At 30.6% G+C, this 72,089-nt stretch overlaps 5 protein-coding genes across 6 annotated transcripts in view; 1 reads left to right on the top strand and 4 right to left on the bottom strand.

Moving 5' to 3' along the window:
* LOC109814792 (zinc transporter 6, chloroplastic) overlaps positions 1 to 2,537 on the top strand; it is a 2,987-nt gene extending 450 nt beyond the window's left edge. Inside the window, exons 1-3 of the mRNA XM_020379299.3 lie at positions 1 to 5; positions 1,456 to 1,812; positions 2,099 to 2,537. The exon at positions 1 to 5 is cut by the window's left edge and continues 450 nt beyond it. Coding sequence (XP_020234888.1) covers positions 1 to 5; positions 1,456 to 1,812; positions 2,099 to 2,413 — 677 coding nt within the window. The 3' untranslated portion in view covers positions 2,414 to 2,537. The remainder of the gene's footprint in view (positions 6 to 1,455; positions 1,813 to 2,098) is intronic.
* A 24,971-nt stretch (positions 2,538 to 27,508) lies between these two features.
* Positions 27,509 to 28,389, bottom strand: ATL63 (TOXICOS EN LEVADURA 63). The gene has a single exon (XM_020379298.3). The coding sequence runs from the start codon at positions 28,278 to 28,280 to the stop codon at positions 27,534 to 27,536; it is 747 nt and encodes a 248-aa protein (XP_020234887.1). The 5' UTR covers positions 28,281 to 28,389; the 3' UTR covers positions 27,509 to 27,533.
* Positions 28,390 to 32,160: 3,771 nt separating this feature from the next.
* F2KP (fructose-2,6-bisphosphatase) lies at positions 32,161 to 46,283 on the bottom strand. 2 transcript variants are annotated; one of them, XM_083071230.1, is made up of 23 exons: positions 45,922 to 46,278; positions 45,758 to 45,821; positions 44,463 to 44,758; positions 43,912 to 44,067; positions 43,022 to 43,231; positions 42,802 to 42,897; positions 42,205 to 42,303; positions 42,062 to 42,091; positions 41,041 to 41,094; positions 39,993 to 40,046; positions 39,833 to 39,910; positions 39,653 to 39,744; positions 39,522 to 39,579; positions 39,370 to 39,444; positions 38,444 to 38,491; positions 36,208 to 36,305; positions 35,054 to 35,129; positions 34,051 to 34,113; positions 33,862 to 33,953; positions 33,629 to 33,697; positions 33,482 to 33,545; positions 33,321 to 33,386; positions 32,161 to 32,486 (listed from the first exon to the last, which is right to left on the bottom strand). In XM_083071230.1, the coding sequence occupies exons 1-23, from the start codon at positions 46,102 to 46,104 to the stop codon at positions 32,409 to 32,411; spliced, it is 2,199 nt and encodes a 732-aa protein (XP_082927356.1). In that variant the 5' UTR covers positions 46,105 to 46,278; the 3' UTR covers positions 32,161 to 32,408. The 2 variants fall into 2 exon arrangements, 1 of the variants encoding a protein (XP_082927356.1); XR_014432620.1 differs by lacking the exons at positions 32,161 to 32,486; positions 33,321 to 33,386; positions 33,482 to 33,545; positions 33,629 to 33,697 and having other exon boundaries at positions 33,868 to 33,953; positions 35,038 to 35,129; positions 45,922 to 46,283.
* A 2,111-nt stretch (positions 46,284 to 48,394) lies between these two features.
* LOC109814776 (INCREASED PETAL GROWTH ANISOTROPY 1-like protein 1) lies at positions 48,395 to 52,982 on the bottom strand. Its single transcript, XM_083072058.1, is given in 7 exon segments — positions 48,395 to 48,463; positions 48,558 to 48,689; positions 50,324 to 50,434; positions 50,522 to 50,842; positions 51,601 to 51,690; positions 51,693 to 51,860; positions 52,005 to 52,982. Coding segments are annotated over 7 exon segments (1,140 nt in total). The 5' UTR covers positions 52,254 to 52,982.
* Positions 52,983 to 58,945: 5,963 nt separating this feature from the next.
* Positions 58,946 to 65,348, bottom strand: LOC109814785 (potassium transporter 1). The gene is made up of 9 exons (XM_020379294.3): positions 65,024 to 65,348; positions 63,756 to 63,999; positions 62,988 to 63,233; positions 61,756 to 61,806; positions 61,409 to 61,669; positions 61,059 to 61,111; positions 60,835 to 60,949; positions 60,500 to 60,754; positions 58,946 to 60,423 (listed from the first exon to the last, which is right to left on the bottom strand). The coding sequence occupies exons 1-9, from the start codon at positions 65,066 to 65,068 to the stop codon at positions 59,411 to 59,413; spliced, it is 2,283 nt and encodes a 760-aa protein (XP_020234883.1). The 5' UTR covers positions 65,069 to 65,348; the 3' UTR covers positions 58,946 to 59,410.
* Positions 65,349 to 72,089: the final 6,741 nt, after the last annotated feature.

The raw sequence follows: 72,089 nt of genomic DNA, 5'->3' as shown, positions 1-72,089 counted from the left end.
GACTGGTAATTTTACACGTCTATGTTCACTTGGGACAGAAAACAACAATACTCTTAACTTTTTTATTCGATGAAATTGAGTATCGGATGAATTTCATGTATGTTTTACTAATTATGTATGTTTTGTTTTTCATTTGGAGAATTTCATTCCTAAATCTAGTGAAAACTTTCATCTAACAAAAAATGCATCGGAAAGTATGTGTTAATATACATAACATGTTACTCTTTTTTTTTTTTTTTTTTTAAGTATTTCAAAAAGTTCATTTTTTTCAGATTCCTTATTTGTTTACTTTCCGTGATTTAAAATAATTGCGTGCTATATTATTTTATATACATAAAAAATAATAATAAAATAATTAAAAATATCACAAAATTATCTTTATTATTATTTACCAAAAAAAAATTATCTTTATTATTACATGTTTCAAGTTTTCATCTCGGATCCGGTTTAATTTTCCGTGGTCTTCAATTGCATGTTATAACTACACATGCATTACTAATACTTCTCTTTTATATATTTGTTTTTCTTAAGTTTAGTAAAATTAAGTTTCATAAAGTTTATTTTAAATATTTGAAGACTATTACAGGCAATGGGTGGGTAAAAGGCATTCCGTTTCTTTCTTTGAATACACATATTAGTAAAAATAATGAATTAATAGATTAAAAAAATTATATCAAAAGACTTTTATTAGTTATTATTTTATAATTTTTTAAAGGTTAAAATTTTTAATTGTAATGTGCATAATAAAATAAGAAATTTCCTTTAAATATATTAGTGAAGGAGAGAGACTACGTGCTTATAAAATAAAATAGATGATGATTGATTAGTCAATAATTTACAAAATGTAGAAAAAAGGAAATATAAATAAAATGAAAAGTAGTGAGAGAGATAAAGGCAGAAAGTGGTTGAAAGTTATTATAAGAATAAAATTGTCTAACAAATAACATACATCAAATCAGTCGTCTTTATTTATACGAGTAATGAAGAAGGTATTCCATGTCTATGTTAAAAAAATATTTTTTTAAAAATAAATTGGTAATTATTATTTTACATATGCATTCTTTTCCTATTTTATCTTTAAATATATTGGTGGAAAAAATTAGAATACAAATATAAGAATATAATCATCTTTGAAAAAGTGAGCTCCAAAAAGAGATATTTTCTTTATATATTATTAATAAAGTGAATATAGTTCTTGTTTCTATATTTTATTTAATAAAAATATTTAAAAATTATTAATATTTGTTTGATTTAACTGGTGTTGTATTTAGTTTTAAAATCTCAAAATTTTGAATTTAAATCTTATATTTATAAGAATGATTAATTTTTAATATTATTTTTTATTATTTAAAATTTTAGAAATAAAATGTTATAAATTATAATCAATAATCATTATTAATATATAAGAGTATGATTTATTATTTGAATTTTTGTGTTACTGTTCGATTGGCATAGGTGACACTCGGTGGGGTTCTGATGGCGCTGCTTGTGGACACTGTTGCAAGCTCCCACGTGGAGCATGCGCACTACACGCCAGTGGAGACGGAGGAGAAGGAGGGAGGTGGAGGTGGCGGTGGCGCGTGGAGCATGGAGGTGGTTGGTGGTGGTGAAGAAGAGAGGGTCGAAAAGTTGATGAAATTCAAGCAGAAGTTGGTGTCGCAGGTTTTGGAGATTGGAATCATCTTTCACTCTGTTATCATAGGAGTCACTATGGGGATGTCTCAGAACGTTTGCACCATTCGCCCACTTGTTGCTGCTTTGTCCTTTCATCAGATTTTTGAAGGCTTGGGACTTGGTGGCTGCATTGCTCAGGTTGCTTTTTGCTTAATTTTTCCTTCCAAACCAATCTTTCTTTAATCTTTATAATGCATGCTTTCGTAACTCCTATACTAATTCAAAATATAAACGTATTTGTCAAACTATTTTATAGCATAAAGAATTAAAGACTTTGTTTATGTTGGATTATGCTTCTGCTCTATTAAATTAATCCATAAACCCAATTGCACAACTGTTACATTAATTTGATTTATGTTTCGTGGCAAAAGATGTTGATTGGTATATATCTATCTTTATGTGGTGATCATGATCACAATTGCAGGCTGGATTTAGCTTTGGAACGACGGCTTACATGTGTTTCATGTTCTCAGTGACAACACCAATGGGGATAATTTTGGGGATGATATTATTCTCAATGACTGGTTATGATGATAGTAACCCTAATGCCTTGATCATGGAAGGGTTACTAGGTTCAGTTTCTTCAGGAATACTAATTTACATGGCTCTTGTTGACCTCATAGCAGTTGATTTCTTTCATAACAAGCTTATGAACTCCAATTTGTGGTTGAAAAAGGTGTCCTTTATTGCATTGACTCTTGGCTCTGCCTCAATGTCTGTTCTTGCACTTTGGGCTTGAACATTTTGTCTTCTGTTCAAATAATATTGTGCAAGGGTAAATACAAGATTAGTAAAAGGAATTCGCTTATGGTAATTATATATAATTTATTTGCTTTTAATTAAAAGTCTTATTATTTGGTGCATTAATTTTAAAATTTAATAAAATTATTTAATTAACTTATATGTATGTAGTTGTATTGTATCATAATGACACTACAACATAAATAGCTTTTAGCAACATTTTAAAAATGTTACTTAATTATGTATAAATGTTGCTAATTTGATTTAGCAACATATTATCAAATGTTGTATATAGTCCATGATGCTAAAGACTTTTAATAACATTTTTATATAATTAGGTAACATTTTTCAAATGTTAGCAAAGTAGTATTTTTGTAACATTTTAATGATGTTGCTAACATTTTATTAATTTATAAAATAATAATTAATTTTAATTTAGATATATTACTATCAATTATTATATTTTTATGTCTCTTAAACTCCTAGGAATTCTTAGCTATTTTTTAGGGGAAGACATTCTTAATTAGTTACCACTAATTATATATAAAATAACAAATTTCATTTATCTTAGGTATAACTATATGATTATATATACTCTTTATGAGTCATTAATCTATTCGATGTGGGACTTTAATTATGGATAATAATTAGAGATAAGAGAAATATATTTTTTTTTACTTGATGTGAGACTTTGATTTTAGAAGCAATTATAGTAACATTTTTCAAAAAAAATATTGCAAAATAACCTATGTGAAATTTTTTTACTCAATATGGGACTTTGATTTTGAAAATAATTAGAAAAAATAATATTAAAATAAAGATGTTAATCTATCTATAATGACATTTTTTAAAAAAGTGTTGCAAAATAACCTATTTATTTAATATTTAGTAACATTTTAACAAATGTAAACAAGAAAATGTTGCTAAAGAATTAAAATCTAGTAGTGTGAGATCGGTCATTGACTCAATCAAAGTATTATATTATCTAAATCATATCATCCGAAATCGATTCAAATTTAAATTTAAGATTTTAAGATTTTATAAAGTTTAATAACTAACTACTACATCAATTAAATTATTGAATGAAGTTTGATAATATTGTTCTTACGATTTATTCGTTCACGTACGAGTGTGTCTATCTGTTGCAATTCACGACTTGAGGTAAGACTCTTACGAACCTTTTAATTTCACTCTCAATTATTTATCTCGCTCGTTAATTAATTATTGAAAAATAACACATTAATTAATTATTATATGCATTAATACTTTGTGTTATCAATGAGACTTGAGGTAAGAGTCTTCGTGATCTTACTATCACCTACATAGTCCAGAATTAGGTAAAGAAGAAAAAATGTAATGATAAAAAAAGAGTTAATCATCCATACACTGTCAGTGCTGTCAACCAATCATATCTTTTAAAGTTATTTATTTTATTATTATTTTATTAAATAAGTAACTGACATGTCACTATTAAAATATATGAGTGATATTTTATCTACAGGTAATATTTTCGTGAATAATATATTTTTACGAATTTTAAAATTCGCAAGAAATTTTCCTGCAAAATTTCATGTAAAAAAAATTCGCAGGAAAGTCCTATGAATTTTTTTCGCAAGAAATTCTGTAGGAATATTTTTTACAAAAAAAATTAAAAAAAATTACTATAAATTCTAATAATTCTTCAACTTTCAAGTGCTCACAATGAATTCATTCGAAACATTTGTGATACATAATCTTTTAAATTCTAAGATTGTAGATTATTAGCCTAACACTTAATTATACAAATCATCTTATATGGTAAGTGTTATCCCAACTTATATACTCTTTAATTGTTTTATTTTCGATCGATGTGGACTTGAAGTTTTTTTAAAATATTAAACTTATAAATTTAAATATTTTTTTTTATTTTTCCTGCAGATTAAAATTGACAGGAAAATCTGCAAGAAAAGTTACCTGCAAAATTTTTCTACCATTTAATAAACATTACTTGCAAATTTATTTTTGCAAGAAAATTTGCAAAAAACAAAATAAAATTCTTACAATATTTTTTTGCAAATTTTTACCAAGGAAAAAAATTTCTATGATCATTAAAATTGTAGCAAAATTTGCAAAAATTTCTTGTTAATTATTTTTCGCAAAAAAATTTGTAAGAAATATCTGTAAATTATTTTTCGCAAATAAATTCGTAAAAAAATTTTGTGAAATCATTATTGCAAGAAAATTCGCAAAAAAAATTATGCAAATATTTTTTTGTAGAAAAATTCGCAGGAAAATAACACTTTTCTAGTAGTGGTTATTGTAAAATATGGAGACGTTGCTAAAAAAATCACCTAATTAATATAAGAGGGTTACTACTATATCTTCAATAAATGAGGGGTTTTAGTATTGTATTTGATGTGTATGTACATATCATTTAAATATTATTTCAATCTTTTAAATAAATTTAATTTTTTATGTAATTTTTTTTTTATATTATTTGAAGAGGTTAGAGAGATGTATCTACAAATCTTGTTACCATCGATGGAGCCTACCAAAGTGGCAAGAAGGATGTGGCAGTTCGTAACCAAACCTTCACTCTCAAAGAGTTTGTTGGTCAAAATCATGCCAACTCCTCCCGCCTTCTTCACCACTTGCCATTTCTCAACTCTTGAATTAATGCCTGTCATACACTACAATCTTCCCTTTCACGGACTTGGGATCCAATGAATCTTTCAAAGTAGAGAGAGAAAGAGTAACCATTAAAACCCTTATAAACCAGCGGGTAGAGCCGTCCCGACCCGATCCACCGTACATACTCACGTCGCCAATCACCCTATTGTTCCCCAGCATAACATCCGTCGGGAAATCTCTGTCTATGCTTCCCAAACACACGGTCATCACCTAAGGTGCCACATTTGTCATTGTCAAACTATCAAGGCTGCCGTTCCTAGTGGAGGAGGAGATGAAGACGCCAACCTCACTAGCTCCAAAGGCCCCCACGGCGATGACATCCAGGTGGTTGGGCACCACCATGCCCCCCACGCTAAGGGAGATCACGTCCATGTCATCGGTCATGGTGGCGTCGAATGCAGTGAGGATGTCAGAGTGGTAGCAGTCGACGTTCCAACAGACCTTGTAGATGAGCCTTCACTAGTGACCAAGCCCAATCTGTGATCAATTATGTCCTTGGTGATCCGGATGAAGATAAATCAAGAGTCTTCCTTCCACACATTATTTCCAAAACCACACCAAACCTCACAAGAACACAATAGAAAAAAAAACAATAATGAGACCAATTCGAGTAATAACGTAAATAACAAGAGGGAATAATGAATTAGAAATTTCAATTGTAAGTGTATATATTTAAGTTAAGATTCCCAAAAATAATATATATATATATATATATATATAATTTTTTTAATAAAATAAATCAATAACCAAATTAAAATATAGAAATACAAAATGATGATGTGGCTAAAAATTGATAATGTGACAAAAAATCAAACAACAATTTCAAAACCCTTCTAAAATAGGATGGTACGTAAAAATTCTCTTTAATCTCTTAATATAAATCAAAACATTCTAAGATGCAATATCGACCAGAATGATAAATATAATATATATATATATATATATATATATATTAAATGTACACCAAATTATCAAACATATTAATTTCTTTTATTTTTTTTAGAGATATTATTTACTTATTTCAGATGTCACTATTTTTTCAAAAATTGTACCTCATATGCCTGTAAACACTCAAGGCTCTCGTGATATGGCAATAATTTTGGGGCACGCGCAACCTTCACCCTCTCCATGGAGTCCCTCACCAAGGTAGAAGCCACGGAGAGGAAGATGATGTGTGTGCAAACATTTTGTATTTTTGGGACAAAATAGACATTTCATAACATAAAATAAAATTAACTAAGAAAATTTTATTATTAAAATCTAATTATAAATCTGATCCGTTCATTATTCTTTTTATAAATATATTATACGGTTTAGAATAACTTGGTTCATTAATGATCCACATTCACGAGATATATTTATAAACTTCTCCAACCATGAGTCACTTAATTAGAAGTAGGGTTCACAGTATATTTAGCGGAAGTTTGATACATAAAAACATATCCATCCATCATATTATTGATGTAAAAATTACAAATTATATCAGTTTTCAGCGACAATTGTTTCATTTCATAACTGATATAGCGAGAAATGCAGTGACAATTTTGTAAACATCGTCAATTTCGCTAAATTTGTTGTTGCTTATATACTCAATATTATATTTTATATATTAATTGTTAGTTTAATCGATGTAGAATGTAATATTAATTTATGAGATTGTTTAGATATTATTTTTCTCTTGGCAGTCTCCTCTTTGTTTCGACTTCCACCGTGCATTGTTTGACCTCCTATGCAAACACTCTATCGCTACATATTTTCATCGCTTGTGAGTGCTTCTTCCTTCGTTTTACTCATTTGTGCTTCACTTGAAATCAATGCAATGTACTATATTGTTTATAAGAATGATAAGTAAATTCATACATGTAAAAAATGTTTGAATTTGCCCATTTTGATGAAAAATACTTAATTTAACTGAATACAAAGATGAGTATAGTAATACTTGATTTATTAAATAAATATATACTTATCTATCTCATATTTTTGCCTGATTTAAATTTCTAGAAATTTAATTTAATTTTTAGAATTTATTTAATATTATATGTAATTCTTACTTTATTTTAAATTTATATCGAATGAAATTTAATTTGTAATTTTTGTTATTCTAGGTTGAAATTCTTGTTTTCTTTTTATATTTTTTAACAAAAAAATAGTATTGAATTAATTTCTAGGTAGATAGGGATATACTCAATACTCTAAGGAGATGAGGATAAGATATAAATTTCATATCTATTGAGTATAAAAACAAAGATGAGTATATGTTATAGGAATGCATACGGGGATGAATTAAGATATTGAAACCCATAATCATTTTGTCCTGTTGTCATCCTTAATTTGATCATCTTAAAACTCTCCTTTTTTTAATTTTTTTTAAAGATTTTCCTGTGTATTTCTTTTTCTATTTTTAGATTTTCTTGTGTTTCTTTTCTTATTTTTCACATCAAGCGATGTGTACAAGGTATGTGGGTCAAAATTGTAGGTTTTATAAAATTAAGAGACTAAAATTATAAAATTAAAAATTAAATATTGTTAGTCTTTGTAAAATGATCTACTTTTGATTTTGGTCATTGTAAAATTGGAATTGTTGTTTTTAGTCTATGGTATTTTGTGATCCTTATTAACTACTTTTATGTTTATCATATCGTCAAGTGATAATTCCTACTTGCATCCACAACTGTATTTTATATCATGTTAGCATGTGATATCTCTAAAAAAAAAGTTTTATAAATCATTAAAACAAATGTTATTTATCCACTTTAATGTGAACATTAGAAACTAAAAATCGTGACTTTATGTTTTAGAAGAATGAAAAAAATTATTTTATGAGGACCAAAACAAAATTTCCACATTTTTTAGAGACCAAAATCAACGTTTTCAAATTTTAGAAGGGTGAGTAATATAGAAAACAAATTATAAAAACTAAAATCAAAACACACTTATTTTACCAAAACTAAAAATATGTATAACCAAAATTAAAATTGTGGATTGAATATTGTAGGGAATTAAAGTATAATTTAAGAATGAATCACCTATTTAGATATCATTTGAAAAATAATATTTATTTTTCCTTTTATGGATTCAATAAGTGGGAAAAAACATTTGAATAAAAATTAGAAAAGAAAAATCATTCCCTATATATAAAATATGAATGAATATCTTACATGAAAATATTTTTAGAAAATTTTCTTCTATAAATTTTTTTTAGATATTTTTTTAATTTCTGATCTAATATGATTTGTATTTATTATAATTATTTATGAATTAAATTTTAATTTTTTTAAAATAAATTATCAATAAAAAAATAATAATCTAGTGCTACAATGTAAATTATTTATCATAAATTTAAATTATAAAATATATATTTAAAAATACTTGCTTATTCAAATTTTAAATATAATTTATATATTTAATATATAATATTTATTTATATATAATTTATTAAAAATTTAATTATATATAATAAACATTTATGATATGCATTTCACTGATTAATATTATTTCTTAATATTTTCTTGCATGTATCTCTAAACCATGTTGATACAACCAGGTGGTGTTGTTCGGTTGACTCCCTCTTAGTTAGCAGTATTTTTCTTCCTTCGATGGTATTAGTGATGTGGAAAACAACTAAATTGTTGGCTCTCATTCATGTGATTAAACCTTGTTTGGGATAGAAGTTTTCCTAATTAAAGTTTATTGCGAAATGGATATATAGGTCGAGTATCACTCAAATCACAAGCATAAGTGTTTGTCCTTCTTCTCATCATCACGCTATATATACTAGCTATTTGAAGATGTAGGATAGATTGTCAAACATTTATTGAAAGCAAAATTTCTCAATTAAAGGTGAATTTATGGGGTGCTTTAACACAGTACCAAACACAACATTAATTACTAGATAGTAACACTAATCTTCCTTATAATCACTTTCGCATGCAATATTACATTATCTTGAAACTAAGGAAAAAAGTGGCGTGACGGTAAAAAGCGATCGCACTAACTTGTGTATAATACAGTTCAAAATTCTTGGTGCCACTCCATCCTAGTGCCTGTGGCATTCTTTGTCTATGCAAATCTGGAGTGTCATTCCATTGTACGCAAACTTTTTCTTTCTGCACTTTTATTTCTTTTAAACTTTTGTTTAAAGTATCAATGCAGATTCTTGATTCCATTATATGTAAGTCTTGCATCGACTAGAGACTAAATAATTAAATAATATATAAGTGAAAAATAATTCTTATCTTACAAGAAAGTTTTGTAAAGTTAAGTTTAACTTAAACTCATTATTCTAAAATAATGTTATATCTATCTTAAATCATTAAAAAGAAGGATCGGACGTGAAGGGATATATAAAGTTAAGTCAACTTCAATTTCACTATTCTAAAATTTTAATTTAGTTTGTGAACCTTTTTTTTTTTAGGTTCGTTCTTGAAGTATCCACCGCCGACAGCAGTGACTAATTTCCTCGCTACGTTGGAAGCACCTCAAAGGGTGGGATAGTTGGCCCCAAGATTTAACGCGGCTGCATACATAAGGCAAGATTCGAACCCCTGACCTTGCTTAAGCGTGGATCAACCCCTACCGCTGAACCACACGCTTTGAATATTTAGTTTTGTGCCATTTTGTTCATTGTTTTAGTTTTATTTTATTTTATTTTTGTATAAAATTACATTAATATTTTAATGATGGATATTTAATTTCTTTATATACCCAAAATAAAAAATATAAAAAATAGAGGAGGAAATGGAGAACGTCTTTAGTTCTTATATAAAGGTTGCAGTAACAAGAATCAGTGGCTTAAAAAAAAAGTCATAGAACATTAGGTGATGACACAAATAAAGAATGAGAGTATCAGCACTTGTGTGCAGAGAAAAAAGCATAATAACAACAATGAATATTCAATTATTAGAACAAGTCACTTTAATTAGATTAATGTGTGCATTTGTCCAAGGCAGAGGATCCCATTATGGTTAAATTGTTCCCGAAGTAAGTAAATAAATGTGTGTTGTGTATTTATCATATAAATTTTTAGAAAAAATGAGATTATTATTAATTTTTAATTAAAATATAAATAAATATATTCTTATTTTTCTAACTTTAAAAATAAATTTACCTGAACCTCCAAAAAAAATCATCTGAAAACTTTCCCCATTCACGTCAATTTTTAAATTAATTATTTTGTATGGGGAAAAAATTACTTAGAAGAGGCAAATAGTTGTTCATTTTTGTTTTCAAGTAGAATAAATAGAGTTGTCCTATTAATATTTTCCTATCTGGTAAGAAATTAAAGAGAGCATAACAAATGCTCACAACCACCTTAATTACACTGGAATCATTACATTCTCTTACGACAACTACCTCCTGCAAGGTGTGTGGCCATTAAGGATGACATGGGTCCCATAGGAGCGGGTAATAGTAAACTCGTTTCTATTTTACTGGATGAAAATTAGTTCCATACCTGCACTATATCCACGCGAGTATCCTTTAAACGGATATTTATGAATTTCTTGAATATCTGTGAATATCCATGAATATTTATAAATTTTTTAAGAAATTAAAAAATTATATTACAAATAATTTTAAGTTTATATTTAATATCATTAAAATATTAAAAATAAAAACTTAATGTTAATTTTAAACTTGTAATTAACGTTAATTCGGTTGAAATAATAATAAAAAAGTAAGATAATCAATAACTTAAAATACATCAATCTCACAAGTAAGTGAAAGTCTTATATCACAAAGTTACAATAATTCAATCTCATAATGTTTGATGATTAATATGTGGGTTGTGCGGCTATGGAAAAAAAATAAGATGAGAGTGAAGTTTTAGGATTATGTGGTATGAGGATAATTAGGATATTTAAGAAATGTTATTAAACGGGTACCCGCGAGTATGGATATCATCATACTCACCCCCACCCTGTTGATAAACACATCCCCATTATCTGCAAGTACCCAGTTAACCTACCCATTTATTATCTATAACGAATTTTACCCACATATACCTGCGGGTACGGGTATTTTTGCTGACCATATGTTTTAATTAATTCCCGACATCTAGCTTTTTAACCAAACTCTTTCTCTTCATTCTCAACTCAATCTCCTACATACCACCGCCAAAACATGCCCACTCAAGAACAACACTACCCCTTCACTCAATGGCACTTGGATAGCCTTAACCTCAATGCTTCAACCCTATTACCATTGCTATGGTTTTTTGCCATTATCATCTTTGTGCCTTCACTTTTCTTGTGCATCCACTTATGTCGCCGTCGTAATTTGTCACACCAACACGCCTCTACCGCAACCACACTGGTCTCTCCTCTACCTCATCACCAATGGGTTGGAATTGAGTTCACAAGTCACACCATGATCCCATCTTTGACTAGCATGGGTTTTGAGAAGGAGGAATGTTGCATATGCTTGAGTCTTTTCCAAGGTAATGAAAACTTGAAGGTGTTAATGGAATGTCAACATGTGTTTCATTCTCATTGCTTGGACATGTGGCTTAGTGCACATCCTACTTGCCCTCTGTGCAGGAAAATATTATTAGGTGATTCTGAATTACATGATTTATAATTAATCTTTGTATCATATGTAATTGAATATAATTATTAATCAAATATAATTATTGTTTTTCATAAATTAAAAAATTTAAATATATGTTATGTAATAATTGGTTGAGACCATGAATATTTAGTAATTTTGAATTATTTAATAATTTTTCTCTATAAAATCTCTTTTTATGTCGATGAAAATCTCAATAAATGATATATATTTTTTAATTAGGTTATTTGTATGAAGAACTAATTGATTTTATTAATGATTAATAATTGTTAAAAATTTTGCTAAAAAAACTTGATTGTTTATATATAATAGAGTTTTTATTCTGATCAACTATATATTTTTATTTATAAAATTAAATGAGACTTTATGTAGAATTAACTGTACTATATAGAAATATATGTTATTTAGTTTCTTTGCAATTTTGATGTTGATAATGTTTCATCATATTCAATGCATTCACCAATATATATAAAACATCCTCATTCAAGGGAATCATCATTGCTTATTCATCTTTGGGTCGCTATAAGAATTAATGTATTAGTTACTAATTTTAGGGGCAACAACGTTTTTTTTTCCCGTAGCACACTAATAATGAGATCACAAAAATTTTAATGGTGAACACTTTAAAAATACATATAAAAATTATTTTGTTGTTATTTTTTTTTAGCGGATGTACTTTCTACAACTGTACCGAAAATTCTCCAATGAGATCGCAACGTTTGTTGTAATCTTGCACACACAAAAATTTTAATTCCATAAATTCTCAACAAATAAACTTTAACTCTCGAATAAAAACTTTTATAAATTTTTTGACAAAAATTACAAGACCAACTCTTATTTCCTTTCCCTTATGAACTTTTATCTAATATGCTAACATAACACCAAAGAAGAGCATGATCATCTTGTATAATATCGGCAGAAATGAACTTACTTGAAATTTTAGAATTGATATTAGAATCAAAACTAGAAGCATTTGCTGTTGACATCATAAATAAAATTTTTATGTTTCTGCTAAAAAAAAGCATATCTATGTTAAATTGTTAATTGTTAAATAAATTACACAACTTAAAAATTTTAATCACTCTAAAATATGAATCATAAAAATATAAATTATAAAATATTAAGTAATTTCACAAAAGGCACTATAACTTGAAAATATTAAAATAATAAATTAAATATTATCAAAAAAATTATTTATAATTTTATATTAATATAAAGAAATTATATAAATATTGAGTATTTAAGTATTTACTTATTTTAATATTATAATTTCATCTAAATTAGTATATATTAAAAAATTAAAATTAAGAAAGATAATTAAAATTAAAAAAAACATGTATGTGAGATTGAAATTTTGTTAGTTTAAAAACTAGAAATTAAAAATTTGTTACAATTTTTTTTATACATTTTAGAGATGCTAAAAAAGAATTAAAAAATTTATAATTATTATTAATTTACAGTTTTACATAAAAATTAATTTTTTTAAATAAATCATAAAATTAAATATAAAAAAATGGTGAATAATTATCCTAAACATGTATAATTGCAGAACTAATATCCGTTTTTTAATATTCATAAAATTAATAATTTTATGCTAACACCTTTTACATTTTAAAATAAATCATAAAATTAAATGAAGGTACAAACAACACAATGCAGTAGTCATTCAAAAAGGAAAAAAAAAGTGATATACATTTTGCTTACATTTGCACGCAACAACAGAAAGCAAAAGGCCAAAATAGTGAAAATACTTTCCAGTTTCTCCCAAAAGTTGAGACTGGTGACTCAGAGAAATATGGGTGCAGGGTGTCACACTCACTTCGCATGCTCTTTAACAGGTTCCCCTCTCACTGTGCATGCTCTTTCAAGGTACTAGAAACCTTACCGGAAAAATAATGAAGAAAAGGAGATTATATTCTTTACTTGGGTCACTTTGCTAAATTTGATCTGGTGCCCAAATGTTGCAACAAATCTTGATCTGGCTTTGGAATGCCGTCTCAAATTTCTGTGTTTTCTTGCTTATTTACGCTTGATTTCTGAATAATGGATTCGTATAGGAACATATCTATAAAATATTTTTCTTTTATTTTAACAAAATCACTGTAGATATGGTTGTGATACATATCCTTAACGTATCGAAACGTATCCATATCGGATACGGGATAAAATTTTGCGTATCTGTGTGCTTCTGAGGTCAGAAGAAAAGAAACAAAAGATGTATCACATAGATTAAGAGAAGCAAAACCACCACTCACCATTGCAAACAGCACGATCTAATCTTCCATAGATACATATAACTTCTTGGTGAATTTAGGTCCCAAATGCTACATACCAACAAGACGATTAGCATTAAGACACTCTTGGAATTGACTCATATATGTTGAATTATCCCTACTCCCACCACTCTCCTCAGACTGGAGATAGGAATTAAAATCACCCAAAATGACCCAAGGATTGGTCATGTTGTTGTTCAATCTTGAAATAGTACTCAAAAGATCCCTCTTGATGAGATGCCTAGGGGACCCACAGACTAATGAGCCACCACTTAGGTCTACCATCTTTAGGGGTCATAAGAGCATGAATATGGTGATTAGATGAGGCACAAAGCCTCAATGTGAAATCGTGCTCATCCCATAACAACCAAATCCCGCCTGAAAAACCCTCTACCTCCACATAGAAGAACTCATCAAAACCCAACCTCCAACAAACCTGCTCCGCTCTAGCCCCACTAATCCAAGACTCAAGAATCAAGAGAATACGAACCTTAAACTTAACCTTCAAATCACAAATTATAGAAGGAAGAGCCTCACACCCCACCCTCTAACAACATTCCAACTCATTATGTTGTATTCCATAAAACAATGATTTAGGAAGAGGAAGAAAAAAAAAAACCATCAAATTGACTCTTGGGATGGTTTAGCAACCATCAACTTCCCCGAACTAACCAAGGGGTCCTCCATAGCTATCGAGAGATTACATTTTATCTATTATTTATTTTTATTATAATAGATGAATCGGATGAATTAATTTATGGATAGATCCAATGATAATATTTGTCCACCTTAATAAATTTTAATAATTAAAAATATGTTAAAACATGTTTAAGTATGATACCAAGCCTCTTCAATTTAAATATAGTAGTCTATAAATCAGAACGACGTAACTCGCATAGCTTTTATTTAATATTTATCTGTACGTGCCTCTTTATCCATTTAATTCATATAAATATAACTTCATTTTTATGAGATTGTCGCAATTATTGCACTTAAATATGTCAAGCGATTGGAAATATTTGTTGATAAAGAAAACCTTGAAAGCTAATGAAATGTGTTAGTGTATGTCGTACTCAATATCCGTACTCAAAGCAGTTGACTCATTGTATATATCAAATGTTATTATGTTGCAGTTGAAGTGATAAGAAAAATACTTCAGCCTGATAACTATATGCTAAGAAACATAGTCATAGATAAGTTCAAATTCTGTTATTAATATGAAAACTTTGTTAATAAGTATTTGTAAGTATTTCTAAATACTTTTAATCTTTGAAGTCCACTTATTTTCAGTGAGATTTGGGGTCTAATTTTTAATTATTTATTTATTTTTTGTGAAAGATAATACTTCAAATTTTAAAACTTTGTATTTGTATAGATTTTTGTCAATGAAAAAAATAAAGAGTTAAAAAAAATGTGTAATGAAATCGTTAATGCAATATGCAGGCCATAGAAAAAATAAAATAATATTATAAAAAGTAACCTGCCATTAAAAAATCGAAGACATGAATTAACGCCATGCGGTGGAGTTCCAATCTCCCTTCAATTCTCAACTTTTTTTTCCGCCTTTCTTTACGCATTCTTCCGGATCTCGGATATATTGTATTTTGTTGGAATATATTTATGTACAGAAAAAAAAAAAAAAAAAAAAAAAAAAGAGAAGACTACTAGAGTTTTTTTTTTTTGATAAGCAAAAGAAATTAATTAAAAGGAGTACAAGGGGTACTCCAACCCATTACAGAAGATTTCAAAACCTAATAAAAATTATGAAATACACAAACGTGGGCTAAAATACCAATTAGAGTAACTAAAAGAACAACCAGGGACAGAACTTTTAATCCACTTCCATGACCGCATTTTAATATTGTCCAACACTTCCTTGCAATCCATTACACCTTGCTGGAAAATTATACCATTCCGATGAAGCCATAGTGACCAAATTACAGACACCCAGACCACTTTAAAACACTGCTTGGATTTTTTATAAATACCAAGATTCGTCCAATATAGATAGAGAGAAGTTAGGGAATTTGGAAGGACCACCTCAACCTCCAACCAATTGGCTACAGATAACCAAATATTAAAAGCCATTGGGCACATTAGAAAGAGATGAATAGGGTCTTCTATAAATAAAGAGCAAAGAGAGCAAAGGTTATTTTCCACCTCCACACCACGAACTTGTAACAATGATTTGCAAGGGAATGCATTCATGAATACCTGCCAACAGAACACCAAGCACTTGATCGGAGCCTTGCATTTCCAAAGACTTTTTGTGACTAGAATAAAATCTGAAGAATATGAAAGTTCTCCACCCATCGAGTGTTGCAGCCAAGAGAAGACTACTAGAGTTGACTTATGTTGTAAGATGTTACGATAAATATATGATAATTTATGTTTTATTTTATTTTTATTATTATAATTTTTTTATTAAAAAATAAGAAAAAATAGAATGATATAGGAATATGATGAAGAAAAATATTGATAAAAAAAATAAAAATAAAAAAGGTTAGAAAGTTTCTTTGTGTTTGTTTAAATGAGTTGATTACGTGTATTTATTCACGAGTCTCACAAATTTGACACATGTAACATTGTAAGTTTCGATTTATTTATTGTCTTTTAATAATAATGGTGGGTTAAGTTGCTTTGAGGTGCTTGTGTTGAGAGATTTCGAGAGTTGAGAAGCTCTTGATGGCTCTTTAAGTGTTTTAGAGAGTTTCTTTAAATAGAGATTCAATTTGATCATGATGAGAGGGGCATATAAGATTTCTTTTGAGAATTGAACTTCATAAACTCATTCTCAAGAAACTAGGGAGATTAACATAGAGAAAGAGACTCTAATTGTTGATTCTTCTTCTCCTTCTTCTAGCTTTTTGGGAGCTTTAGAGAGGTGATTCTAGTAGCTAGTTATTAATCTAAAGCCCGTAGAGCTGAGAATCAAGTGTGGTGGTGGAGGGTTTCTCAATACTCAGAGTTCTTACTTCTTCCTCTTCTCCTTTCTCATTGGCTTGAAGTTGAGGTAAGAAAAGTTAGAACTTGGTCTTAATAGATTGTGGTGTTGCATGTACCTTGATTCTTGTTAAATACATGAGGCTATGCTTGATTGAGTATGGATGTTGTATTTTGTGGAACTTTGGTGATCTTGGTGAAGAATGAAGAGATTCATGATCTTAATTCATTGGATGGTTGCATGTGGCTTTTTATGTGATTTTTGTTGTTGTAGGATGATGGAAGATGATCATTCCTAAGTTGCATGTTTGAATATAGAGTCATTGAATTGAAGGATTGAATTATTGTTCTTGTTCTTGGGGTATGCATGTTTTTGGATAGATTCACTTAGAGCAAGAACTTACTCATTCAAAGTGAACAAGTGCAACCAATCATGTGTGCTCTTTGACTTGGCTCTCTTTGAGCGATTTTTCAATCACTAAGGGTGAAATTACTCGCTTAAAGTGAGAAATTACTCGCTTAAATCAAGGGCATAAGGTGGTTCAAGGGTGTAAGTTTGAATTGTTTGGATGTTGAGCTTTTAAACCTTTTGATGCTATGTTGATTGTTGTATGATGCAAGTCATGAGGTATTATTTGGTTGGTTTACTTGTTGATGATCAATATAAATGTTTACATATTCTTTTAGTTTTGCTAATTATGTAGGAAGGTTGCGATTATCCGTGTTTGTTTTGGATGTTGATCTATTTGTTTCTACTCCTATTGTTGTGTCTATTGTGACTTCTAATGTGTGTGTGGGGTGCTTGATAGATTAAAATTAACATAATAAAAATTAACATAATCTTAAGAAGTACATGGTGAACTTGATTTGTTTATCCATGATTAAAATTAACATAATCTTAAGGATGGATTGGTTATTTATTAATCGCATCCTTATAAATTGTGCCAAGAAGGAAGGAGCTGGTGTTTCCTTAGTTGGAGGAGGAGGTGTTGGTATCAACCAAATAGGCAAGTAATCTATTGAGAAAGAGAGGTCAATGCTTCATATTGTTTATTGCTATGGGTGTGGAGTTTGATAAACTAATTAGTGAGATAAATGTAGTTATAGATTTCATCGAGGTGTTTTCAGATGAGGTGTATAGGTTGCCCCATGTTAGGGAAGTGGAGTTCAATATTGATCTGGTAGGATGGCCCTAGTTGAGTTGGTGGAATTAAAGAAACAAGTGGAGGATTTTTTCAGAAACAAATGTGAGGTCGAGTGAGTCTCTATGGGGTTCTCCTGTGTTGTTAGTCAAGAAAAAGGATGGTGGTGTCAGGTTGTGGGTAGACTACTAGCACTTAAATAAGTTGACCATCAATAACAAATATTCATTCTCTATGATAGATGACTTGATGGATCAACTTAAGGGATCATCCATGTTTTCTAAGATTGACTTGAGGTTTGAGTATCACTAGATAAGGGTGAAGGAGACTAACATACGAAAGACTACTTTCATGACTATGTATAGTCATTATGAGTATGTAGTTATATTGTCGTTTGATGTGACAAATGCCTTGGCGTCATTCATGGATTATATGAACAAAATTTTCAAATTGTTCTTGGATAGGTTTGTGGTGATATTTATAGATGACATTCTTATCTATTCAAGATCTTTAGAGGAGCATCGAGAGCATTTTAAACAGATGTTGGAGTTTTTGAGAGACAGGTAATTGTTTGCAAAACTATTAAAGTGTAGTTCTGATTGGGGGAGGTAAAATTTTTGAGTTATGTGATCTTTATTGGGAAATTATAGTAGATTCAACAAAGGTGAAATCCGTGTTGGAGTGGGAGCGTCCAAAGACGACTACAAACATCAAGAGCTTTGTTGGAATGAAATTGTGGTAACATTATATTAATTTTATAGTTAAAAAAAGAGAGATGAAAATAAATATACAATTATAAAGAATAATTATTTTAGAGATGCAAAAAATAAGATTTAAATAATAATAAAAATTGGGGAGGGGGTACAAATAGAATTTAAAGAATAACGAAGATGAGAGATGTGCAAAAATGAAATTTTTAAAAAATAATAAAAAATAGAATTTATATTATTTTAATATGACATAATATTTTAACAGAATTAAAAAAAAAGGGCAGGGCAAATACCACAAGCCCAAAAATGAGAGCATTTTCCATATTAGTTAAAAACAGGCCCAACAAGTTGAATTGTCTTTGTTAGCTTTCAATACCATTTGAGAAACATTTTCTGTTGCATCCGAGGTCCATACATGTTACATCATTGGTTTATTCAGCAAATAATTATTTTTTTTAATATTTTTTAGGGTTTTAAAAAATATATACTTTTATAAATTCAGTATTTTCAAACAGATTCTAAAATTTTCTCATCTCATTTTTCACATAAAATTATTTTTCTTATTAGAAGCACTATTGTGAATAAGAGTGAAAATATGTTAGGTTTTGCTAGAATTTGTTAGGCCTGATTTGGAGTTGATTGAAAATACATTAATCTATTTATCTGTTATATATGTCTTTTTTAAGGACCTGAACAATTGACTTGACTTAAATGAAAGTTTGATCTAATTTACAAATGTATTTAGCAATCTATTTTATAATAATTTAATATCAAGAAAAAAGTAAAAATACAAATGCTAGATTTTATGTTAAACATATAATTTAATCTTTGTATGTGTTGTGAATTCTCAATTTGGTCTTTATGCATAAAAACTTAATAAATCAGTCCTTAATCTTGTTAAATATTATTGACTTGGTCTTTGATACTGATAATCCAATTACACATAATTAATTTAATCCTTATATATGTAACAATAATTTGGTCCTTACATATGTAGTGCATTTTATAACATTCTAAATTTTTAATACAATGGTTAATTATAATTTTAACATTCTTAATTTTATTTTTATTATTATTATTATTATTATTATTATTATTATTATTTTATTCTTAAAATAATAATCTAAATTTCTAGTTATCATATTTTAAAATAAATAGAGATTAAGTATAATGTTTTTACATAATTATAATATTTTAAAATCTTTATTATAATATTCCCAGTAAACTATATATATATATATATATATATATATATATATATATATTCATAATAATATTTTAATTATGTTATAAGATAAATTTTAATATTTTCAATTTATTTTTTTAGTAGATTAAATATATCAAAATAATATCTAATCATATTATTTTAATAATTTTAACTATTCTAATTTTTTAAGGAATAAAAAAAATGTTGCAGCTCTAAAACGACATATGATATATATATATATATATATATAAAACTATAATGCAGATTTCGTCATCGAAATCATTCGTGATATATATCTATATATATATATAGGGGAACGCTAATATATTTCTACCTATTTTTTATTGAGAGTATGTTAGTAATTTACACCAAAATTTTAGGACAAAAAAATTACTCATTTCTTTTAATTTAGTTAATTCGTATAAAAGATATTATAGTAATTTAATTTAATTTTAAATAAAAAAATATTTTCTCTCTTATCAATTTTCTTCTCGATTTTTTTTTATTAATTAATTTTTTATTTGTTCTGAGAGAGGGGAGAGACATCATGAGAGATGAGAGAGAAATGAGTTAAGGAAGAAATTTAATAGGAGAGACATAAATAAGTTAGAGAAAGAATTTAATAAGAAAGATAAATGAGTTGGAGAATAAATTTAATAGAAGAGAGAAATGACTTAGAGAATGAAGTTAATAAGAAAGAAAAAATATTTTTTTATTTAAAATTAAATTAAATTACTATAATATCCTTTATACAAATTAACCAAATAAAAAAAATGAGTGGTTTTTTGTCCTAAAATTTTGGTATAGATTGCTAACATACTCCCACTAAAAAATAGGCGAGAATATATTAACATTAATATATATATATATATATATATATATATATATATATATATATATATATAATCGAAACCATTAATAATAATAATAATAGAATTTTATAGAAAATATTTGCCGAAACATAAAAACAGATAATGCTTATCCAAAGTACTTATTATATGGTAATTAAGTTATGTAATTATCTAGTAACCAAATCATATATTATTAGAATGCAACTAATAATAATCATCGTAAACTTTGCCTATAAATAGGCCAATAAAGAGAAAAGAGAAAACTTACGTAAAGAGAGAAAAAAATATTGAGAAGGAAAAAAGAAAAAAAAAAGAGAAAAAGGGGAAATAAATATACAATCTTATGATACTTTTAAGTCACTTTATTTTTCTATTAAGGTAAGGGGAGAAGACTTTTATTCTTTTAAAATTTATATACTATTATGTTTATTTATTTTATGTTATATTTATGTGTATTTGTTTGGTGAGATGCTCCTAATCTCATTTACTGGCTTTATCTAATATACTTTTTACTTTAATAATTAATGAGGTGTTCCTAGTTTATGATATTTAATTATTTTATGATGTTTATCATTATCATTTACTAGATTAATATTCTTTAATACATTTCATTTTCATAAAATATATTATATTATATTTTAAAGAATTTAAAATATTCAAACTTATTTAGCTTAATTATTTTTATATTAATACTAATTATAATATAGTTTTATTAAAATATCTTAAGCTCATTTTTTTATTATTTCTTTATATATTATAAAGATAAATGTTATTTTATGACCATAAGAATTATAGTTTGAATTAATTTGTAGTTGGAGGTTTGATTTTGAGGATTTAAATGAGTTAAAAAAAACTTAAGGTGAAATAACCTTTTTTTATTTGTTATTATAATGTTCATTTATCTTGACTAGTCATTACAAGCATAATTCAAATTTTTATTATATCAAGAAAGATTAATATATTCATTTAGTATTGATTAAAAATATTTCTATGCATTTTGTTTAATTATTGATATCTATTGGATAATTATTCTCACTCCTTGTTTTTTTGTTTAAAAAATTAATTAATTATAATTTAAAATAGATAGATCTGTCAACCATACCAAGTTCTTTCACTTCCGTTATCACGACCATTTTTCTGGGTACAAGTTGTGGTATGGATACAATTGCAAATGCTATTACCTTTCAGGGCATAGGAGTATCATCATTTGTATTTTTACCAACCCAGTAAACCCTTATTATTATAGATGACCAAATAGTAGTTACTTTCTATCTACCCAGCCAATCACATTAACCCAATAGTAAATCTATATCAATCTAATATGTAAATATTGTAGAAGTAGAGAATATATATATATATATATATATATATATATATATATATATATATATATATATAATATGTAATTAGGTATGTTATTGTAAATATTTTAAAATACTAGGTGATGTATGTAACGTCTAAAATATACATATTAATCTTAGTTTTTATACATTTATAGATATTTATATATATATATATATATATATATATATATATATATATATTGAGAACAAAAATGAGTAATAAGAGAAAATTTTCAAACTTACATACACATAACTAACTTTCAAAGATCTTAAAATATTTACAATAAATATGTACATAATTACAAACTACTCATATATTTTACATTATTATTCTACTATTACTGAAAGTACACACATTACCTATTATATATATATATATTGTTATTTTACACTGCTACTACGATAGTATTTACATTGGTGGTGGAAATAAGTTCACAATTGGATTTATATGATTTGCTGGTGGTAAAAAGAAAGTCACTAGAATAGGTCCATCTATGATGGTAGGATTTTCTTGATCAGGGAAGAAAAAGAACGAAGACAATCCGATGCCTTGGAACGTGACAAAGTTGGAAATAACTTCTATTCCCCAATTACCCCCGGGGAAGACGGCAGTGATCACTACTGTAAAAGGGCCTGGGATGGCTGGGAAATCCATCTATTTTATGATATATTAAATTTTTCAAAACAAGAAATAAGGAGTGAGAACATTTTTCAAAGAAATATTTATAATCATAAAGCATGCGTAACAATAGTTAATATTAAACAATATATATAAAATTTGAATTACACTTGCAGTGACTAGTCAGGATAAATGAGCATTATAATATCAACCAGCACAAGAATTTTTTTTAATCATAATTTCTTACTCATTTAAATCCCCAAGGTCAAACCTCCAGCTACAAATAATTCAAACTTTATCTTTTATGGTCATAGAACAATATTTATCTTCATAAATACATGAAGAAATAACAAGACGAGTCCAAGATATCACAATTATATCATAGTTGATTATAAATATATTTACAATAAATATATTTACGTAAAAAGAATATATTAAGAGTATCAATGATATAAATAAAAATGACAATAATTATAAAATAATTAAACAATATAAAATATGAACATCTTAATAATTATTATAGATAAAAATAATCATAGGTTAAACAAATAAATGAAGTTAAGGATACCTCACTAGATAAATGTACAAAGAAAATAACATAAATAAATAAACATAATAGTAGATAAAATTTTAAAGAAACAAAGTTCTTCTCCCCCTTACCTTGAAATATAGGTTTGTAGTTGTGTAAATTTCTATTTTCCCACTGCGCTCCTCTTTTTCTTCCTTCTCTCTTTCTCTCTTCTCTCTTTTTTTCTACTCTGGTGCGCTGCGTTTCTCAATTTTGGTTGCTTATAGATAGATCTGAATTCAATTTTGCCTTCACAGAAGATTCTTGAATTGATATGCCTTATCCGTGCATTTACTGCATTGGATTTTTTTTTTTGAAAACCATTATAAATTCCGGGAAAAATGGAAAAAAATTTTGTAATATACATATGAATTTATGTTTTTATATATATATAATCCAAATGTTTATTAAATATATATATATATATATATATATATAATTTATAATTAGAGTAATAACATAATTTGTTGAATATAATTAAATATTGATTATTTCTATTTTAATTTCTGAAAATTTTGACAATAAAATTTTAATGTATTAAAATTATAAAATATCAAACTTATTTTCTATTTGAAAAAAATTGACTACTATTTTAAAAATAATATAAAAATATTATATTCAAATTTTAAGATGTTACAATGTAATTATAAGCCAACTATATATGTACATAAGTTCATAAAATCTACTTTGGTTTTATGTAAAATATTATTAATTCTATAATTGTATTAATAAATTATAAAGATATATATAAATTTAGTATTATATTTAATGTTATATAATTAGACATTACATATTCTTAATTTGGCCCTTATATATAAACAATCAAATTAGGAACATGTTAGTTGCATATGGATCAAATTAAATTTTTTAAATATATAAATTATATATATATATATATTATAAAAATATATAAATTATATTATACATTTATGATAAATAATTTATATTATAGCTTAATATTATTTTTATTTATTTAAACATATGAAAATTTAATTTATAAATAATTATAAAAATAAAAATTAAATTAAATAAGAAGTTAAATATATAAAAAAATTGGTTTAATTTATAAATAATAATGATAAATAGAATTTGAATTAAATAAGAAGTTAAAAAATCTTTAAAACTTCCTTCTTAAATACATTCTTGTACAATATGAAAATTTACATTTAATATATAAGAATTGATTATAACTGTATAAAAACATCGTAATATCATTAGTTGATAGTCAAAACTAATTTATTTTAAAACATTGAACATCTAAAATGAGTTTTACTTTTTTAATATTCCATTTTATATTCATAACCAAAATTTGAATATCTAATAATATAATTAAGGAATTCAATTATGTATTAATTATATTAGTGTTGGCTATTTATGTATTGATATACTATAATATATTCTATGGTGTATTAATACATGATATTATAGAGTACATAATATTAGTATTATATAAGAGCACCTCTAGTAGGGTGCTTGTTATGTATCTTATTTTTAAGCAACAATGCTTATAAGAAATTCTACTAGAATTAGCATACATGACAAGATAAATTTTAAAATTTTTAGTTTTGTTGCTTAGAGAAACAACGGTGCTTAGCACTCTAAAATTTAAAATAAAGAGGTTTGATTGGTTGATGTTCATCCAAAGTGAAGGTGAAAATGTATAAAGATTTTGTAAAAAGTATAATGTAAGATGTCAAAAAGTGTTATATGAGCAGTAAAAAAATAGAGGTGCTTATAAGTAATTTTTATTAAAACAAAAATTATAAAAATATAATATGAGTTGCTTATAAGTAACGTGATACAGTGAAACCTATTTAAAGTGATTAGGAATCGGTTATAAGCAACTCATGGTAAATGCTCTCATGTACGGGAGTAGTTTGGTATCCGGAGGTGAGTAATTGGTCATGTGCGCTGTCGCATCGTGGTATCTACCGCCATTAAACGTGTCAGACAAAGTGCGGCTTCCAAACTTCCAACTCCAGGCCATCATCCGATAATACATAACCCCGTTGCTTCAAAAACTAAACCACATTTTAATTAAAAGTTATAAATAAAAATCACATCAAATTTTCATAAAAAATTTAGAGTCTTTTATACAAGTTTACTAGTTTTTTTAGATGTTTTAAAAAATATATTTTACTTTTAATAAAAAAATTCTTAAAAAAATCTTCTAATTTGTATCTAAATAAACTCTTAAATAATTTTAAAATAAATGTTGTGTGAATATTAAAAATAAAAAAAGAAAGAATAATGCACACTCATAATAAAAATAAAATCAAACTACACGAGATGCAATATAAATGGTGTAACTAGAATAGAATCAAATTAGTAAAATAATTAAAGACAAATTTCAAGGACAAAAATCATTAATAGAAGTAACTACAATAGAGAACTATATTAGTATTATTGGCCAAATACCATTTAAAGTCTTACAACATGTCTTTACTTTTAGCCTACAAATACAATGATTCTTGAACTTAATGAAAAAAGTACTTCCACACAACAATAATTTGTGTTATAAGTTTTCCAGTAAACTTTGTAGCATGTCTTTATTTTCTATAACTAGATAATAATTTTGTGTCAACCCCACCGAAATAAAATATTATCTTTTTAATGAGATTTATATAAAATTTAATTAATAATAAAAAATATATTAAAAATATGGAAAACGTGTTGCTAACAAATGGAAAGGCTTAAATTTTCTGTGTGAAGCATTGACTAAACAAGCTTATCTGAGTCAGGCCAAGGTGTGCAATAGGAACGGAGCCAGGATTTCAATACTGGGGGTGCCATATAGGGGGTGCCATATAGTAATATACATATGAGTTTATATTAAAAATATGAATTTATATTAAAAATAGGGGGTGCCATATAGTAATATATATGTATATAAAAAAAAATTAAAATTGTTGGGGGGCCGTGGCACCCGTAGGTCCCCCTTGGCTCCGTCCTTGGCAATAAATATTGTGAAGCAAACATCACTTTTGATGGGCTCACTTGTACAGTTTGTTTGACCCACTCTCATGCAGAAATATTGAAAAACATTGGTAACAAGTCATGGAAGACTGTGCACAGTTTTGTCTTGGTTAACACTATGTATAAATAGAAACGAGTAACAATGAATTTTTCATTATTAATTAAAATTTCATTCTCCCCGATTTCATTAATATTTGCCACTTTTACAACTATACATAACTATTATTCATTAACCTCTTTGCTTAAAATCATAATGACAAGGTTATATATATTATAAACAAGATTAATGACACTAATTGCTATATAATTCGGTTTAAATTACTGAATATACATGTAGGACTGGATGGACCCACTCCATTCGTTTCCTGCAACTCAGTGACATATTTTTTTTGGACTACTTGATCATGACACAAAGCAACACAAATCTAGACTTCAGAACAATCGATTGCTGTGAAAAAGTATATCATAAAGTATGAGTGTATATGACTGACCAATTCAGCACTGGTAAGTGCTTAATTATGAGTACTGTCTTTTGTCATTTCCTTTGGTTTAAGCAGCTAGTTTCCCGTAGACAGTGTCAACACTTGTTATACTTTCCACTCTATACTATGTTCAAAAGAAAGTGATGCTATTAAATTGTTATTGATTTGGTCTAAGCTAAGCTAAAGCATTTCTCAAACAGTGAAAATTGACTGACTTATGTAAGCAGGTAGCACCCCAGCCACCAGCTACTCCACTAAATTAATCCCATCAAAAATAAAAATGAACAGATGTAAACAACTTAACTAACTAACTATCCCATATGTATGTGTTCATGAGTTCATCATACAAGTTATCTCCATGATTTAAGAAAAAATAAGATCAAATTAATATTATGAAAGTTATGAAAATCTTATTGAAATAAGCTTTATATATATATATATATATTTTATAAACACTTGTACAAGTACTTGATCATAAAATAAGTCTAAACATGCCGTTTCCAAATGTGGTGTGAGGATGTTGTTCCAAACATGCTGATAATTGCTTCCAACGTGTTTAATAATATAAAAAATTGGCCTATAGTGAAATGCAGAAAAAAAACAAAAAAGCCAAAAAGTGAAGAAATGAAACTTTTTACTGCTCCAAGGCCTAGAATAATTTGAGGGAAGGATCGATCAAACAAAGAAATTAAACCTGTACGTTAATGTTGCTCATTTTGTGTAGAAAATAGACACTTCGATCATATACATCTCAAGTATGTGAAATTCATTTACTTGTTGCCGAGCATTCTCTCCAAAGAGCATCCAAAAAACGAAGAAGTTCCCGACACAGAAACGTGATTAACTACTCCATTACCATTACTATTCGCATTCTCATGATGACTCTCTCTAATCTCATCAGAACCACCATCAACCACAATCTCAACCAAATCATCACCACCATGATCACTTGATGCCACCACCCTAGAAGAATCACTCTCAACAACAATTGAAGCCCTACAAATAGGGCAATTGGAGTGTGAACTCAACCACATGTCAATGCACTCCACGTGAAAACCATGGCCACACTTTGGTAAACACCTTCCAACTTCACCACCCTCAAATGCACTCAAACAAATCACACACTCAAGTTCTTCATATTCTTCTTGGACCTTCTTGTTGTGGTCATAGATGAAGAGTGGAATTGCCCTAATGGTGGAGGAATCTAAGCCTTTGGTTGAGAGTGGTGATGAGTCTTCTATGTTGAAGCTGTGGAAGTGGTGGAACCTCGCCGGGCCGAGGACGTCGGAGACGGTGACGGTGGTTCTCCGGCGGCGGCGGCGACGGCGGGACTGAGCCTGTGCCTGAGCGAGGAACCACTTGGCGTAGAGGTGGAGGAGAAGGACAAAGAGAATGACTAGGAGAAGGGAAATGATGGCTGCAAGCATGATGTTGCTGTTGTCTGAGAAAATGTTCTGAAACATTTGGGTCAACGTGCTCATGGACTTGTTGTTGGGTGACTCAGATTGGGTTGGCATTGTCAAGAGTGGCCAAAAGGGTGTTTGGTTTTGCCTCAAAGGTTTCTACTTGGAGGGTTTTATTAGGAGAGTGGGTGGGTGGGAGTTTAGAATATTGGTGTTTTTTTATCATACATTTTAGTTTGGACAAAAATCCAATATAAGCACTATTTTGAGGAACCCTTAAATACTAAAATTAAACATAACAATACCACTAGATACAATTGTGTCGTTAAGGAAGTTGTTTAACATTTAAATTTTAGTCTTGAATATAAAATAAATTATATTAAAAAAACTATTTATTTTATGTATACTAATTATATTTAATAAAAATTAATTATTATTTTCGATGTTAGATATTTTGTATTAATATCATAATTATAAAAAAAAATATAAACATTTTTTAACAGAAATGTATATTTCTACGTGTTGATATATTGAGATAATCTTATTCAGATATCATTGATCATTAAGTGTAAGAGAAATACTAATAATATATTTTCTAATATTCTTTTGAACATATCTTTCTGTGTTTGTTTATATTTATTAAAAATTATAAATTTTAGTGAGTTTCACCTCTTAATGATTTTATCTCCTAATTTTATAGATTTTAATAAATTTTAATTAATGAAAAGATGTGTTTGAAAATGTTATTAACATTTCTTTGGAGTGTAAAGACTTGTATTAACAAAAACTCTAAATTATCAGAAAATTGACCAGTTTCCTATACTAGTAAATAGGTGTGGCATATGATATGGTTCTCCAACAGGAGCAAGTCATGTACTCGGCACTTGCAAACTAGTTTGCAACAGGAGAAACAGTCTGTGATGAAGAGTTAGCAGCCGATCTACGTGTGGTCTAGTGTTATGTGAAAGTGATTACGTGAGAGTGAAGTTAGTTTTGTTTGGGGGAATAAATTAGGGGGGTGTTGCCTCACGGATATGATACATTTGCGTGTGGTGGTTAATTAGCAACAACAAATTTGGTGTTCTCATGCATATATTATTTATTTGTATTCCACTAGTGAAAGGGGTGTGGTTGAAGTCAAAGGAGAATCCCTGTATCCAAGGATGCAAATGGGGACTTATGCATGGGATGAGAAAAAAGGTGCAGAATTGAAGGACTCGTGAAGGCGACGGCAGCAGAAAGAGAGAGGGTGGTTGAGTTTTATTATATTCATGTGGAGCAGTGCACTCTCTTTATTTATAGGTTTTTGTATTGTAGACTATGGTTTCGGTGGAGTGATTTTTAATGAATCATTATAGACCCTCAATTAATTACTATTTTACACGAGTCATGATAAAAATTGGTCCATTTTTTAAGTATATTTTTGCGTGATTAAATGACAATTTAAAAGATGGTGGTGTAAAATAATGAATGGTACTTGTGTGATGAATTTGAGTAGGGGATCCCAAGGCAAGGCCTATCATTCCAAGTCAATACTATTCTTGAGTTTTTTGCTTAGTTGTTATTGTTATTTAGCATTTATTACACTTTTTAGTTTTTAGATACACGTATCACGATACATGAGTTTTATCGCATGATTTTTAAAACTTTACATATGAATATTTGATGTATCATATTAATTATAGATATAAGGTGTTGATTATTCACGGATTATATTGACTGTGAATATGATATATTATATTATTTTATTATTTATATGCTACATTATAAAATTATAAAATTATATTAATAATTAATATATTATGTCAATAATTAATATATTATGTCTATGATCAACAAATGATATCAATCAATTGATTAATTAGATAATAAAAATATGTAAAATTTTATAATGAAGTAGCAAAATATACCATAAAATTTGTGAAATCATAATCATAAAATGTATTATTTGTACCGAGAAGCCGAGTTTTAACTCGGCATCACAGCGCAGAACGACCTCGATCACGCGTTAGACGACATCAGCTAAGATAAGGCTCGCTATTTAAATAGGTCATAACTGACCTCAGGCCCAAGGCCCAATGAAACCCTAATTTACACAAAAGTACGTGTATTACTTATACGAGATCCATACACCCACAAACACTAACTTTAGCATCAGAGTCTCTTTTGCAGGTACCATCCCCGCCTTAAAATAACAAACGTACTCAACAAAGGAGGCTGACCGATCTTATCCAGCAAATTGTCCCTACAACCGAACATAAAATATAAGTGATAAAAGAAAAATTGCCATTAAACCTACTATTTACTTCATCTTTGACAACAAAGGAGGGTATTATTGTTTTAAAAGGGGCAGTGGATGTTCAGGGGTCCCATGTGAATGGAACCAGACAGGGTCAGAGTTTTTTTTTCTTCTTTTATTATTTTGGCACACCTTGACCACCCTACAACCTCAGCTAAATGCCAATAGCAATAGTAGATCTTTGCATAGATTCCACCATATTTTGGTGCATGCTTCCTGCAATGGATCGATTCCTTTATAGAGAGGACATGGCATGATGCTATTGCTCTGTGTGTTTGTGTATGGTATAGGCTCGTGAACTCTGACGTACCCCAAAACTGCCACCATGTAATAATTGTATCATGTAAAAAGGGTCCTAGCCTTGGGCCTCTTCCAATGCACTTCAAAATTATTGCACCTTATTTGATCAGTCTAGCCAGTCAAATACTTAAAGTACCAAAAATTAATAGCTTACAATTCTACATTATTAAGTAGTCATATTAATTTAAATGAGTTTCATTATACATGCTGAGGTGTGATTGGGAATTTAGATTGAAGTGTGAATAGTATTTATTGTGCGTGCCTTGTCGTTAACTATGGCCTGCAAATAGTGAGATCAGCTTTCAATGGCATATCTGAGCTGCTTCTTATCCACATCAACAAGCTGTAGATGGTCCTTCCTATGACTTGCATTTGCATGCATGACTACTCTAAAGTGATCATTTCAGTATTTCCATTTTATTCATTACCAACTAGTAAATAGGTAAACCTTCTCTCCTAATTTAAGTTTTCTACATACACAAGGATCAAATTTCTAACTATAATCATTTAGTTAAATTATATGAATTTCTCATCATTTGTGTCAATCCAAATTAATAGTAATCATTTCAATATAGATAACAAAGTAAATAATTTTGATCTTTAATGATAAAGTTAATGATTAAATTTGTACATACATAATAAACAAATAATTATCCCCTATAAGAGTACTATCGATAATTGATAAATCAATTTTATATTTGATGGCGATTAATTTTCGTTTTAATTTAACAGTTTCATAAACATAATAAGCATGTACTGTAAATATAAGTTTTTATACTATGAATTTAACCGGAACTCATTTTTTATTTAGTTTATAAAAGTCAACAATATGACAATCTATATGGAAAATACATATATTAATTAATCTTTAATTTAATACAAAACAATTTTTTTTGAAAGGCCAAGACGATGTAGTTAAAAATAGGTAAAAAATGTTTTTAACCCATGTTTCTGTCAAATGTGACCGAGGTTCTTTCTACTTTCATATTGATGAATTTGATATTCAAACTTAGAAAACATGTAAATGTAGTCTCGTCTAATCTTGAAGACACACGATGAATTCTTATAGAAGGACTAAATCCACATGTTTTTCAAAGTTTGAAGACCAAATTCATCCAATTAATGTGGGGCTCAAGGAAGGGTTGGGATTGTGATGGTGGGAATGTGAATGAGTTGAATTAAATGTTTCCTGCAAAACAGATGTACAAGTCAAGATCTAGGTAGATGCATGGCTAGACTCTACTCTTCCATTGCAATCATGTTTCTGTCTAGTGGAGCCTCTTACAAGGGAATATGGAGAACTAACTGTGAAAGAGAAAAAACACTATTATTATTACATAACACTTACCATAACGTTAAGCATTCTTCTTCCGAGTTCCAACCAAGAGCTTAAGCTTTAAATATAATGGAATGTGTATTAGCTATTGATGAAATGTAATATTTCTGAAAGTGATGTCATTTACAGTTGAAATAATATTGAATATGAAGAGGATAACTTCCCTTCGTTATGGTAATTTTAAACAATGTAGTCCATTTACGGGAATATTACATTTTGCCAATAAATTGAAATGGGAAGAATGGATAATTGGTTTGTTTGTAGGCCATAGTATAGTATTATAAAGAGAACGTTTCTTGAATTCATTTCAGTCCATTAGTTTATATCTTTTCTCTTGGACACCCGTGACTCCCATTTGTATCTCAATTATCGTATGAAGAGGAACCTGGAAATGACAAATCTCACGTTAGATATCTTTCGGCATATTCATCATCATTCACCAAAAGTGATGATTTCTCCAACTGACATCATGAACCCCACAAAAATTTGTTAACCAAAAAAATAAATATAACTATGGAAAACTAAGGAAAACTCCATTCCATTAATTAAATATAACTTGAAACAACTGCAGTGTGCTTTGGAATATCCTTAATTAGATAATTTGATTTTGAACCAAATCGGCCTAGCGGTAAAGGTTAAAACAATATACACATGATCGTAAGTTCGAATCATGTTGTAATTTCTATGGACCAAAAACAAGAAAACCCTCAATTTATTCATATCTCATGTGATCGTCATTTTAGTCGCGGAACCTAATTTTACTAAAATTTTGCTTTAGTTCCTAATTGGAAATTATTATTTAAGTTACCCCTTTTCCTCGTGTTCTAAAATGAATGATGTATTGCAGGTCAAGGACTAAAATATATTAGGTTATAATTCATTTGTTCTTTAAAGAATTGCAACCAAGTCTATCAGGCCAAAGCATCAACTCCATGTTTCATATGCACCCATTTAGTGATATTAAAGATTCATATGCACCCATTTAGTGATATTAAAGAGAAAATATTTTATGCACCAATAGTGTAAAAAGTTTTTACATCGTCATCCAATTACAAATAAGTATGTATGGAAAGTTTAAGATCTTTTACAATGATTAACTTAAAAGTGATACCTACTATGATTTCTGATTAGTTGATAGTATTATTTTTTTATACTGTGCATAGAAATTAAACTCGAACACATTTGATAGAGTTCAGCTAAATATGAATTCAAACATTACCTCTATGTGTGGAATTTCTTTCAAAGGCCTGTCAGCAAAATAAGCATATAGTGCCCTCAAAACTGCCTGCAATGAGAATGGTATGGAAAAATCTCAGATTAGAACAAGTCAACCATAAAGTCTTTAAAAGCACAAATTTAGCTTAATGTCTTGTGTAAAACCTGGTGAGATATCACAACAACAGGTGCTCGTTGTCGCTCAAGCTCTATAATTACAGGTTCTAACCTGTATTATCACTAAAACTGGAGTTATTTGTATCAAACAAGTTGAAGCAAGGATGTAAATAATATTTAGAAGATAAAATGTACCTTTGAATAACATCTAAGTAGGATTCGCCACGAGGATAACGATACCTAAGCTTATCCTTCTTCCGGGATCTGTAATAAGAAAAGGGGGAAAAAAAAACATAATAACCATGGTTCCAAACGGGACCTTCTAACCCCAAAACCAAAAGGATCTACACGTTGTGCTTCTTTGTTATCTGATATACAAGTTACATTCAACTTGCAAATAAGAGAGAAATTACAAGTGTGCAACATACTCATATTCCCCTGGCATGTTTTTCTTGATTTCTTCGTATGTCATACCATCACACACGCCCGCATTTATCTCATCAAGTGCACGCCATTGTATCTAACATATACTCAAAATGTGTAAATTTGTCCAAATATTTCTTGCTAAATAAAATACATGACTGCACACAACCATGAGCTTTAAGTATGACGCTAACCTTGGGAAATCCAACAATTGGACTAGCTGTCAGAATTGTTCGCTGTAGTGTACTAGTCCATATCTAGACAACAAGTTACAAATATCACAAATCATCCATCACTTCATTATTTTCTTATGTCTATACATGCACTCAGCTTATATAAGAACAGGTTCAGCAATAAATTGTCATTAACTACAACAAAGCCTACGTGTAAATATAGCATCACTGCGCAGATGTGAAAAAAGCCAAGAATTTTAACGTTTGGCAGGGAACCTGCACCTTTATGATGCTACAGAGGTTCGTAACCCCCCCACCCACTAGGACGGGATCAAGCACATGGACCAAACAACACCATTTAATGTAAAAAAAAAAAAAAAAAAAGGTCTTAAGAGAGCCCATCGTTTGTTTCACAGAATGATGTATTCTCGGGAATCAAATTTCTGGAATAATATAACCCAGACTGTTATTCTTAAAAATATAACAAAAGGTGTTCGGTTCTTTTAATATTCTTTGGAATATTTTATAAAATTTAAAATAATTAAATAAAATGGAAGTTATAAGAAGTATAAAAAATAACTTCCAATATTCCCATGAATATATCACCCATCCACCTCTCCACCGTGAGAATAAAACTACTAAAAAATAATTTGTTGCATGGCCTTCTAACAAACGTGATTCCCACCTTTATATTCCCAAAAATAGAGGAAGATGACATGAAACAAACGCCCCCTAAGTTTTTTCTTTTGGTCTCACTGGTTTTAGTCTTTTTCAACCTCTAAACTAACAAAAGTTACCAAAAGAACGGTGTCAATCACTAATTCTATTTCTCACAATCTTGTTTAGCAGATTCACTATAAATGATATATAATTATTGACACTAAATTACAGTTCAACATAAATGTTATAAGCAGATTGAGCAGCCAAGGCCTTAGTCATATGTGTAGTAGTTTTCAAGCATCAACTTTGTTTGAGCATTGAATTTCAAGGCAGAGATTGAATCTATACAATTGATGAAGCTTACAGAAGCAGCCCGTTCTGATTTGAGACGCTTTCCAACAAACTTTGCAAGCTTCTTTGAATAAAGTTCTCCAGCCTCACTGTTATAACAAATTGCATAATGTTCAGATATTCAGCCAAATATTGAAAATGAATCTAAAAAACCAGATATCGAATTAGAAAAGAGCGTAAGGAAGCAACAATTCAAAGATAGTGGAGTTAGAACTATTTCATCATAGCAACATTGCAAGAAAGTCCTTCAATTTATTATCTAACAACCCATTGTCTTCCCTCATAAACCCATTATCATAGCAACAAGCCTTATTTCTAAAATTGAAAGGAGGAGGGGGATATTGAAGAAAAAGAAGACAGGGAAGCCGCCTCTATGTTTGTATTTGAACGAGGAATTTTAAAATTTCAAGAAATTTGAAATACTTAAAATTTGAATTGCTTTGACTTCGATTTTCTTTATCTTTTTTAAATGTTTTGTTGGTATAATTTAATTCAAATTTCTTAAATTCCAAATTCTTAGTTTGGATAGAAAAATTTAACTTTCACCATATAAAAAGTTTATATTCTAAATATATATTTAAAATATTAAAATTTTAATATTAAACTTTACCAAAAAAATAAACATTAGCCAATTTTGAAATATGTAATAATTTAAAATTAATTTTAACATTAGAAAATGTTTAGTAATTCCAAAAAAATTTAAATATTTAATAATTCAAAAATACAAATATTGATGCTTTTTATGTCAATATTGATAGAGAAGAGAGAAGACAAATATGAGAGAGAGAGAGAGAGAGAGAGAGAAGAGAAAATAAGCATGAAGAACTTCAAATTTTTTACTTTTTATGAAATTTGAAATTATATAATTAAGTAATCAAAATACTTTCTTAAATTACTAGAATTTCTATTTCTTTCTCATTTCCTAATCCAAAGGACATATTTCACTACAGAAGATTTTACATTCACTAAAAAAAATGAATTACTCTAAAAATTTCTCCTCCAAACACACAAGGTTTCAATAATAAAACTCCAATTTCCAGAGTAATTATTTCTTAATAAATCAAAACAGTGACCAAATTGTTCATTTACATTAATATTTCTTTTCTACATCATCCTCGATAATTAACCTTAAATTAAATAACTGAAGAGACCAAAAGTAAAATATACCTGATTGCAGTGTCACCCCCAATTCTGCCTCTCACATTATCTTGACTTTCCCCATGTCGAGTAAGTAATATTGGACGTGGTGTAAGATGTGTATTTACCTACAGCACATAAATTTAGGTCCATAGAAATGTATGAAAATGAAATTGAAGATAGTTTATGGTTATTCATAAGAAAGTTGCAAGTGGTACGAAGTCTATGCATAATTTTTTAGATATTAGTTTTATAAAATATAAAATTTCAACTATCATTAATCTCCCTTAAAAACCATTTTCATTTTATAACTGTTTGAAAGCTTCCATAATTGTGGTTTCCCTAGCCCACCTTTCCTTACAAGTCAGTTTTATACGATTGAGTTAGGCTCTTAATCCAAATTCTAAGATGACATCAAAGTCTATTTTAGATCTAATGTTGAGCTATTTGCATTGCCTTCGGTGATAAGTCACCTTAGTTGTAGTCTACTTGGGAGTTGCCAGCCTAAGGGGTGTATTTAATTTCACATTGATTAGAAATATATCTTAAATAAAATTTATTGTTTGGACAATTCTCATATTACAAGCTGGTTTTGTATATTGAGTTAGGTCCTAAGCTCAAATTCTAAGAATAATGTTGGAAATATGAATATTTTAAGTGACAGGAACTATTTAATGTTTATTTTTACAAGTTGCCTATATACTTGGTATAGCTAGGTTCAATGCATCATAGAAAGTAGTGATGTCTTAATTGTTCTCTTGTAAATTGTCTGGCATTAATTATCTTTAAATTTCCTAAATTCATTCTGCTGGGTGGAATTAACACTCAAGCATATTCAGAAAATGATATCTATGTTTCTCTCTTTTAACAAATAACCATGACTCTAAGAAAAGCATGTCCATGTATTTTGAAATTTAAGTCAAATTTAGACTGAACAGTGCAATATATCCCCAATACTCCCTCCGTTTTTTTCATAGTCGTTTTGTCAGAGTTTGTTGTTTTTTTTTCATTGTCATATTATTAAAATCAATGAGTTATTAATTTTTTTCTTCCATTTTTATCCTTGATAATTAATACATTTTTCCTGAACAATGTGTGTATTTATTTTTAATGTCTACCTAATTTTTCTCCAACTACTCATATAAAGTTGATGTGCATTTATAAGAGCAATATGTTCCCAACAAAATACTATAAAAAAACAAAAAAAGGGACAACTATTTAATGGAGTAGTTCAACAGTCTAAAAAATAAAATAAAAAATAAAGGGTAAAATTGGAAAGTAAGTAATAAACATTTTTGAAAACTAAAATATCAATGATTTCCTTAAATCCCGTGCAAAACCTTAAACGACTATGAAAAAAAAACGGAGGGAGTAACATTTTCTGGGATAAATGACACGTATTTATGTGAATATAAAAAACTAGTTAATTACTAGCTTAGTTCCAGCATGGGTTTTATGTATTTCCCGTTCCACGGAATTTTAGCATTAACAAAATTGACTCGGAAACTAGCATAAATAGCATTAGCTACCTATTAATTTTTGTAAATCTCCCTAACACGAATATACAATACAGTGGTTCAACTTAGTAATATTTTACCCCTAATCCTGTAAAGAAATCCTAACCCCACCCTATTAAATTTAATATTTTGCTATCCTGCATCATGCCATCACCATTATTCTTAAAACACAAATTTAAGAAATATAATCAGTTTATTATTAATAGCTATCTATCTTGTCCACACAGTCTACAAGAGCCACCTTGTTCTTTCAGATTGAGTAAAATAGTAAATCTGGATTTGAGTTCAGCTAATAGAACTTTCCATTTGAGGGTTTATAACATAAGTATCATAAAATTATTTTATTGATTTTCAGAAGATTATGTCTGTTCTTGCATCCGACCTATAAACTATAAAGTTGAACCCTGGCCACTAAGATTTGTAAAATTTTCTGCTTCCTAAATGTTCTAGGAGAAGTGGCCTTCCACAAGGCCAACTATGAAAGCTCAATTATGCATTACATCATTTAAGTCCAACCCAATTATTTATTATGCAATATTTGAGTTAGTTGTACGGATCTTCTGTACCTACAAAGGATAACAGTTCAGAGGATAGCTCATTCACATTAACAATTAACAATTCGCATTCACATCCTCATGCAATATTGTCAATATTGGGTCAGATAGTAAATTAATCAACTTAAATGTTTTGTTTATGTCAATCTTCGACTGTAATTTTGGTAGTTATCCACATCCTTCAAAAAAGCTTACCAAGAAAAAGACAATTCGTCCAGGAAGGTAACCACTGATATTGTTCACCTACACCAAAAGATTGAAGTTATTAATAATTAACAAGTCAAAGTCACACTTGAAACTAAACGGGTATAGCAAAACTAATGCGTACACACACAGAGGTACTCTACATTCAATCTTGGCTAGCCAATGAATTCTAAGACAACCAAAAAGTTCTGAAGCCAGTGCTTAACCACTGTCAATGATCATAAATTAACAAGTTTGTCACCCATCAACATAAGTTAGAGAACTGGCTATAACTCTTCCTAGCTTGTCTATCTTCTGCTGTGCTAGTTCTGATGCTGGTAGGTGACCTGCTGTACACCATAACACTTTCACATGATAGCAATATTCCTTTCCAATACTAATTCTTCACAGCACAAACACAACTTGAATTCTGTGCTTTCAGTCAACCATGGAATAAATAATATAAAGGGAAATCAAGAATACTATAATTATATAAAGGTATATGTGAAACTATTCCATTTCAATTTCCAAGATATCATAATTAAGTCGTTACTGCAACGACAGTTTACATCTAGTTTCTATTAGTCTGGTAAAAATTACTATCCTGACCTAATCCACCAACTTAACAGCAGAGCTGTTTCTCAAACCAATTATGTCCAATCACATGAGATTGAGGAACACCATGAAGGAAAAGGGAGGAGTGGGTTCAACTAAAATTAGCATTTTTGCATCTTCTACAATTATCAACACATCTTATGCTAATCCCATTACAGATTTCTTGTTTGATATTACCTCATTCGATCACCTTTCTACTATCAAAATACAGCTAATATATGGTCAATAAACATTAAAATGCAATCTCTGACACTAGCCAACTAGATAGTGAGTTACAAAAAGGATTATGCTCAATGAAACAATGAAATAAACATTGAACTTACATGTATCTGTCCACCATGTCCACTGACCATATCAATCATTTTTATGTAAGATCCTTCATTTACTGCCTCATAAGCCTGGTACATGGAATCAACATTATTCAAGGAAAAAGCTCAACTAGAGCAATCATTAAAAGTACATGGTATAGACTTGCCTTCTCATAATTGTCTAGACGATTTTTAAAGTCTTGCAATCCAGCTTCAAAATCTGGCCTGCAAAAGAAAGTTAATTGCATATGTATCCACAAAGCCATCAAGATATCAATGGTTTAAAATGAAACATTACTCTTCTGCATAATCAGGACTTTGCTGAATTTTAAGACGAATATTCCTTTCAATTATATTTACATCATTGCATATTGTTTCCAAGAAGATTATCTACAATGAAAACACGAAGATGGGTCAGAAGAGTTCAAATTATATCATTCTCTTATCATATACTTATTTAAGTGCCACCTTTGACTACCTTGCATCTTCCTTCAGCCAATTTCATCAGCATGTTTCTTCGTTCCTTGCTACTGTTTGTGGCATCAAATATCCCAACCTAAATTGAAATTAAAACTTAAGCAAAATAACATGAAAGAACACATCAAAGTAACAAAAGTATCCAACAACGATGAACTTACCTGGCCACCTTCTTGCATCCAAGAAATCATATCTTCAAATGCCAGTGCTGCTACCTAATGGCACGTGATATATTAAAACTATGTACACAGAGAAAGGGTCAACATGGTGTCAACTTTATGAGAATCATCCATTATAAATCAAATATTAGAAGTAGCATTATATTAAAGGCTAACTCAGTCTAAACATGTTGATGTCTGCTAATATAATTTTTTCTTTGGTTTCTTTTATTCTAGATTAGCTGGATGATGTTACTATATATTAACAGACTCATTCAAAATAGACCAGACGATATTAGTAGCATTGTTTGAAGTGTAGTACTGTTTTAACAAGGTAATACAATCCTATAGGAGTTTTCTGTTTGGATTCCCCCGCCCTCTTACTTTTATGGGGTTAGCATGGTATTGTCATTCTATAATTGATATTACCCAATCCATTTTGCATTATAACATCAACCCTTGTTACTTGTACATAGGAAAAAGGACTAAACTAAGTCAACCCCCTGTTTCTCCCTGTCTGCTTTTCCATCCTTTTTGAGTTCTTGCACCACCATTCTGTACTTGGCAATCATATAGAATATTAAATGTGAAAAACATTAGTTTTATTATGAAACTGTGGCATATATAATTCAGAAGAAAAAGCAGTTGGTATGTTTTCCTTAAAAGGCACAATAACAAAAAAATAATTTGTTAAATGAACAAGATTTAAGCAAAAATTTAGACTCCCATGGAATAAGATTCAATAAATTATAGTAGCAAAATTGTGAAAGATACTTTCAGATTCTATGTAAATGGGGTAACTAGGAAAATATGTTAGCTAAAGTTTAGGCATTGTATCCTTAATTATCTCTTCTTTTTTATACAAATAGAATCAGTGTGTCATACTGTACACACACAATTCATGTAATTCTATAAAAATCATCACAAAATTCTAAACATTACTAAATAATTAAGGCCTAGCATGCAAGTCATAGATTTTACTGGGTCAGTTGTCAGAGTCACAGTTAATGTACTCAAATTAAATAATTAAAATAAAGAAGATCAAAACTACCTCATTGCGTGCCTCCATGCCTTCAGGATTATCAGCTCGAAAGAAATCCGCAGACTGCAAAGAAGAATATCATATGATTAAGATTGCCCAAGAAAACAAGACAGGTTAGTGCAACATCTTGATTTCAAGAAGAGTTAAATACTTTCCACCTTCCATCTTATGTATAAATTTCATTATGTAAATATTGAATTTCAGCGCAAGGAACCTGAAACACTATACTTGGTCCACATTTTAAGCCCAGTGGGATTTCATTTGAAAGGGTGTTTTGGAGTTATAAAAATTTGTTTGTTTCCCATAGCTTAATAACTTAAGGTTTCAGGTCAAGTGACTCAGACTCATGAGAAGCGATTCCTCATCAATACCTGTTAATTGAACTGCTTACTTACTAAGTAAAGCCAATGTCTAGATTCTACCAATGCAAGGTCAGATGTCATTCAAAATAAATAAAAAAAGTAGATTGCCAAAAATAGTGAACACCTGAATAGAATCTAAGGTATCATTTGACAAACATGTTAGCCGAGGTGGAACATAACAAATGAGTATTATTCTATGTTTGGTGAATTTAAAAAATAGAAAAAAAAAATAGGACATTGGGTGGCATTAAGACTGCGATTTGTGAAGCATGGTAGGACAACAGAATCCAATTGCAAGGTATGGGAATTGAGTCTCACATTGGAAGTATGGAATTCTAGTGCAAGTTTTAAAGGCCTTGGACTTTTGTGGTGTGGTTCTCCAAAGGTTCTTATCAAAATGTTAGATTAAGAATTCTAAGAACATCGCCTTGGCATTATTTTCACCTTCCACACTATTATGAACCACATTTATTCTTATGACAATCAGTATTAGACATCAGTATATAGTACTACATGCAACAAGGGATATAAATAAAAGAAAAAATAAAGCACTAAATATATAAGAGAGAACAATTTTCTCCAATCATGTGAACTTTTGTGCTTAGTTATGCAGATAATCATTAAATAAGAAGGCATAAAGTATTTCAGATTCATATAATAAAGTTTACCAGATTAGCTCCATGCTTAAGGCGACGATACTGTGACATCCAAAAACAAGTATGTTAGTCTTTATACTTGACATATTTCCAGTTTTGCACTAGGTCAAAGTATATTGATTAAACAGATGAATGATGTTAAGAATGTCAACAACCTTTCCAACATTGAAGTGTTTGGTATCATGACCTAACCATCGAAGATATCTTGTAAGTTTAGCTGCAGTGAAAGTTTTACCTCGGGCTGGTAGACCCACCTACATAAAATAAATTAGTTAAAAAATAAATAATTTATTTTAAAAAAATTTGACTTAGTAACTTTGATAAACTACAAATGGAAATATGACATTTTGGCCGGGAATTTCCAAATTCCAGCTTTCAGTATATATTCTTAATTTTGAATCTCATCTAATTTACAACTAGAACTCCACATCAAAGTAGCAAGAAAAGAGTGACCGAGAGAATTACTAAAACTATGAAAATTAATGAGTAACAGGTGCAGCAGAGTAATGAAACAATTCAACACATAATTCAAGAATTTTGATATAAAACAAAGAAATATTATTCAGATTGCCCCTAAACAATTAAAAATTATAAATCAAACGTTTCTAAATAGAATGCATAAGAAATAGGACTCTATGTAAAATAACTTAGAAAAGGAAACTAAGCAAGATAGAAACTAATTATCTCATAATAAAATAGAAACTAATTATCATGTTTTACACCAGTAACTACTCATCATTCCAGAATAATACCAGGATAATTGCCAAATGTCTATCTTCCTTGGGACCCAGCATTTGATCAGCAACAGCTGCAGCAGCAACAGCTCCAGCAGCAGCTGGCATTGAATTCTATCAATGAAAAGGCAAAGGGGCAGAAACAATCATTTGTGAACAACTTCACAACACAATATATGTTAGTTGACATGCAATAAATTTGAATAATAAACAATTAATGTAAATCATTTATACAAACCTTGGTTTCTTGATCCAAATTGAGATCAGTGGAGAAAATATTTGAGCTAGAAGATTTTACAAGCCTAGGAGATCCAACACCTCTATCAACAAAAAGTCCCCTCTGATTCTCTTGCTTTGGCAGAGGCGAAAATGTTCCAACCGACTTGGATTCAACCATTCCAGAACTTTGAAACATCTTAGATGGATCAGGCACAATAACCTCCATCTCCTGATTGGAATATCAGCATAACCTATTAGATGTAATGAATTACATATCGCAGGATCAAGAGTCAATATAACCTACTAGCTTACTTATGTAATCAGTCTTAGATTCAAAGTGACTTCGCATTTAAAACATTTCATATATTGTTATTTGTTACTTATAAAGATATAATAACTTATCAAAGACGGAGAGAGATCCAAATAAGCACTTTGTAGAATCAAGCATCTGCCTGCTAGTCACAGATATCAACAAACAGAAGACATTTCATTGTCAATCTTGAAAGAATTAGTCTTGTGTAAATACAGTTACAGATCCATTACAAATACATAAAAATAAAGGTTCATTAGAGAGCACCAAATTTGCGCATTATAATATCAAGCATCTGTCTGATAATCAAAATTAAGGAGCATAGAAGGCATGTCCAATCTTGAACCAATTAAACTCTTATGTACATACAGTAACATATATATTCCAAACCAAAAAAAAAACAAAGGAAAGATTCATAGTGAAAAAAATGAACAGGTTGAAGCATAGAAAATTTATTAAAAAGATTGCAATATATCCTGGCTAGGACTGATTCAAGTTTTTAGTTAGTCAATTATCCTCTCAATGATAAGCTGTAGAGAACTAATAGTCCATTTAGAAAGTATAATCATAATTTTAAAATGTGATTTTGAAAGTAAAACCTTGATGGGGTATGAACTGCTTCCAGATCCACTAATCAGAGACCTTGGATTCTCTGTCAAGTTAGCTGCATATACATGGGTTGAATTTGCAGAAGTCGGGGGAGTTGGGACAACATAATGCTCAAGATCAAGCTCCAGACCCACAGAACAACCATTCTGAACAAAAAAATAAAGTCTAAATCACTTGAACCTTCACAATAAACATTTCACATATCAACCATCTCAGACAAGAAAAAAACTACAAAAAGAGTACAAACTACAGATCCATAGAGAGAACATAATAAAATTAGTCGGAATTAAAGAAAACTCCTTATCACATTATGTTGCCTATAGAACAATTAAAGGGAATATTAGCTGGACTGTCAAACTGACCAATAGTTTTGCACTAATAGTTCAAAAATATTCTCTAGAAAAAGGTGAGGTTTTCAGAACAAGACATACTACATGTACAAACTATGTCAAGACTTAGAACAAGATTAACATTTTGTGAAACAGAGGATTACAAAGTAAAATGAAGGTGAACAAGAGTAAGGATTTTATTTTGATCTTACCTCACCACCCGGCTGAGGTGCTGAATTTATGCTGACATCAGGAATCCATCTCACAGATGAAGGACGAAAATTATCCTGATAAGCCCTCCAACTAGCAGCAAGGTCAAAGGGAGAAACCCTGTCTGCTTTAACAAATACTTGATACTCAAGAACCTCACCGCTATCAAGCCTAAACAATGCTAGCCTGGCATCCTCTTGCAATGCTCCCCCAACAAGCAGGCGGTTAGGACCATCCTCAACAAAACAAGGTGCATTGCTGTCCTTAGGCATCAGCAGGAATTTGAAATCCAATGTTTCTGAAACCCATGCATAATTCAAAAACTAAACGCCCCTTCAACTTCACTAATAACATAATCACATGCAATATAATTTTCATAACCAAACTCCATTCATTTCACAAAATCGCCAAAACACCTTCATATCGGACTCCCTGTTCAGTGCTCACGGTAAATGCAACAAAGTCATTGCAAGGCCTACGAATCATTTTCCTCATAACCTCTTAATCTTAAGACATTATCTACTGTTTTATTGAGCATACTTTTGTTAAGTCAATGAGATAAGGAAGAAAGCTTCACTAATCCATATAATATACCCACCTTTTGGTTTTACTCCTTTTATTTATTTCTTTTAAATAATCCCTATAATATTCAATTTTTTCCCATTATTCTATGTGATTTCCTAGTTGTCGTTAGTTGCTGAGGTGACTGGTCTCATTACACGCCACTCAATTTTCTTTGTTTTTAAACTAGTTACGTTAATTGGTGAGGCGAATTCATGTCCCATTGCTCGTCAGTTGTACAACTTTTATTTTAATCCCTCTAAATCCACTCAATTTTCGTTTTAGTCCTTAACTCCCCAACTCTTTCCTTTCTCCTTCCACTTCCAGCAGCCTGCGCTCCCCCTCCCCCTCATCCTCTTCCCCTTCCAGAATCAATGCACACATACAAGTCAATGACATAAGCAAAACCAATATTTTTAAAAATCGCAACTTTTGAATGGAAAAACAAATTAATAAATAAACTCCAAAACACAGATAAAAGTCAAAGCAAACAAAGCAAGGAAGGAAAAGGCACCATGATTAGGAGGAACAACAAAGCTAAACTCTGAAACCAACACATAATTCAAAAACTAAACACCCCTTCAACAAAGCCACGCTTTCCTCCCCCCTCCCCACATAATCTCAGGACACTATCTAATGTTTTATCAATCACACTTTTGTCAAGTTAAAAAACCGCAACTTTTAAACAGAAAACAACAGAAGAAACACAAAGGAAAACGAAAGCAAAAGGCATTACCGTGATTAGGAGGGACAACAAAGCTAAGCTCCCACATTGACACCGATTCCCGCTCCATGGAAAGCTAACACCAAAAAGCGAAAAAGGAGTGAGAAGCAATGAAAAAGAAGAAGGAGGCATAAAAAGAGGAGGGAATTGGAGAAAAGGGTAGGCATAAAAATCACAGCTTTGGAAGGATCCCATGAGCCCACAAGAGGAACAGAGCCATAAACGTGAGGAACAAGGCCACCCGTGAGTTTTCGATTCTCCATCTTCAGAGACACGTAGAGTTGGCCACCCGCTTGGTCCAGCCTGTCACGCTCTTCCTTGCTTCCTTCATCTGCGTCCTTGGATGCACCCGTTCCCATCTCTGAATTGTTGTGTGTGTGTGTGTGTGGATATGGGTGGATAAAGGATAGGAAGGGAAGGTGCGTTTGGATAAAGAAAGGATTTGGGAATTGGAAAGTGGGAAATGGGAATGCGAGAGAGACAAGGAAGTGTGAGGTTAGTGAATGTGTGTGTGTGTTCAATGTTGATCTTGGACACTTATACCTCTGTGGTGCTCGTGTTTGTTGTGTAACAATTTTGGCTCTCTCTAATCTCTATGTAACTATGTTGTGTGCATCATCTTACACGTGTTACTCAATCCAAATGCATCATCGTCTCTTCCTGTTTTATTGGATTTTAAAACTGGTAAGTCGTTGGTAACTTTTTTTTATTTATATATATACAATGACGGCATCAGCATTCTAATGATATGTGTTATTTGATCATCTGAAACATATAAAGTAGAGGATAATTATTTGGATCATGACTTCTAAATATTTCATATTTTTAAACATTTTATCAACTTCTTTTAATTTATTTTTTTATATCTATAATTCAATCAAATCCCATCATATCATTTATTATATTTATATATATTTTTTATTAGATGTTAAATAGAAGTGGAAATAAATTAGATAGCACGTTAAAAATGTCTTATCTAACTTGTTTATTGAAATGGTCAACTATTTAAATTTTTTAGGATGTTCTTTTAACTAAAAAGGTTAGACTAATTTACATCTTTAAAAATGTTTGATAAGCTTAATAGACAAACTCATTTAAAATATAAAATATAAAATATATTATATTTAATATATAACTATTAATAATAATATATTTAATATATAGATCTATTAGCATAAACATACATAAGGACAGATTTTTAAATAAGTAAACAGGTAAATAAATAAGATTTAGACATAGTAATTTTGTTGTAGGCCAAATTTCCTTAAAGTATATTTAATTTGATCTAACATATTTCTATCCTAGAGTTAAATAGCATGTGATTGTCCAAAAATCATTTTTGTAATTAATTTTATTTCTCTTGCATTTTATATTTTATTAGGCACATATTTTGAATGATTTTGTGAATTATTAGGCTTGCTTTAATGTTAAGATAGAGAGTAGCAAAAGATACATAATGACTTGCATTCAATTTTCATTGTTGGTATTATACATACACGGGAAAAAAAAAAGAAAAAAAAAGAGTTACTTTTGTGTTTGTACTTGTTATTCGATTTGACCTTATAATATGGACAAAAAAACATAAATTCATCGCATTATAAGAAAACATTTAAAATTAAACAAAAAAAAAGTACATACTAATTTCTAATAAAAATGATTTGCGTACACCTTATATTTTATTTGGCACCTAAAAACATGAAGATTTTTTAAAAAAATATACATTTGAAAAAGGAGATATGGATTTTCGCTGGTGTCATTTTCATTGCATTTTTAAAATATTTAATATAATTTATTTTCATAAAATAGACGTTTAAAAACGAGAGATTTTAACACTTGAAAATCTCAAGATTTTAATTTTACTTAAAAGAATCTCTTCCTGTCTAAAAGGCGATATGGTGTAATAAAAAAAATAGAGAAAATGATAAGTATTAATAGAGGTTTATAATTAAAAAAAATTGAATATCATTATTAAGATGAAAAAAAAGCGATTAAAATGTAAGAATAATAAAGGTGTGTTTGGAACATTGAATCTAATCCAAATATTTTGTTCATTCGCATTTAGTTGTTCTGGTAAGTGTGTAAACATAAAAAAAAATAAACACAAACTAAGTGATATGATATAAAGAAAAATTAAAAATAATAATAATAATAATAAATGTTGGTTAGATTTCCTTACTTTTAGAATTGTTGTAAAAAAGTTATTTCCTTTCTTCCGTGATTGTTGACTTTTCTATTATCTTTTGCTACAAAAGAATCATTTCTTAATGTTTTGTACTTTCTTAATGCTTCTTTTGAGGGGTTATGCTTCTGTCTACGATAAAAAAAAAAAAAAAAAGTTATTATGCAAAAGAAGGATCTTATTAACAAATTATTTCTAATATGCTTTTGTTTTTTTAGGTTAACTTTAAAAGTGTCAGTTTGATTGCTTTATAAACAAATTGTTTTTAAAAAAGTATATTGACTTTTTGAAGAATATACTAATTAATAATAAAAACATATCAATATTATTCTTCGTGTACATAATCCATCGTTGACGTGTGAACATCACGCAATCATGGGAAGACAATTTAGGATTAGGATATACATGAACATATATATGTGGTTCATTTTAACAAATTTGGTTTTGTGGTAATGATTTTCAGTTTATGTTCATGCATTGCCAATCTTCTTCAATTCTTGAAATGCTTGTATGGTCTCTGTATCAAAGCCACCTGCAAACTGAATAATGTCTTGGTGGTTCATGACATGAACAAATGGAATTATGGAAATGTTCTTTTTGTGAAAATCTAAGGAGGTGGTGTAATGTACCTACCTGGTGTACTCTGAATGCGAACCTAACTCCTTGTACAAAGATATTATCTTCATGCAAGGCTTCATTAGACTCCAATTCCTTGGTTACCCTTTTCATGAATTCCCTTGCTACCCTCAATGAACTTAGCTTCATCTACATGCAGCCAAATGTACCATGGTTCATCAATAATTAAAGGAAAATAAAGGATATTGTGTAGTTTCATCACATTTCTTGATATTTTGTAAAATTTTGAACAAATGTAGTTGGTGTAGTAATCATAATTGCAGTTATAGACACCCTCCAACAACCTTGATGCGTCCAAAAATTGTGGTCCCATAACCATTCTTACAATCTTGATATTTATCATGAAATTAGGCATGTAATGTAAAAGCTTTTAGTTTAAACTATCAATAATTTAAAAATCAAATTTGGTATGATTTCTAAGGTATTTATTACAAAAGTAAATAAATTTATTATGGGAGTCATTCACTTAATTCATCAAGAGTAACTTTTAGTTGAATTCTTTCATCCAATAATTCATGAGATCTACATTAAATTTTAATGATTCAATTGCCAAATTAATTATTTTTAATTAATAAGTTAAGTTTGCAAATTTTTATAAAATTTAAAAATTATTTTATACTTCATTACATTAATTTAAAATGAACGGATATTTCCAAAAGCATATTACATGTTGATTTGAATCTATATAATAAAGGATGATATAATTTTTAAATTTTGTAAAATTTGGTAGACTTGATGTATTGTTGAAAATTCAATGTTAACTATCAAGTACCGTCAATTTTGAAATAAGTAAATTCTTCCACATTTATCATATACATGATTAGATAACGGTGTAAAATCTTTACATGCATTATTTATTTATTAATTATTATTAGTTTTTAAATTTTGTAAAATTTGGTAGACTTGATGTATTGTTGAAAATTCAATGTTAACTATCAGGTATGGTCAATTTTGAAATAAGTAAATTCCTCCACATTTATCATATATATGATTAGATAACGGTGTAAAAACTTTACATGCATTATTTATTCCTTAATTATTATTAGTTTTTAAATTTTGTAAAATTTGGTAGACTATGTATTGTTGAAAATTCAATGTTAACTATCAGGTACTGTCAGTTTTGAAATAAGTAAATTCCTCCAAATTTATCATATATATAATTAGATAACAGTGTAAAGTCTTTACATGAATTATTTATTCATTAATTATTATTAGTTTTTAAATTTTGTAAAATTTGGTAGACTTGATGTATCGTTGAAAATTCAATGTTAACTATCAGGTACTGTCAATTTTGAAATAAGTAAATTCCTCCACATTTATCATATATATGATTAGATAACGGTGTAAAATCTTTACATGTATTAGTTATTCATTAATTATTATTAGTTTTTAAATTTTGTAAAATTTGGTAGACTTGATGTATCGTTGAAAATTCAATGTTAACTATCAGGTACTATCAGTTTTGAAATAAGTAAATTCCTCCACATTTATCATATATATAATTAGATAACAGTGTAAAATCTTTACATGCATTATTTATTCATTAATTATTATTAGTTTTAAAATTTTGTAAAATTTGGTAGACTTGATGTATCGTTGAAAATTCAATGTTAACTATCAGGTACTGTCAATTTTGAAATAAGTAAATTCCTCCACATTTATCATATATATGATTAGATAATAGTGTAAAATCTTTACATGCATTATTTATTCATTAATTATTATTAGTTTTTTACTACACAAATAAGCCATGTGTTGCTTACCTGACCAATGAGGCCTGTGTCCAGCATCCACTCCCAAGGGATACGAAAATTCCTGTATCTTTTACTTGCACTCTCCCTTGTCCTCTCTGCACTGTTCACACTTCTCTCCAACTTGCAGATTCAAAGTTGATCTTGGAATGACTCTTAAGCATTGCACAAACACACTCAATTACTGAACATTTTTAGTTTTGTACATGCTCGCCTGTCCTGAAGTGCTTGCATCCTTTTCAAAGCCTGAGACAATGGCTCTTTTGGATTGTCCTCAAATGATGACACTTCTGACTCAAGGTTCTTCAGTTCTCTGTAGTTGCAAGAAGCTTCCCTAAGTGCATTTGCTTTTTGTTCTGGCCAGTGTGGAAAATGCTTCAGCACTGAACGTTCATCAACCAATGAAGATAGCTCCCCATCTAGCCATTTCACAAATTCCTCCACTTCTGAAATATTTGCATATGTAGCAGACTCTACCTCTTTTATCAAGAAACTGATGAACTCCCCTTGTCTTTTAACATCTGATTTTATCTGCCCCATGAGTGTTCATAGTATCAAGGGAAGCACAAATATGACATGAGACACATAAATTTGAAAAACTTTAAAATCATAGTACATGACATGACCATAATACCATGTATATAATTACATATATTTAACATATAACACTAATCTTTTATCAAAAGAGAGAATTGGTGCTTGAAAATAAGCATCAGAACCTATTTGGATATAGACTAAAAGTACTTTTGAGAGATTTTTACTAAAAATAAAGAGTATTTTATAGTAGAAGCTATCAAAAGTGCTTCTAAACTCGTATTCAAATAGAATTATGTCCTTTTTTTAACAACTAGAAAAGATTACAATAACAAAAAAATTCAAACTTAAGACTTTGTTGCTTTCATCTAAAGGGAGAATTGATGCTTTGAAAATAGGCAATTTTTTTTTTAATCAAAAGACAACAAGATTCAAACTTAAGACTTTGTGCATATTATTCCAACTCCACTATTAGGACGATTCTTAGTAGTTCAATAGACATAAGTCTTTTTAAACATTATATAACTTATAATTTATCTAATTATAATGATATTCCCATCTCCATCTTAATTAGTATAAAGGTTTACAAAAATGAAAGTAGAAAAGAATGGTAAAATGTAATGACATGTAATGAAATATGGCATGACATAACTACTATTTGATGTTCTTGCGTCCTTGAGTAACAAGCTAGCATTGTTTGATATATGTAAAGATTAATAAAAATTGAAAAATGAGCACCTGGAAATTAAATTTACAGCTGAGAGAAAAGTTGATCGATTTTCAATTTCCTCAATCATGTTTCTGGTGAATGCAACTGGAGCAGTTCCATTGGTACTTATTTTTTTTTATCATTGTTAGCATTCTTTCTTGTCAGGGAACGATACATTTCTATTACTTCTGGCACACGGCGCACTGATTTCAACCTAACTAGTGATTTTGGTGGTGTTGGTCCTGTTGGAGGTGGTGGTGGTGCTGTTGTTGGCAATGGGTGCACTTTCATTTCTTTCTCATTTTTGTGTGAAGGAAGAAAAGGGTTGGAAGCAGGCCTTGGTGGAGGTGGTGGTACTTTTATTGATCTGTACTTAATATTAGGTGTTTCTTGCAAATCTGAATTTGTATGCACTTTCTGATTTGTTGGACTTGGACTCTTTTCAAGGATGGTTACTTGAACTGATGCTTTATGCTGAAGTGCATCTGAATTGTTGTCATCTATGGATTTTTGTATCTTCTTCCATAGTATGGATTTCATCTCTATGTTATGTGCTTTGAGTGAACTTATCTGTGACTTCAAACGAGCTACTTCATGTTTGAGATCCTTGTTTTCTTTCTCTAGTAACTCATTTCTTGCCATTTGGACTTCAGGATTTTTATTGAGGGGGGTGATCTCAGGCTCATTCTCTAATGACATTTTCACTTCTTAGAAGGATGGCTATAGTGTGGTTATAGAATTCATATTTGTATGATTGTATCATTTTCTTTTCATATTGCTTTTGCTTTTGAAGTAAGTTTGGTATGTTTAGGACTAGGGGTTAAATATCAAAGAATGCCCCAGAAGAAGGTTGAAATGGCCTAGTGGATATGCTGAGTAAATAAGTCTTAATAAGGATGCTTTGTACATTTCAAAACTTCAATGTCCTATGCTATAAAGATTCATTATGATGTCTTTCTAGCAAATATTATCGTAGATGAGAGATTACTTGGGCTTGCTGGAAGTCACTATTATCTAATAGCTTCCTTTTAATGTTATGTTAGGTACAACCTTTAATTCTTTCGGTCAAATTTACAATCTAATCTCTCTCAATCTCTTATTTGTTTGGTCCTTTAAGTTGTTCCAATGTCATGTGTTTGAGGGTTAGTGGTACATACTGTATAGTGTTGGAGTTCACACCCAACATACAGTGTAGAAATTTCTTTAGATAGATCATTTGGCCTTAGACCCTTCTATAGTGAGTGCATGCTTATTATGTTTCTTGTTTGAGTCTTATCTTCCCTTTTTCATATGTAATTTGATTTGGAATTTCATGTTTGTTATTATACACGTGTTGTGAATCTGATTGATGACTACCCAACAGATTACAAAGTGCTAACACATGGAAAATATATTTTGTCCAAATGTTAATTAATATATGGGATGGTAACAATGGAATCATTGGTCAAGCTCTCTTCATTGTGATGGTTGCTTTTCATCTTTTGAGTCGGTCAATTGTAATTTGAATGACATTTGGTTATTTTTGCTTATCAAGCAATGAGGGAGGAAAGGACAAAGGAGGGTAGGAAAAAAGAGTACTATAGTGAGGTTTCGTGAAGTGAAAAAGTTTTCATAAGGAAAGGAAAGTTGTTGATAACTACAACATACCAAATAAGATCCCTTTGATATATACTTTTTTGTTCTGATTTTTTTTACAATATATTATATTGTCTAATGTCCCTTGTGAACTCCTTTACCTCTCTTTCTTCCTTCCTACTCCTACAATAGACTTCAAATTTCAACCTCTGTGCTACCAAAAGAGTGTGAAGTGATTGAGATTGGTTGTGTGACAGTTGAGTGAGTTTGAGCTTCTCTAATCATTTGGGTGAAGAACGATAAAGCAGTTAGACAGAAAAAACCTTTCAAAGTCCTTCCAATATTTGTTCAAAACTACAATGCCATTAAAAACCCAGATCCCTTGCATTCACAGATTCACTTGGTTATGAATTGGTACTGTTGAATGAAAATTAGATTATTCAAATCCTGGACGATTATATTAAGTCTGAATTACTAAGATAAAATGAGTCTTAACTATGATTGTCACTGACCTGGGATTTTACACAACGGAAATTGAAAATGTGCTTTTTTGTTAAAATTATCCACAATGTGTGACCAAAGACTGTCTCACCATTATACCAACTCCTCATGTTATTCATTGCTAAAGTTACAGTTAACTGATTGAATAAATGTATTAAATGCAGAAATTTGTGTCCATGCCATCATTAGTGTGTGTATATAATTTAGTTTATTTCAATGAAACAATTATTTTTTATTATTAAATTCTTGGCAGAATATTTGGAAAAAAAAATATTTTCACAAAATTAAGCAAAACTAAAACTTCCACTCTAATCTAGTAGGGATGTACATCAAATTTTCGATGAAAAAATGTTTTGGTAGATCATATTTGCTATAAGCATTCCATTGGTATTTTAGTATTGCATGAGATCTGAGAGATTCCATTTGATTGTGTTGAGATAGGATGTAAGTTTGATCAACGGATAGTTTGGAGGTTTTTTTTTTTTTTAATGAAGTTTCTTCAACAGACAGCTATAAACATTTATTGTGCAGTTGAAACAGTAAAGTTGGTAGAATATATACATCGATTGCTTGTTTAACTACTTAAAGAGTAAGGTCTCAAATGGGTTGCTTGCTACAGTATGAACATGATAGTTAGGATCAATTATCCACGCTTATCATTTAATTTTTCATCCTTCTCCAAGCTAAATTAGGGTGGTCCATACCATATTTATACGTCTAAGTCCAACCAATATATGTAACATTATTGTCCAAAGTAAAAGCTGTAACATTGATGATCGATCAGTGGATGTGGTAAAATAACAGGTGGTCAAACCTTAGAACCTACTGCTTAAAAGGAAATAAGAGAAAGGTTAATGACAAATTTTCTCTTCAATTGGATTTAATCAACCAAACTTGTCTAAGAAAATTTCAATCAGGACTGGTCGTGATCCACTCTTTCTAGCACATTCCTATTATTGATTCAAAATTATGCAAGTCTCACTAATGTTGTGCTTTAAAAGAGATAATGCAAATGAAAGGAACATGGAGAGACAGAAAAAAGTGATAATGTATTCCTTCTGGCAATTGTAATTTCAGGAAGGATGGCAAAGTAGAAAAAAAAATGTGAAATCCCTATTTTCCCAATCCATCCAAAAGTGAATGGAATGAGAAAATATGATTTTTTATTAGAAATATTTATGTCATTTTATATACATTCTTTTTTCTTTTACTTTCTATGCACCTAAACAAGAGGAAAGAAAAGTTTTAACCTTTTTTTTTTAAAAAAAAAATTATACCAAATGAAACAAGCTACAAATTATCTTATTTTCTATTATTTTTTCTTTCCTTTCTTTTCCTTTCCTTTTTTCCCTCTCTTTCTTTCATTTAATTTTTTTTACTAAACCAAATACACACCAAAAGATTTGGACAACTCTTTTTAGTGAGACTCATATTTTATCTAATAGTAAAGTAAATTATGTGTTGAAATGTTGAAATGAGTGGCTACCGATGGAAACCCAAAAATAGAAAGGTATTATTATTTCAAATAAAAAATAGAGATTGGCAAATTAATATATTGCCTCTTCTTCCGTAGCATTGACTCTTATTACCATCCAATAAAATTTCTCCAATCATTTCATTTCTCTCAAGCTGTTCTGTATTTATTATCATCTCCCTCAACTGAGTCCCTAAAATTAATAAAAGATAAATCATAAAGATAAGTTATTATAACAAAATTCAAATAACATAATCCTAAACTAAATCTTAAATATAAGCTATGATAACAGAATTCAAATGATAAATCCTAGTTAAAAATAAACTGTGAAAATAAATTCAAATAACATAATTCAAATGACATAATCATAAACTAGATTTTCTACTTTGAATTTGGTTCTATTAGTGCCCTCTTTTATGATATCAGCCTTGTCCTCAAGGTTTAAATCATCTATGAGCCTCTTCTAGTAATGTATTAATGTATTCACATTCTCTTGTTCCTCCACATGTTGCTCTTTACCAACTTGATTTCACCTTCTCCATTTATAACTTCATCTTCAACAAGCAAGGTGAGTGTGTTAAGTCTCATTTATACTTATATTTATATAGGAATTATTGAACAATTTCACTCATCCCATGCACTCTTCCAATATAATTGTTCTCTTTTGATTAATTTTTGTGCAGATATAGCTAACCCAAAAATTATCTAACAATACCCTGATACACCTCATTTTTTATGCAGATATTGAGTTGAAGAGTTGAAGTTGAAGACCCTTTGGATTAGAAATTGAAAGAGCTAAGGAGTAGGAGAAGCAATATCACGCCGGGCGTAGACTACCCGTGTCAGATTTGAGAAATACAAAGAGCATCATCTCTGCACTTCAGCATTATGCCGAGTGCAAGAGCATCTGCGCCGGACGTGCTTCAAGACAGAGAGCATTCAAACTCTCTAGAAGACATTACGCCGGGCACAGGAGTACCCATGTCAGGCGCAACTCGAGACAGAGAGTAATTACCTCTCTAGAAGACCCTGCCCCGGGCGCGAAGTATAACGCGTCGAGCGTGTAAACCCTATCCTGACTCACCCAGCTCGTATTTGATCAAATCTTCAAGGCTCATTCCCTCATTCACACATTGGGCGACTTCTAGGAGCTGTGGAAGGGATTCTCAGTGCTTGGGACCGTTCGTGTGTGGGTCTTTCCTTCGTTTCTTCCATCTCTATTTTTGTTTCACCCTCATTATTTTGAGCAGTTTTACCCATTGCTTTGTGGGGTTAGATGTAACCAACGTAACTCTTATGTAATCTTCACTTTATTAATGATATATATATATATATATATATATATTGTTTCATTCATTGTTGTGTTATGTCTCTATTCTTAATGCTTGCTCTAGATTGATTCTCCTTTGCTTGATATAAAGTCCATTGGGTATTGAAAATAGCCTTTGAAACTAGATCTGAAACAAAATACCTAGTGGGAAATGTATCTAGGAATGGAGTTTGGCCCATTAGTAGTCTTAAACCCTAACCCGTAATGCAGGTGTATGTATTGGATACTCAAGGAATTGATATTCACTATATGCACCTAGGCTCTTACTCTAAGGGATTAGGTTTTAGTAAACTTATGGGTTGACTAGGCAATGAATGCAATAAGAGAACAATGATTCATCAAAGTGAAGTTCGGTGATATCTGATCCCAAAATCTTACAAAACACAATACCATTTCTTATCCTTTCCACACACACACACAACTTATATTATAGTTTTAAAATTCCAACAGTCATAATCTTTACTTCAAATGCATGACAATGAGAAATTAGAATTATTCTTTAGCCATAAATAGTCATTAAATGCTTGTTTTACCTAATTAGTCCCTATGGATACGATTTAAATTTACTACTTGTACGGCCGGTATACTTACCATGTTTGAGTCCGTTGTTAGAGTTAAAATGATTTATAACAAGAACAAAAGTTAATTTCAACGAAAATCTCAACAGAGTGCGACTTATTTGTTTGACATTGATTAAAGTTGTCAAAATGGGTCAGTCCAACTCGTTTGACCCGATCCACCTCAACCCACTTTTTAAGTGGGTTGACCTGACTCTGCCCATCAAATTTATTATACAAAATTTCCTAGTCCGATCCAGCCCACCATGGGTTGGTGGGCTAAATGGGTCGGCCCACCAACCCACCTAATTTTTTTTAAAATAATTTAAAATAAATTTCAATATAAAATAATCTATCATCTAAAGTAAAAAATTATCAAACTAAGTATCATGCATACAATATTAAACTTAAATTAAAAAGTATACAACTTTAAAAAATTGAAACAAAAAAATAAAAATCCTTTCATGAGAGTGATTACTCATCAATATTAAATTTCATTAGTGGTTTGAATAGATAAATTTATAATAATTTCATATTGTTTAACATTGATTTTATCTTTATCTATAAAAAAATGATATATTGTTAAAATAATACATATATAATAATAAATAGTTAATTATGTTAGGTTGATGGGATAGGAAGTGCGTTAGGTGGGCAGCCCGGCCCACCACAGGTTCAACCCGGGTGGACTGTGTCAAAAGTGGGCCAGGTCACATTTTTTAATCCATCATAATTTTTTTATTTTTTTGGCTCGATCTGTCCCGCTTTCAAGGTGGGTCTAGTTAGCCCACGAATTAGAGCCCACTTTGACAACTGTGATACATAAGATAGTATCTTTGACCGCAACGATAACACAACCCCTTCTTCCTCCTACCGAACAATTCTTGAGAAGATAGATAGAGAGTTCCCTTACTCCTCACATCTCCCAGGTGTCTGTTATTGTCAAACTATAACCCTGACTCATGTGACTTGGGTTTAGGTTTTGAATTTTGGGATTTATTTTTATGATAAAAGGCGGGATGAGAAGGGGGAGAAAACAAAGTCTCAAACTTATGGTAATTTAGTTCAACATTGACAATTGGTTTTAGACCAAAGCTTTTCACCTTGCTATCTACCTCCCCATATAGAGCACACTCCACATCTCGAGCTAGAGAAATAGCCCTATTAATTGTTTCTGGTTGGTGAAGACGCATCCAACGTATAATTTTGGACTTTAACCCATGCATAAAATATTTAATGGCTTATGGTACAGTTAGGCAAGGGGCAAAGGGACTTGAGAGGACAAAAACTTAAACTCTTCAATAAAATTCTGTCACAGAATGCTCCCATGTAAGGGCGAGTAGTTGTTCATATGGATTTCAAGTATTTATTTCCCCAAAGCGGTCAAGAAATATCTCCTTTAACTTCTCCCATGAGAGACCTAGATCACCCTCCCATAGCAAGGAAAACCAATGGATGACATGCCCTTTCATTGACAATTGGGCAAGAGGAGTTTTTGTTTTAGTAGGGTATCATGCACATGGAAATACATTTCTGCTCAAACGATCCAATTTTAACAATTGAGTGATCATGGATTGAAACTCAACACTTTCATGACGTTCAATCTCATTTGCATGTGCTTCCTTAATTACACATTGCTGGAAATCAACAACTGTGGATTGTAATCCCTGAAATTGGGCATCCAAAGTTACGACTTTGGATTCCAATCCATCAACCTTAGAAACCATGTTGAGCTATCCGAAAGGTCGGACCAATGATGGAAATCCAAAAATGGCTGGATATTAGTATTTCAAATAAAAAATAGAAATTGACAAATTATTCTACTATCTCGTTCTCCCAGAACACCGAATCCTATTACAATCCAATAAAATTTCTCCAATAATCCCCTCTCTTAAGCTAATTTGTATTTATTATCATCTCTCTCAATTAACTCCCTAAAATTGATGAAAAAAGATAAGTCCTAAAGATAAACTATTATAACAAAATTCAAATAACATAATTCAAATGACATAATCATAAACTAGATTTGCTACTTTGAATTGAGTTCTATCAGCTGCTAACATTTCTTTTCTTACATAATGAACCAAAAAGGAACACACCATTTGTATGTATATCATTGGAGCCCTCCTCCTTTCACAAAGTAAAAGGAACGAGAAACAGAAAGTAGGCTGTCATGATGGTAGAGTATGCATATTTTATGTGCAAATTTGTCAGTGTAATCTATTCTCTTGAATGAAATAGATTTTTTGAATTACATTATTTGATACCGAACTATGGAGACCTAGAGATCAATGATTAAAAATCTACCACTGATTAATCTTGATCTTTGGCTTGTAGTAGAAGTCATTGTCAGTGTTACTTTTTTCGTACCAACATTAAACTCTTGACTATTCTCTTCTGTGTAAATGGCTCAAAAAAATTAGACATAGTAAGTCATGCCAACCTCTAGCAAAGAAGTATGGGGAACATCCAGAACAGCATCAGACTCTCTGCAATTCTTGCTTAGAAATGCAAAAACAATATCTATAGCAAATTTCTTTAGGAAGGAAGATGAGTTATTTGCCCTTGCAAGTGAATGACCTAGTATATAGGTAACACCAAACTCTTTTGCTTTCATAATCTGCATAGACTCATCTTTGTAGAAAGACTTTTCAATATGGTCATCACCATTCACCATTACCTGCAAAACACATGAAGATGGGAACAAGTTCTCTTCACAACATGACTCATCAAATGTGTTTTGTGAAAGAGAAACACCAAGTTCTTCCACATTTGAGTTGCCATCATTTGCTGACAACTCACGTGTTGGTTCTGCTATGCTCTCCTCAGATTCCACAAATTGTATTATAGCAGATATCAACTTGTTCTCAAAATTATATTTCTCCTGTTGGATGTCCATGTAACCATACCTCACAATGCAATGAAACATGCCAAGCTCCTTAGAACTGACCCTACTGATGACCAACCGTTCGGTTTCACTGACACGAGGGACTTGAACAGATTTGACACAAACAAAAACTAGCACCTGATGGAATGCTGGCAAGTTTGTAACAAAGTGACCAAACATAGCAGGGAAACCAGAAGCCAGATTAGAGTACATGAGTCCCACGCCTGGGACACGAACCATGCCGAGGGAAGGTCCCATAGATAGCATCCTATTCATTGAAACCTTGTTTTCCACATCAAATTGCTGTTTCTTCATTGTCCCATAGTTCCATGTGTACATTATACACATAAAGATAAAACATAGCACAAGTGAAATCCACCCTCCTTCAGGAACCTTGCAGATACAAGCTGAGATGTAAAGAAGTTCAATTGATCCAAACAATAGCAGAAATGTAATGGCTTTTATTATTCCTTGCTTCCAGACAATCACAATTACTAGTGTCATCAAGAATGTTGTCACAAACATAATAGTGGTGATTGCCAGCCCTACAGATCCATCAAAATAGTTAAATTTACTTGTCAATACTTAAAACATCAAAATCATGGTGGAAAAGAAGTGTACCATATGCATGACCTATCATGTTAGTGTCCCTTAGGCCAATGGTGATAGCCAAACAAAAGCACATTAATATCCAATTGACTTCTGGGATGTATATCTGCCCATATATTCTGGTTGAAGTGTGAATAATCTTCACTGAAGGAAAACAATTTAATGCATGGCACTGGCTTATAATGGAAAAGGTAGCAGAAATTACTGCTTGACTTCTTAAAATGGCTGCAAAAGTGGCCACTATGAACACTGGCCAAAACACAGGTTCTGCAGAAAAATAGTAGTGACAGAGTTACACCATAGAGACCAAAATTAACATTGACAGTCTGTGGTACTTAAATTCTTGCCTGGTATGGCTTTGTAGAAACTTCTCTGAATGTCTTCATGATGTCTAGTGAGGAATGCAGCCTCACCCATATATGCCAGAATGAGGCAGGGATATACTATACATGTGAAAGCTATCTGAGATTAAAGTACTACTGTTAAAGCATAATGCATTTTAGTTAATTTGGTATGGCAGATCAACTAACGGCATCGAGTTAGTCAAACATAAACTACACCGTCAATTTACCTTTATTGGGAGAGCAGAAAAATGACCCAAGTTAGCAAACATGGTCTCCACACCTGAGAGTGTTGAGAGAAAAATCACTTCAAGAACGGCAACCAGCTGCTAATAAAAGGACAGAACTTATATACAGTTATTTAGGTAAGGTTTGTTCTTCGATAAAAATTGGAGTTTTACCTCATTAATATACATTTAAATTTATTGTACCTAAGTAATTTACTGAGATTTAAATTTTAATAATATACAATTATACATTTATACATATTACAAAGGTAAAACTCCAATTCTAATTGGAGAAAAGCATCAATTATATTTAAGGAATTATATCTAAGTTTTGTCTAGACATATATCAGTACCTGTAATGGAAAGCACCACTCCTCCTAATGACAACCATCCTTCAATGCCAGTTGTTTTGATGAACTTCACCATGTAGACTGGAGAAAGTGCACGATATATTTTCGGGTTCCAGTAGAATATGTTGTATACACCAATACCACTGATACACAAAAGCCATGTTGCAACAACTGGAGCAAACAAGAAAGCAACTCTATGTGTGCCATGATGCTGAATGGAGAATAGCCCGACCAAAATGACACACGAGACCATTATAACATAATCTGCAGGAAAAATCACCTAAAGTTTTTATAGAATGCAAATGGATGATATATGACAGGTGGCAATGAAAGAAGCATGCTGGACTTACTGTCATGGAGTTCACTGATTTTGACTTTAACGCCAGAAACTGCAGCAAGAACTAAAAGGAAAATAGACATAGAGGAGAAACACACACATAAGTCTACAAATATCAACTTATAAGTCATGATCTTATAACAAGTGCACCAAACGAAGAAAAAGAACAAAATATTGATCCAAGAATTTTGCAATATGACATGTATTGAATTGAAAAGTAAAAACATTTGATTCATGATACATAATCTAACTTAATTTCTTTTGCTAAGAAAAAATGCAATGGCAATTTCCTTAAGTGTAATAATTAAAAATTCAAGGAGAAATTCTTTCATTCCTTGTCCCTCCAATTTTAAAAAAATGCCCTGTTACAGCCTGCATCCAGCATATTCTGCCCTCGATCGTTATTTAAAACTTGCACATGTTTATGACCTCTGTCGTAAAATCTTTTGTTTACTAACAACCATCCATTACCAAATCAATTGGTATGGGACCAAAAACTTTCCCCAGTATTTATTGAAGTGCACAGAAAAAAATCACTAAACAGATTATGTTTCAGTGTACAAGTCGTCCTCGAAAAAAGCGTTATATTTATAATTTCCCTCCCTATCAAAGTTAAGAACATACCAGAGAAATATAAAATATCAATTAGCCTTCAGTGATTTTTTTTTATTTCTTTGCTAACAAGTGCTCAGGCTAGATATATTAGATGATGAAATGCACAATTAGTGAATTACGTTTACGATGTGAAGCAGAAAATGTTTAAAACATATATCCAGAATAAGTATAATTTCTCAAAAATGTGTAAATATTTAATGTAAAATATGATAAAATTATTTAGTGAATGTAACAGTAACTTGAAATTTCAATTCTAGAAATTTGTATACCTCCTTTGCAGGGATGAATTTCATGAATCTGTAATGGAGTCAATAAGTGATAACATACTCGTGTGTTTTTAGACTAAATCTGTTTGAATAAACTTCTCTGTAAGTACTTTTAAAGGAACAAAAATAATAAGAAAGAAAAATGAAACAAATTTGTCTATAAACTAAAACTAATTTATACATAAGTTAAAAATAAGTTTTCGGATAAGTTTATTCGAACAGATCCTATATACTAACTTTAAGTTCTTTTTTACATGCACAAGTAATGCCAGATAGCTAAAGTTTAGGTGATAGCTTACAGGAACCAATGAGCCATCAAGTAAACATCATTATAGAACCTCAGGGGCTGCTCCAGATTAACTACCTGATATTGCAGGAGTAATCACACCATCCCCAATTGCCATACAGGTTCCTAGCAGGACAAAGACCAGAAGTCCTTTCCGAATCCCCGGGTGCTTTTCAAGGAATAACCTCAACAGAGAAGACTGCCATGTGTCTGCAGAATCTTCTGTGGCATAAGTAGACAATTTCTCATCTGTTGGTTGTTGATTTGGTAAAGTACTTAGTCTGGCATTTCGACAGAGAAGTGAGTATAATGCAAAGGTACCCCCTGCACAAAAGTGATGTGCTATCTCAGGTTCCAATTAGTTATCACAATTCACAAGGGCTATGATATTGATAGTAATTCTTGCTTACTGACTTACTGTTCAATCCATAAAGATGTAGGATGACAGAAAACTTCTGTTGTTAGTATATAGAATAGTAGCTAAAGCAATATGTAAATTAAGTTTGAAAATTTTATCCTGTCTAACTCGTGAAAAAAAAAAAAAAAAAGTAGAAAACAACTATGTTAATAATTATATAAATCCAAAAATGAGCAAATGAATGCAATAGCATATTTATAGAGTATGCTTTTTGTAATCCTGTGATTCCATTTGACATTCATGGCACACAAATATCCAGAAGTTAGTGGTGAATTTTTCCTTCACTAAGAATGTGATTACAAAATTGTGCATCCTTCATTGGCTTAGCTTCGAAGGGAAGTGCCAAATAGCATCTTGAAGAATTGAAGGGGTGGATAGACACACTCCATAGTAATATAAAACACCAGAATTATGCTGGGAGGTTCTACCTTCCCCATTGTCATCAGCAGACATCACGATGAACACGTATTTGAAGAGAGTGACAATGGTAAATGTCCAGAAGATAAATGAAAGCACCCCAAAAATTTCTTCATCGTCTTCTTTGAGGCTCAATTTCCCTGAGAATGTGGTCTTGTAAACATAAAGAGGGGAAGTACTGAGGTCACCGTATACTGCTCCAAGACTTTGGTAAGCTAGAGTAAGCACAGTTGCGCAAGATGTCCTCTTGAAATTCTAACACAACAAGACAAACACAAGAATATACAGAGTTATATTTTTGCAAATGCTATGTGACAAAGATAACAAAAATTTCTTCACAATTTCATCATTCAGTAGCTAGCTAGCATCTCACCACCTCCTAAGTATCAAAATCATATGACCAAGCAATAGTAAGGGTTTGTTTAGGTAATTTTTTGTATAAACACTTTTGAGAGAAACAAATAGAAAGAAAAAAAAATGAAACAAACTTCTAGGTAAACTAAAATAAGTTTATTCATAAGTTAATTTGTAGAAGCTTTCTTATATTAGTTTCTCTAAAATCTTAATTTTAACTTATGTATAAACTAGTTTTAACTTATGGAAAAACTTGTTTCAATTTTTTTTCCTATTTTTTTCTTAAAGGTATTCTTTGGAAAAGTTTATCCAAAAAAAGCTAACGCTAGAATTAAAATATCTCTTCAATTAAAATCTGTTATTTTACATGTGACCCTATAACTGAATACACAAACACTAAGCAAACAAGACTTTTGAAGAGAGGAAACAAATGGAGCAGTTCATCAGGACCAGGCCACCAGCTGCTGAAACGCTCTCAGTGAAACAAGGATGCATACTCTTACTCTGTCCCTGCTGAGATGGCCTATTGTCTTCAAACTTGAACAGCTGATTCATCACCTCTACCAAACAGTTCAAGCGGCAAAGTGAAGACCCCATGTTATACTACACAATGTCTAGATAAATCATAAATCACACCCATCACTACCAAAATCCACTATAATGCAGCCAATAGAAAAGGTCACTAATGCCTTTCCAATCCCTTCAAGAACCCACAAATGCCCTTCTTATACACCTTTGGGGTACTAATCATTAATACAAAGTGTATACCAAATTTTGCTCAAAGTTTCAGACTTGCTCGATTTTATCTTGCTCGAGAGAAGTTTAGCAGACAAAACATTCACATTGTTGACAAGAGAATGTGCAAGCATTGAGGGGTGACAATGAGTTTGCTTAGTTTAGATTGCAACAAGAAAGAAAAGGGTACCTGCTGAGATATTCCCTGTTCCATAGAATGCTCAGATGGGTTCATGGGTGATGTAGAAGATAGAGGGTAGATATCAGATATTGGTTGTTCAGGAAAATGGAATATATAAAGAAAGTGCAAGTAACATCTAAAATGGAATTTTGTAAGGATTCTTCATTAACATAATTTAAAATATATGACAATTTGTACTCCAACAAAAGCTATGTGATAATGTTAACTTTAATATTCAAGAATGAATATCATTTTTTGCTCACTGTTTAGATAATTTCACTTTAAAGTTTTTTTTTTCCGAAGAAACAAAAATAGAAAATGGTTGGAGTAGTAGCAGAAGTAGTAAAGTCAAGTGTTGTGTGTCCTAACTAAGATATTTTAGGCTCTAGTAGGGGTGGAGAGATGGGTTCAAATCTGCGAGTCGATTTAATAAGTCCACGGTCTAATAAGTTAATGGACCTTATCAATAATAGACTCTTTTTTTTTTTTTTTTTTTAATTTATATAATTATGTTTAATTTTTAGTACAACTTACAGTTTTAACTGACTTAATCTGTGGGTTCATATGTTAGTTTGCAAATTTTACTAATTAATTTTTCAAATATTAAAATTTTATAATTTTGTTGTGTATTTAAACTTTTTAAATTATTATGACATTAAAATTATGTTTAGTTGATGTATATTGGCCATTTGAATCATTTTTAAGAATTTTGATGTTTTTATTATTGAAAGTTTGATATTATTATATAAGTATTGGTAATATTTTTATTCTTTACATTTTAATATTTTGTATTTCACACTATTTTAAATGTTGATAAATTTTAATATACTGGATTTTAGCTTCAAAATAAAAGATTTATTCTTCTTCTAATTTTATGTATTTTTATTTTTTAAAAATATAATTTTTCTAAAAATTACTTAAATTTGTGGAACGGTCTATATTGACTTGATAGTAAAAATATATTTATTCATGATTTTTGATAGTCACTATTTAGACTTGAAAAAAATTTTATTTATTACTTATTGTCTTTGACCTCAGAACTCAAACCTTTCCTGCGAGCCTCGACAGAGGAAGGTATCGAACCCACCTACGCGAAATACAAAGTAAAAACTTCTAAGTTACAAAACAGGAATAACACATAACGCAAAAGGAACATCACAAGGCAGAGTAAAATCATGTTTCTCTAGAGCAACCTTTACCACGGGCACCCTTGGCGACCCTTCGGGCTGAGGACTCCTAGTCAGATCGATAGGGTCGGCATCAGCGGCCCTCTAAGTCACTTCCTCGAGCATGTGAGGACCAGAGGTCCCGCCGACTCCCTTTTCCACCCTTTTCCTCTTGTGGCGAGTCTCTAAAGGAGCAACCTCCTCCTTGCCAGGTTCGAACACGTCGAGCTCCTCAGTGTTGTAGCGCGCTTTCAACTCACGCCACTTTCTTTTCCCCATCAGACCTGAAAACAGAAATGGTGCAACACATCAGAAAGTGAACAAAGCACAGAAAATTTAGTAAGCGAAACAACGAGGTACTCACTCTCCAAACCCATCTCCTTATTCGCCAGATTAGCTAGAGAAAGGACGAGCTTGTTGTCCAAGGGGCGCGGAAGCACAGCCAAATTGGCGATGTCGTCCTTGTCGGAATCCGACAATTGGAGGCAGCTCGACCCGTTAAACTTGACCAGGCTTCGCTTCCAAAATAGAGGAAACCTCGGCTCTCCCTCAAGGTGAAAAACTTCATCGACCCTCGGGTCGGCCTCGACAGGTTGGACCTAGAAAAACTCCTTTTTGAAATTTTTGTATGATTGGGAGTAAAGCTGGAATAACCCCCAGCTTTACTCCCACTAAGAGACACCCAACGCAGGGGAGGTTCGCCCAATTTGAGTTGGTAAAAATGTAGAAAAACGGGCAAAGACACACCTATCCCCAAGGCCGAGCACAGAACCTGAAAAGCCCTCAAAAAACCCCAACTATTGGGATGCAGTTGGCAGGGAGCCACGTTGACAAATTTGAGAAAAGCACATTCGAACTCGGTGAACAGTAAACACACACCAAGATCCCTAAAAAAGCACTGATACATGTAGAAGAAGGGGTACTCGAAGTACCCGCCATGTACACGCGCTCATAGGGCTGGCAGGGCTCAACCCAAATAAGCTTAGAAATGGTCGGCTTGCAGATTCTCAGTGATTTCCACATCGCATTCACATCAAGAAATGACCTAAACCCGCTCTCAAACTCCCCAACATACCTTCTAACCCACTCATACCCAGGGACGAAAATGGCGGGTGCGAGTCCTTGGGGTTATTACCCTCCCTCTTTTTCTTAGGATCGTCGTCAGCGGCAACCACTTTCGCCTTGCCCTTCCCCTTGGCCTGCCTAGCGGTGGCCTTAGGGGGAATCAAACCCTGACCACCCTCATCGGCCATTACTCACAGCAACATTAATAGAAAGGGAAAAGGGAAACGGAGAAGGAGAAATACCTGGCACTCCTTGAACAATGACAATACAACGACGAAGAACAATGAAGGCGTTACCGAGAATGGAGATGGAAAAAGGGAACGGAAAGAGAAAGACGCAGAGGAAAGGATAGGCATGAATAGGAAGCTCAGTAGGCAAAAAGTACAAATGCGCGAAAGAGAAAGAAATCAAATATTTTAAAAAGAGAGGAAACGACAAAAGAGGCAAAAGCATTAAATGGGGCTCATAATGACAGGGTACATCCCATCATTACAAGCTGCCACCCTTCATTACAAGCCACCCATGTGTTCCGGGAAACGAGGCGGCACTTTATGACACATGGTGTTTCGCCTAAGAGGCAGAGACGAAGAGTCGTGACCCCCCACCAAACTCGGTATCAGCTCCTCGACCCGAGGTCTTCAGAGCTCGGGGGCTAGTGTACTATCCGCATCGAGGAGTCGAGCTTGAGCTCGGCACTAAAGCACTAAACGATATCGGATAGATGCTACGTGACATCGGGCAGAGCAAAGGCCCCCTATCTATTAGGTCGCGGCCAATCTCAAGCCCAGATGGACCTAGGAAAATCCTAATTCACATCAAGGTACGTGCACTATATATATGAGACGATTACACTATCAAAGACTAACTTTACCATCGGAGTCTCTTTTGCAGGTACCACCCCATCTCGGAGCAGTCGACATACCCAACAAAGAAGGCTCACCAATCTTACCCAATAGATCATTCCTCTCGATCGATCTTAGGTATGAACAAGTTTAATGCCTCTATAAAGGATGTCAAACTTCAAAGTGAGGGGTAGCGACTTTAGACCCTTTACCAACTATCTTGCCCAACCAGGGATTACCCTAATGAATTGATAATACAAATAAAATGTTTAAATATGTTTTATTTCATTAAATTTGGAGTATATGATTTTTTGTCTAACAAAATTTAAAATTTGTTTTTAGTTCTATAATCACTGCAACAAAATAGAATTTTAGTGGCATTTAATATGATTTTTAGTGGCAATAAAAATTGCTACAAAATCTTTTAGCGGCATTTCCACAATAGTCATTGTATGTAGTGTCGCTAAAATATTTAGCGACAATTATTCTGAATGCAGGTAAAAATCCTTATAATCGTCGAAAAAAGTGTATAATTTTTTGTGACATTTTTTACTCTCTACTCGATGTGGGACTTATAAGATGAGGATTGTCTTTTACTTATATATTTTTTAATTGTCTTATCTCCTAATTAATTATTTTATCAACTTAGAATAGTAAGTTATAGGTCTAACTTAACCCTACAAAACAAACTTGTTAGGTGAGAGTTATTATCTATTTATATCAAGGTTGTCAAACTCGAGAGTCTACACAAACTCGTGGAGCTCTCGTAGACTCGACTCGTAGACTCGTAAGAGTCTACCTACTATTAAAAGATATTAAAAAACATGAACATACACAATATGATATCACTATTTCAACATTCTAAGTCTGAAATAAGTCAAATAACAACAATAAAATGTCATAATACAAATCTTAAACCATACATAAACAACAAAAAGTCGAAAACACATAGGTCCACAAATAAAAAACATAAAACAAGATCTAAATTTATCAATCAAAGTCCAATCCTCCAACAAATGCATGAGCATCATCAGCAGAGATGCAGCGAAGGGAGCGAGCAAGAGGACGCGCGTTCGTATGCAGCGGCGGCGTTCGTACGCGGCGGAGATGCTCGTTCCTAGCGGCGGAGATGCTCGTTCGTAGCGGCAGAGATGGGCGTTCGTAGCGGCGGAGATGGGCGTTCGTAGCAGTGGAGATGGGCGTTCGTAGCAGTAGAGATGCACGTTCGTACCAGCGGAGATGAGTGTTCGAACGCTCGGAAGGAGAGAAACCAGGTCAAAAACGTGAGAATGATGGAGGCATCTTCGCGCGAAGGGAAAAATGTCTAACCCTAGGTAAAACGACGTCGTTTTGGGCCATTTAGGGGTAAAAAAAACGGAACCAGACTCGTGGACTCGGCCTCAGACTCGCGATTCTGACCGAGTCTACCCGAGTCAGTCTGAGTCTACCAAAAAACGAGTCTATGGGCGAGTTAACCCGTTTGGCTACCCTAGACTCGTAGACTCGTACGAGTTTACGAGTTGACTCGCGAGTTTGACAACCATGATTTATATACACTTTAATTATCTTATTTCTAGTTGATGTGAGACTTAAGTTTTTCCGAATAAATAATTATCGTTAATAGTAAATTTTGGTGTGATATAAATACATTTTTAGTGGCCATTATATATTAGTCATTAATACTTTTATTAAATAATAAAATAAAAGTAATTAATTTATTGTCACTAAATAATTGTGGATAATAATCAATTTTGTTGTAGTAAATTTAAAAATATTATTTTAGTTTCTCTTTATATTTTTTTTTTCTTTCAAATTTAAAACTTGTGTTTCAATTACTAAAAACTATATTACTCTACTCAAATATCATTAATAAATCTATTAAATAAAATTAGTTCAGTTTGACGTGTTATTAGTAGTTATGAGGGAATAAAATAATATATTAAATTACAAAAAATATAAATATAAATTCTAGTTTTGAGGGACTAACATAATAATTTGTGATATTTTAGAGACAAAAAATACAAGCTTTAAATTTGGGAGACAAAAAAAATATATATATAGCTCAAATTCGGAAAATAAAAATACAATCAAACCTAAATAAAAATTAGCGAAAACTTTGAAAAATACAATTGAAGGATATGACTTTTATAATATATTATTTTTAATATTATAAAATATTGAAGTGAAAAATTTTATTACTATGATAAAAAAAAATAGGTTTATTTACCTTTTTGGTGTCTATAATTTCATAAATTTAATGATTTAGTTTTTATAGTTAAAAACATTTCACTTTAATCTCAATGCATACTATTTTTATTTTCTTTTAGTATTTACCATTTATTGTCATAGGATCAAAAGGTAAAATTTATGAAATTATAAGAATTAAAAAAATAAATAAAATGACATGTATAGGGAATAAAATAAAATGTTATTAATTATATAAATTAAAAGGTAAAACTCATAAAACTCTAGAAACCAAAAGAGTAATTAAATCAAAATTATATTTGACCATAAGTACATGGCTTTTTTAATATGTTTTTAAAATATAATTTTTTATATTTTTATGTTATAAAAAATATTTGTTTTAATATTTAAGACCTAAAAAAAGACTCATACACTTCATAATAATTCATTTTAAGAAGGTTTGTTTAGAGTTTATCTCAATTTTACAAAATCAATAGCAATAATTAATCTTTATGTATATTTTTTTTTGCTTGTTTTATTATCTCTAACATGATGTGAAACTCTAATTAATTTTTCTCACTGCCATTTGCATTTCTTGTATTTCATAATTCCTTCGACATAGTTTTCTTTTCTACCTCACGGTATGATTCATTAAAATCGACTAAAATAAATTTCTTGGAACCATTTTCTGTACATGCAAGGCATATATTAGAGTGAATTAATGGTAGCTACACAACGACTGCACTTTTTCAAAGATCAAGATGACTTGCAAACAACCACGTTAGTGATGGTCTTAAATGGAAAAACATATCTTTCATCGATAAACATAAATGGAAAACCTTTATTATAACTCATAAGTCAATATTTATCACGGGTTATTATGTTATATAAATACCCTTCAAATTATAACAGATCGTTCTAAAAACTAAACTTTTGTTCCATCAATAAAAAAATTGCTTATAATTAATTTTTACACAAAGTAAAAAAAAAAATTGACAAAAACAAAAACTCATATATCGACAACAAAATCTAACACATACCTTCTTCATTTAAAAAAAAAAATCTCTCAAAAATTTCTTTAGACTTCACTTATCATTTGGCCAGCGTGAGAAGAAAATAAAATGTTTCACACAAAAGGCATTTGAATGAAAAGAGAGGTTGCAATTGCAACTTGCTAGCCATGCAACAAGATGCATATAGTACACAAGTCTACAAGGGCTGTGCTTTATCAAATGATTACATGTTAGTTATCTATAACTTAATTTACAGAAAAGTTTTCATATTAATTTCTTTAGAAGTTTTAAACTTATTAAAAAAAATATTTTTTATGGAGAAATTTATTTAAACAGGTTAATAACATTTTATAAATGTTAAATTTTTAAACAGATTTCTTCTGGACTACAAAATCCCACATTGGTTCCTTACAAATGATTTCAACTTTTTACGTATTAATATGGGAAAATACTAGTCCACATGCATGTAACATTGATCAAATCATTCTTTAATTAGGTTATGAGGCAAATCATGTTTTGTTAGTTTACGTGAAATATGTAGCTGTGAATCTGTGATCATGGTATCGTACTTGAATTATAATTGTTCGTACATTGCATGAAATTGGGTGATTGGAAAAGAGAAGTAGTCACACGTCTAATCAACTTCCTCTGCACAAAGTCCAATCATTATTTTATGATAGGCATGCAAATTAAGAGAGTTTGAAAAGGCAAGTATTTTGGTATGCTTTCTACATCAGAAATTAATCACTTATAGAAAGATGGGGTGAAGTTCATGGAACCTTATCCTCTCGTGGAGCTACCTGAA

This window comes from Cajanus cajan, chromosome 3 (assembly GCF_000230855.2).
Source record: "Cajanus cajan strain Asha chromosome 3, NIPB_CcT2T_4, whole genome shotgun sequence".
Classification (NCBI taxonomy): domain Eukaryota; kingdom Viridiplantae; phylum Streptophyta; class Magnoliopsida; order Fabales; family Fabaceae; genus Cajanus; species Cajanus cajan.
Note: the sequence above shows the minus strand (reverse complement) of the source record. Positions and strands in the feature narration are given on the sequence as shown.

What these genes read in the sequence shown, in the direction of transcription:
- ATL63 (XM_020379298.3), bottom strand. Translation starts at nt 28,280, where the DNA reads ATGCCAACCCAATCTGAGTCACCCAACAACAAGTCCATGAGCACGTTG.
- LOC109814785 (XM_020379294.3), bottom strand. Translation starts at nt 65,068, where the DNA reads ATGAACCCATCTGAGCATTCTATGGAACAGGGAATATCTCAGCAG. An exon ending in AACAGGGAATATCTCAGCAG is followed by an intron (nt 64,000 to 65,023) that starts GTACCCTTTTCT and finishes TTGTTGTGTTAG; the next exon opens with AATTTCAAGAGGACATCTTG. An exon ending in TTTCTGCTCTCCCAATAAAG is followed by an intron (nt 60,950 to 61,058) that starts GTAAATTGACGG and finishes CTTTAATCTCAG; the next exon opens with ATAGCTTTCACATGTATAGT.
- F2KP (XM_083071230.1), bottom strand. Translation starts at nt 46,104, where the DNA reads ATGGGAACGGGTGCATCCAAGGACGCAGATGAAGGAAGCAAGGAAGAG. An exon ending in AGTCCTGATTATGCAGAAGA is followed by an intron (nt 39,580 to 39,652) that starts GTAATGTTTCAT and finishes TTTCTTTTGCAG; the next exon opens with GCCAGATTTTGAAGCTGGAT. An exon ending in AATCAGAACGGGCTGCTTCT is followed by an intron (nt 34,114 to 35,053) that starts GTAAGCTTCATC and finishes CTTGTTGTCTAG; the next exon opens with ATATGGACTAGTACACTACA.